Source organism: Enoplosus armatus, chromosome 7 (assembly GCF_043641665.1).
Source record: "Enoplosus armatus isolate fEnoArm2 chromosome 7, fEnoArm2.hap1, whole genome shotgun sequence".
NCBI lineage: Eukaryota > Metazoa > Chordata > Actinopteri > Centrarchiformes > Enoplosidae > Enoplosus > Enoplosus armatus.
Genome location: NC_092186.1, coordinates 8,637,571 through 8,702,578, shown reverse-complemented (window position 1 = coordinate 8,702,578; position 65,008 = coordinate 8,637,571). Strand labels below are relative to the sequence as shown.

At 43.9% G+C, this 65,008-nt stretch overlaps 3 protein-coding genes across 5 annotated transcripts; 2 read left to right on the top strand and 1 right to left on the bottom strand.

The window, feature by feature from the left end:
• Positions 1-6,164: 6,164 nt before the first annotated feature.
• LOC139287947 (PML-RARA-regulated adapter molecule 1) lies at positions 6,165-17,756 on the top strand. Its single transcript, XM_070909165.1, has 20 exons — positions 6,165-6,329; positions 6,899-8,076; positions 8,172-8,341; positions 9,485-9,613; positions 9,727-9,994; positions 10,099-10,226; positions 10,686-10,714; positions 10,850-10,884; positions 11,063-11,231; positions 12,498-12,657; positions 12,915-13,047; positions 13,164-13,198; positions 13,284-13,365; positions 13,532-13,566; positions 15,076-15,145; positions 15,238-15,309; positions 15,401-15,420; positions 15,691-15,724; positions 16,112-16,223; positions 16,310-17,756. Exons 1-19 carry the CDS (start codon positions 6,321-6,323, stop codon positions 16,206-16,208), a joined length of 2,853 nt encoding a protein of 950 aa, XP_070765266.1. The 5' UTR covers positions 6,165-6,320; the 3' UTR covers positions 16,209-16,223; positions 16,310-17,756.
• A 2,672-nt stretch (positions 17,757-20,428) lies between these two features.
• prkaa2 (protein kinase, AMP-activated, alpha 2 catalytic subunit) lies at positions 20,429-29,768 on the bottom strand. Of its 3 annotated transcripts, XM_070908366.1 has the most exons (11): positions 29,669-29,768; positions 28,338-28,479; positions 27,020-27,113; positions 25,889-26,033; positions 24,834-24,921; positions 23,895-24,119; positions 23,252-23,421; positions 23,159-23,166; positions 22,585-22,923; positions 22,365-22,491; positions 20,429-21,710 (listed from the first exon to the last, which is right to left on the bottom strand). In XM_070908366.1, the coding sequence occupies exons 1-11, from the start codon at positions 29,766-29,768 to the stop codon at positions 21,460-21,462; spliced, it is 1,689 nt and encodes a 562-aa protein (XP_070764467.1). In that variant the 3' UTR covers positions 20,429-21,459. The 3 variants fall into 3 exon arrangements, with proteins under 3 accessions (XP_070764467.1, XP_070764465.1, XP_070764466.1); XM_070908364.1 differs by lacking the exon at positions 23,159-23,166 and having other exon boundaries at positions 23,259-23,421; positions 25,889-26,108; XM_070908365.1 differs by lacking the exon at positions 23,159-23,166 and having other exon boundaries at positions 23,259-23,421.
• A 2,105-nt stretch (positions 29,769-31,873) lies between these two features.
• Positions 31,874-58,744, top strand: plpp3 (phospholipid phosphatase 3). The gene is made up of 7 exons (XM_070908663.1): positions 31,874-32,012; positions 46,110-46,267; positions 48,815-48,907; positions 49,738-49,925; positions 50,032-50,089; positions 53,590-53,766; positions 58,616-58,744. Exons 1-7 carry the CDS (start codon positions 31,874-31,876, stop codon positions 58,742-58,744), a joined length of 942 nt encoding a protein of 313 aa, XP_070764764.1.
• The last annotated feature ends 6,264 nt before the right edge of the window (positions 58,745-65,008 follow it).

Sequence of the window (65,008 nt, the reverse complement as noted above, 5' to 3'; positions counted from 1 at the left end):
TAAAACCCAAGAAGCCTTCTAGTCATTCCCCACTCCAGGAGAGGAGGCGGGGGGGGGGCTGAGCAGCCTCTCTCCCATGTTGGCCGCTGTCCTCATATTCAGACTGTCTGAAAGCTGCAGGGCAGCAGGTGCATGCGGGCCTTAAGTGGGAGGACGGATTGTGGAGTACTGAGTGGTGAATCTGGCTGCAGACAGACTGTGTCATGGCCAGAGGCGCAGAGTTTTTCCTCTGTAGTAGGTGGACTGCTTTGGTCCTGGTCCAATGACTCTGCTCCCATATGGTGTTTACTTGCTCAATCACATCGACTTTAGACATCTCCCCAAACACACACACACACACACACACACACACACACACACACACACACACACACACACACACACACACCTGTGCAATAGGCCCAGTTATTCCCCAGACAAGCACACCTGTGATCGATACTGTCACCACCTGTGCTCATATTGGAGCCAAAAATATGTGTGTGTGTTTGTGTGTATTTGCTGCTGGCCATGACCGCCTGTCCTGTCCTCCCACTCCCACTGTGTGGCTCCGACAGACATGTGTTCAGGCTAGTGGGAGTGTAAGTGTTTTTTTTCTGGGGTGATCTCATCATGTCCAGCGAACGCTCCCGAGTCTCAGCCGTGAAATGGCCTACTTCCACGGTTCACTGAGCAATCTCACATTGCTCCCCCTGCCCAGGGCCCACCACTCACACGCACGGACGCACGCACACACATACATGTCAACACGTGTACCAGCCAGGCCAAATATTTTGGCCATCAGGCTGGTGCTACGCCAGCACATCGCTCATACCTCCACCCAGACCCTCCCCTCTCTCTCTCGGCCCCGGGTTTGCGGAGCTGAAGCGGCCCCGGTTGGCAGCGCTGGTTAGATGATGCGGGGTGACACTGCTGGGCTGTGGCTCTGGTGCAGGGGCTGAGCAGTGTGTGCTTGCTGTCACTGCTTGTCTCAGCCTCTTTGTCACCTCTCTCAGGGCTGCTGGCAGCTACTTTCTGCTGACTGTCTGGCCTTGGCCAGCCCTACAGTTACAGCTCTGTATCCCAGAGACCGGAGCCTCAGTTGAAGCATCCCTCCAACCCTTTTCTGTCCAGATGAAAGCCCATGCAGATTATGCAACAGGTCAGGTTTTGATGTGCTTTTGAGCGTGGAGCTGCTTTTTTGAAAGTCTGTCTTCTTTTTTCTGATACCTCTCTGTCCCATGAGAGAGCTGCATTCAGATACAACGTGAATCAAATCTTGCTTTATTTGTGCAAATTTCAACACAAAATTGCTTTCACCATTTTGGCCACAACCGACCAGTGGACAACTATAGACGTGATGAACATCACCTTTAATAGGGCTGCAACTCGCCATTATATTCACTTTTCACTCAGGAAGAGTTATTATAAATTCTCTACAATAAGTAAGTGGAGTCATACAACTCAGGTTCAACATTGTCACGTAGATGCGTCTTAGTTTGTGCCATCATGTTGCCTCTAAATGTCGTATAGTTTAACTGAAGGGCAGCAGAAATATCTCTCTCTCCAGTCAGCTCACATTCTATGAACATTAGGTACCATGTCCTCATGTGGGAGCTACTGGTAGACCCCAAAAGTACACTTCTATGCAGCAAGTGAGAGTAGTCTTCCAGAATATAATAGGCCAGTCAGTAGTCTCCAATCAAGTTGTCTGCATGGCAGATTGAGTGGCTGGCTGTAATTATGTGTACGATAATAACGGGCCCATTGTGAGTGACTGCAGCAGGCTTGGTGCTCTGACTGCAGGGTGTTCCATCATCCACTGTTGTCTTCCAGCTCAGTTGGAGAGGAATACAGACATGATGACTCATAACTGGTCTTTCAAGGCGCTAGTTTATACCTCTGATTCATACTGGTCCTGGGGGGAGCCTGAAGGGGCAGAGAATATGCATGCGCGTGCACCATGACACACTCAGAAACAATAACTCAGACACGCACGCACACACACACACACACACACACACACACACACACACACACACACACATAAAAAGGTTTGGAGAGTGAGAGGTGAATTTTTCACTGAGAGCTCTAAATGGGCTGAGAGGAGAAAATGATTGGACGTCTCCCCCAGAGCAGTGTGCTACTGCCACCTGGTGGTCATGCCAGGTACAGGAACTACCAAACGTGTGCAGATCAGGCTCTTACTTGTCAGGGCTTGCAGGTCGGTGATACCTGCAGTTCAGTCGGTTGAGAGAATGAATCAGAATCAGAAACTCGGTTCCTCCCTTTTGATTATGCAATGCTCAGATGAACTGCTGAGGCCAGACGTTACAAATCCAACCAGGTTTCAACAAAGGAAATTAAAAGCTGTTTGAAGTTGCTGATGTTTTTCTCTCTCATGCACAGAAGGGGAAGGACCCTCTCTACGCCCAGATCAACAAAGGGAAGAAATAAAGAGACACACAGGAAGACAGACCTGACCAGCACTGAGAGAACAGGAGGAGAACCCTCACCTGAGTGTGTGTGTGTGTGTGTGTGTGTGTGTGTGTGTGTGTGTGTGTGTGTGTGTGTGTGTGTGTGTGTGTGTTTGTGTGTGTGTGTGTCTGACACATCTCCCTGCCTGGCCAAGCCCTTCTTCTTCACCTCTTCCGGCTAACAACCTCCCAGGAGGAGCCTTCACGCTCCCTCAGTCCTCCTCCTCCTCCTCCTCCGCCTGTGCTCCTCCTCCTCCTCCTCCTGTCTGCAGTCTGCTCTCCTCCTGAGAGGAGAGAGCCCTCTCTGCCATTCACTCCAGGCAGGAGGGATATCAATCACTGAGACTGGACTCTCCCTCTGCTGCGCTGTCTTCTCCTCTCCTCTTTTCTCCCTGTGGCGACTCACACCCAGCCTTACAGACATAACCTGCTCCTCCCCTCCTTCCTTCCCTCCCTCCTCGTCCTCCTCCTCCTCCTCTGTCTTCGCTCTCACACTCCTCCCTCTGCCTCCTGTGTGTGGCCAGAAACTGTGCTGCCAAGGAGGGACTGAATCAAGCAGTGCCTCCCTGTCTCCGACACACACCCACACACACGCACGCGCATCGGGATTAGAATGATCATCTTTCGTTTTAACTGACAGAATCTGCATCTGTAGACGGGGAGATCCCGCGGGAGGAGCTAGACTCTTAACGGGCCTATCAGGGGTGGCCCGTTGCTGGGATCACTGCTTCTGATTGGTTGGTTGGTTCGGGCGTTTTTCCCCATTCTTCGTGAGTGTCTGCTGGATCACTATGCAGAAACAGACTCTCTGGGAGCTACTCACACTCCAACTACACACACACACACACTGTGCACACAGCAGTCAGCCTTCATATGCTCACCACGCAAACACACACACACACACACACACACACACACAGTCATCTCGCAGCCTCTCCAACATGCATACACACAGTAATTTGCCAAATGTCTCTTCTCGTAGACAGACTCACACAGAGGCCAGAGGACCAGACATACTGAGGAATGGACCCTGAGAGGGAAGCGTTGCGAGTCAAACAGATTCTGTGATCGAACTGTTCATTCTCTATAGCTTTTGTACAATACCGATTTAAAAAAAACAAGAAAAAAAGAAGAAATTGAAAAATGGAATTTTTATTTTATAAGTCAATCAAGCCGCTGGGGTCAGCTCTATAGGAGTTATAGAGTCAACATGGCTTTAAGGCATCTGATCGTTGGTTTGCCAAACTCATTTTGTAAATAATGATAACAACCATTTTGTCCACCGGACTTCTGTGCCATAAAATAGGAAGGCTTCAGTTATGCAAACTCTTGACGTTAACCCAAGCAATACCAACATATGTTTTCTTTTTCCTGTTTTTCCCACTATGTTTTGTTGCCCTAATTCGCCCTCTGATATTGTTTAGTTCTTGTGCATGGATGTTGTAGGTCTTTGTCTTAACCTCGCTTACTAATCCTGGTTCCAGCTGCACACCTTTCCCCTATTTGTCTTTCCAAACAAGTTAGCTTCTGCATTTTATGTTACCCAAAGCCCATGAACGCACCACAGCCCTGTGTTTCTGTACCACAAACCAACTCTATGTTGCAGGCAGCAGACACCGTCTCGCTCACTGTAGCCCAGACTGCTTCCCCCCGAATAGTCTTTAAGATACAGCGATGCTCTGCCCATCTGTCTGTCTGTCTGTCGGTCAGGTGCCAAACTGCTGCTGTCCGAGCGTCTGTGTGTGGACAGCAGCGTCCTCTGCTACAACTACATCAACTGTGATGCCAATGACTCCCTATTTTATGGCCAGAGTCCCCATGTCACTTGAGAACTCTTTTGGACTACGATGTTGATTAACTTAAAAATTTGACACCTAGAAGATGAGCAAAGAAGTTGAATAAAAAGGGAAACGTTGCTGTTTGAGTACATAACATTTCTAGACCTATTTTAACTTTACCTCAGCTAACAGTTTCTTAATGTAAATTGACACATTATTTTTATCTTTATGAATATGACATTCTACAGTGGGTTTTTAGATGATTTTTTTGTTCTCTCTTGATTTACGTATTCCACCATGTATTACTGTTACAAATAAACACATCCCAAATGACTGATATGTCTATTTATGTGTCTTGGTTGTAATCTGGGTGTGTGTGTGTGTGTGTGTGTGTGTGTGTGTGTGTGTGTGAGAAAGAGAGAGTGAGCCTGATGGTGTGTGCCTGGCAGAGGTGACCCCCAGCGAGTCTTTAGTTAGTGTAAAGCAAGCGCCACTGTATTTTGTCGTAATTTAACACGGCTTTAATGGCCTGTCACATTCTGCTACACTGGCAGCCTCTAATGCAAGCTGTCATAAGCTTTATTAGCAACCGACTACTAAACAAGGCCTTCTTCCTCTTGCTTTGCTTCTCCCCTCCTCGCCTTGGAAAACGGAAAGGCATTTTACAACAACTTTAACACACTTTAATAATTCCATATTATGCAGGACAGGCTGATTTTTAAAGGGTCAGTTCACCCAAATCACACAGTTTTATGTGAAAAGGTTTTGAGATACTCGTCTGAGGCTTTTGCCACTACTATTATATTGTGGAGGTGAATGGAATTTGCTTCTGGACGCTCACAGCATTGAAAAATTACATTTGACAGCAATGTGTCTTTCTAAAAAACCACTGTCCCAGTTACTGGATAATCCACAACCCTCGCTGTCAGCAGTTTTCTTTAGGACTATTTCCTCTGTGAAAGCTGTCAACAGTGAAGTCTGTGGATTGTCCAGGATAACCAGTACATTATTTTTGGAAAGAGAAGTTGCAGTTGAGTACCGCAAATTAAACCCACTGTATTGTGTCAGTGCCAGAAATTGTAGATTGATGTCTCCAAATAAAATAGAAACAATGTGTGTGACTGGATGCAACCAAGGGGAAGTGGAAGAACTGACCCTTTAAGTGTGAGTTTCATCTCATGTCCACTGTCAGTGTTTTTTAGTCTACTGATATTTTTACACAGACCTGACCAGTGGGTTTGTGTTTAATAATAAAGCAAAGAAACAGAGCTGCAGTCGTGTCATAGAGGCACAGTGTGATAAATCTGGCCATGTATCCTGGAAGTCACACAGTCACGAGCAGCCGTTTGAGTGTATGAGTCTCTGGCACACCTGTCAGTACCAGCTCAGGTTGGCAATAATACAGAATATCCTTCAAACACGAAGGCTGCGTACCTGTAGCATGTGGTGATATTACAAATGCCTGCTTAAATACTTTTGTATTCTGTGTAACAAACCTGGAATGCAAACCGACCTCTTCTGTTTCCTTTTCCTCTGTTTACCTTCAGCATTAAATGTAATCTTAACACACCATGAGTCCGATGAAGTGTTACCAAAGGACCACACCTTCTCACAACAACAACTATATATACTCTGCTTTATTTTGAATAATAAAGATCCAGGACTTGCTGTATAAAAGTCCCGGTGGAAATTGAACAGTTTAATGAAGAACAACTCCAGATACAAGGTGACATGACAGTGACTCACCTGCGCCAGCCGGGCGACATTCCTGAAGGATAAAAAAAAAATCCAAAAGCTGTTGGGAGTCGGTGTGTTGCGTTAAATGCGCAGCCGGGGACAGACCCGTTTGACGGGACGGACTGTTTTTTAAAGTTGAGGTTGAGTATTGCTACTCGACCTCATTCCTCCACTGAAACCATCTGCCTCCTCTCGATCACAGCGGAGGAGGAACACGCACACAGTCGGGACAGGTCGGACAAAGTGTTTTAGTGAATGTTGTGTGTTTCCATCGGACACATTATGAGAGGCTGAAGAAGTAACTGACTTGACTAAGAAAGGCTTTCGTCGTTTCAGCGGATAATTCAAAACAATGGATCAGGTACGTTGCAATTTAACAAACAATTGAAATCCTTCCGCAAAGTGTGTTTAACGATGTTTTATTGTATTACAACAGTAACATAAACAATTGTAACACCTGATTGTGTTAACAGGTGTGTGTCTGGTCATAATGACTTCATATGAGTCTTCAGTGAGCTGTGACCGAGTCGGTGTCTGTTCAGTGAATAGAGTAATTGTCCATCAATTTAAGAATACATTTAGGCTATAATACTAACTCGAGCCTCCTATGTGGTGTGTGTGTGTGTGTGTGTGTTGAAATCCTCCTGATTTAGTGATCCACATCACTACAAATCAGGCCTTCCTACTTTCTCTGTTTAGCTGTACAGAAAGGCCAATAGATGCAAATAAGGCCAACAGAAACCAAACCGTCATTGTGTTGTGAGGGCTGACACATGCCATGATTTCACTCTTCATCTTTGCTAAGCAGAAGCCTGTATTTAATAATACGTGGCACATATTTTTGTGATCTCAGACACCTTCAGGTGAACATGTAGTTTGTGTGATTGTAGTATTGCACCTCAGGCTTGCGTTGTGTGATCCTTTCACCAGGATGACACAATGGACTTCAAGGCCCTGAGGGCCAAGTTCCAGGATGAAGAACACCTCCTGAAGCAACCCAGGGTCAAACCTGCTCTCCCAGAGAAACCGAGGGTTGTCCCTCCTCCCCAAAGCCCCACTCACTACCTCCCTGCGGGAGCACGCCCCTCCCTGCTCACCTCTATTAACCAGAGCCTGGAAGGGAAGACACAGTTGGCCCCCAGAGTGGTCTTCAAGGATGAGAAGAAGGAGAGCAAAAAGCCTCTTATCCAGGCTAACTCTAAGGGGAGCGACAAGAGGGAAGGGAAGCTGAAGAAAGGTAAAGACAAGACAAAGGGAAGCAAAGAGAAGCTTGATGAGGCTTCATTTGATCAGAAGCAGAAGAAAGAGAACAGTAAAGTCAAGAAGCTCCCATTGGTGCTCCCTGTAGCACCCAAGAGGAGCACTGCGGAGCTGGTGCCGGCCACGCCTCCACCTAAAGCCACTGCACCAAAGAAGAAGGGCTTCCTGGGTTTCAGGAAGTCATCAAAGAGATATTCAGTCACTGCTGATTCCATCCTGGACAACCTAAGCTCAGACCTTCCTGGACCAGCTCCGCTTATCCCAGTGCCTTCTGACATTAGTGATGCGCCACCAGAGCCTGAAATCTCCACACCTAAAGCCCTTCTATCAAACATCCCCACCTTACCTGACTTCAGTGCTGCAGAGGAAATAACTATCCCTGCCTCCCCCGACTTCACCCCCCCTCCTGCCTTTATTCCTGCTATTCCAGCTCCTAAAGTCCCAACCCCAGACAGCGAAACCCCACTTGAGATAGAAACTCCTGCCCTGCCCGTTTCCAGACCTGCCAGCCGAAATGAAATCATCCCAAGTCCACCCAGCCCTGTCCCAACCCCTCCACCCAGTCGTGCCCTCTCAGCTCCTCCTCCAGTGGCCCCCTCCCCCTCCCCGTCACCTCCTGAGCATGACATTGTAACTGAGGCTGATATAGAGGCTGTAATCATGGCGGCAGTGGAGAAGCCCCCTCCTCTAGTCGTAGACCCTCCATCCACTTCGTCTCCCAAAGCCCAGCGTCCGATCTCAGCCCTCTCAGCCCTGGAGAGGGCAGAGGACATGAACCCAGGGAAAAGGACTCCGTGTGACCAGAGGATCTTCAATGCTCTGGAGAAGGCACGTAAGAAGACCAGCAGGTAAACAACACACACGTTTATCAGTGAAGAAACACACTTTCCAGTCGATTTATACTATTTAGTCGACATCTTACAACTTCTTCATCTGTTTTCAGCCCACAGACAAACCCCACCACATCCTACTCCATCACCCCACCTCCAGAAGAGCTCCCCCCTCCTCAGAGTCCCACCTGCTCTCTCCCTGAGCTCCCACCCATTGATTATGAGGATCGGGCAGGGAACGCCCTCCCATCGAAACCAGCACAAGTTAACGGCTTTGACCACCGTAAGTGGGCTAATCCCTGCAGAGTTCTTCTCCTCTACTCTCTGCGTCTTGCTTTCTTGTGGACATTTCATTGTTTTTGGATTTTCTTTTACCGGAACATGAAGCACACCACAGCATATCTCACCATCAGGATATCAGGAACTGTGTACTGTGCAGCTGCAGAACATCATTTGTTAGTGTTGGATTTCAGCTATACAGAAAATCTGGTATGTATAGTATGATGTATGCCACAGGGTTACCTCAGGTATTGGTTAGGAGAAGCAGCTTTAAAGACAGACACACACACACACACAACGAGAACAGTCCTGACATTCCTCCGTCGTGCCAGAAACAACTGAGCGGCAGGCAGGGCAGAGCTGCAGAGGTATGTCAGCAATGACAGCAGCGTGTCCATCATTACGACAGAGAGCCGCAGTGACAAACACTTCACTGTCGCTTAAACTGACACGAGATGAGAAGAGAGTCTGCTGCTGTGTTGACAGTGACTACATTTACACAGAGCTTATTACAAGTGCATCCTGGTGTTCATGCATGTATCAACGTTAAACAACATGCCATTTACCATTTCATTAAGTCTGTTGCGCACGTTATATAGTGAAGTAATATGCTTGTGAATTTGTGCAAACTCTCAGTAGAAAAGCATTGTTGACCCTCTTAGCCAAATAATTCAGGATGATTGTTTTATTGTCCTCTTATTTTGATCTCATTTGAATACACGTTTGGAAGAAGAAGAGTCGTATAATTTAATTATATTGTACCTTTTCTAGAACAGAGTGCCTTAAATAAAGTGTCTTAAAAACCGAAGTTAAACAAGCAATACAAAGAAGACTTGAACATATTTTTTAAGTGAGCTGAACAGATGTACGTTTCTTTGTTAAGCTGTCCTGATTTTACTTTTAATTGCATTATCTCCGCTCTGCAGCGTTATATCACAACAACTTCCAAAGTGCGTTTGACTGGTTTGGTTTCCTCACAAATCAAATTCTGCTGCTCTTGTTTTCTCTCCCTTTAAGTGTTTGGAGACTTCCTTCAGGTGTTTCAGCTGAAGTTTTTTACTGCCTTGTATTCAAATGCAAATCTTGCTGCTAAAATGAAGATGTTTGTGAAAGCATATGTATATTAACACGATATAATCCTTTGCAGGGCAAGCTTCTCCGGTGTTGGAAGGTATCACTGAGGATACACCACCTAGGATGGTCCTCCCTTCTCCAGACAGACCTCCCTCTGTCAACCTGAGTGAATTCATCCCTCCTTCTCCTTTGGAAAATAATGGTGCGGCCTCCATTGTTAGACTTACAACTTTGTGAAGCCAGACTGAAGCTGTCCACTGACAGAGGAGATAATATTATTACTAATATTGTTTTCATATTGTGTCTCATTTACAGAGATTCCTGTTCTTCCTGAATTCTCCGAGACTGATGCCGTGGACGTCCTAGAGTTTGACGACGTGGTTTCAGATGCTAATTCTCCAGAGCTGCCGGTGTCAGACTGGGGGAATGAGGAGTACACAGGTCCAGACTCAGACGGACAGAACCTGCCAGAGTTCTACAGTAACGGGATAACTACCCCAGGAGCTGAGGTCCATGCAGCGCCGGTGTTTGGAGACCAAGATAACCCACTACCAGAATCCTCCTTCCCTGTCTCTCAGGCAGGGTAAGACACACGAATAACTCTACTCTCTTCGCTTTGAAACACTTTGCTCGTCTCTGGGAACTTGGTTTTGATTCCTGTCTGTCCTTTCCCTCTGACTCACCCAGGCTCCAAGCTGTCGGCGACAACGGTGTCTATGAGAGTACAGAAAATGTCTACGAGGACATCACCTCGTCTGCCACCAAAAAGAAAGGAAAGACTGACGGGGGCAAGAAACGCAAAGGACCACCAAAGAGTAAGATCCCTTTTCTGGTTAACACAATGAGACATTGGACTTTTTGAACACCAGATATAATCACAGCTGAACATTTATCGATAAGATATTTAAATCACTTTGCCTGAAATATTGCACATATCCTGTAAGAGATTTGATTCAGTATTAGCATTCAATTATGAATGACAGAAGTGCTGACTATTTTTCTATTAAATTATGATGAATGAGTATTACTCAATGTGCAGCACATATATAATTCTGCTTGATCATCTATATATTGATCAAGATTATATATACAGATATTATACATACTGCATAGATCCCATCATTGGCCCTCATAGCCATAAATAAATAATGTTATCTTGTGTGATTCTATCTTGAGGATCATCTCAAACTATAATGTTTCTACACGTTGTGAACGTCCCTTGTGTTCTAAGTTGACTTCTGCACCTCTTTTACATGACTGTGTGTTCTCCACAGATCCATACGCTGAGGCAGCACAGGAAACAGTAAGTAGCTTTATGAGAATTGAGTCACTTTTCAATTTAACAACGTAGTTTCCTTCAAGTGTTGCTTATCTGTCGGAGATTCTAATGATGTAGTGTAACGTGAATCAAGCGTTATCTCTTTGTTGGTGTTTACAGAATGAAGAGAAAAGCAAGACGGGCAGGTTTGGCAAGTAAGGCCTTATTTTTTTTGACCCACTTCTCTGTTCATCCCGGTTATCCCCCAGACGCTGTCAGTGATGAGAGAGTTTGTTCTGCCTCTGTAACGCTCATAATCTCCTCTGCCATTTAAACATGCAGTGATGGAGTCCCTTTCAAACAAGACCATGTCCCTCATTCTCTCTTCCGCAGGTGCGACAAGAAACCCGCAGCAGAAGGGCCGGATGAGAAGGAGCTGAAGAAGAAAGAGAAGCAGCGCCTGGAAAAGGAGAAGAAGGAGCTAAAGGAGAAACAGGAGAGGGAAAAGAAAGAGCAGAAAGAGAGGGAAAAGAAGGAGAACGAGATGAAGAAGAAATTCAAAGTGAGTGATGTTATTTTGACAGAGGCGGGAGGTATGGAGGGTGAACCAGCAGCGGGGGAGGGTGGGGTATATGTCTTGGCATACAAACCTGTCTGGATTCATTCCTCCCAGTGGAAGACTTGAGCTGAGCAACATGTGCAGGCTGTGTAAACATGGCTTCATTGTTGGTGATTTTTCTGACAGAAGATCTATGGACCATTCTTTACTCCTGCGATATACTATATATATATTATATATTATAACAAAAGAACACGACTTTCTCCAGGATCCGCTGGGTCCTGCTTATGTACAAAAAATCTAGACCAATATCTCTGGCCAAACAGAAAGAATGGGACACATTGTAGTTATCAAAGAACTGGCAACACATGTCTCTAATTAACATGAATGAAGCCAGACGATATCACACTGTCCAGTATATTTAGAGCAGCAATAATCAATATTTTTATATTAATAATCACAGAGTTGCTCTTACTGACGAACCCACAGAGAGTTCACAAAGAGAACTCTGTAGTTCCCTTCAGCTCTATGGAGCATTTTAGCATCTTATAACTTGTTTTGGTTGTCCGGCCCGCAACTTTACTGTTCTGGTTCACTCTCACGGCTCTCATAGAGATGTTTTTGGGCGTAGCAGCCAGCTGTTTACTACCTGCCCAGTACCAAACTGCAGACAGACAAAGTTTGCGACTAGCTGGTGAACCAATGAGCCAGATATTTCTCCTCAGGAAAGAGACCAAAAACAGAGCTGAAAGAAGAGTGAATAGTGAACTTACGTTCAAATGAGTATATGTGGAATGAGTAATAGATAACTTTTGGTTAGTTAGTTTATCTAAGAGGCAAGTGTCCGCTGTTTCAAAGTGGCCAAAAAATCAGTTATTGCAGACTAACAGTATTAGTATATTGTAAACAATGCATTGCACACAAGTTTATGCCCCGCAGGACAGACCTTTTCCACAGCAGACATTTTGACTGGTCAAAGTAGGGAAAGCACAGCTGGAATTAGCCACATTAACAATGGCTCAGTTCCATTAAGTGTCACAGTAAGCTGTTCCGGTGGGGCCTCCCCTAAGTGGAAAGCAGCCATCATTAAAGTTATTATTTACACCTGTGCTTTTCCTGCTTTGACATGTCAAAATGAAAACAGTCTATTAAAAGGTGTGTGTCATATTTATCACACTCTCTATAGCAAGTAGTGTATGTGCGAGCACTATGTCTGTGTGTCGGCACATATGTGAGTGTGTGGTGTTAACCTGCCGCTGTGCTTGTTAGATCACAGGACAGGAGGACGCCATGTACGAGGCAAAGGTAACCGTGACGACCAAAGGACGCAAGAACGATCTGCCAGTCAAGAGCGGTGACATCATCAGCATCATCCGAACAACCAACTGTCCCAAAGGGAAATGGCTGGCCAGGGACAGCAGCAACAACTGTGAGTTAAAAAAACTGAGTCTGATGTTATCATTAGCAATGTGTTCAGTCAGGAGTAAAATGATGCATAAGGAAAGAGTTTGATGAAAATCTTGCACCTAACCTGTTCGAGTGTGATGACAACAACAGAAATCACATAAGGAAGCTGTTACATTTGTGCACTTCCCCTCCCTACACAATGTTAGCACAGGGAAGTAACTAGATGTGCTGTAGTCACTGATTGTGAATCGCACCACTGACTCTGTGTGTGTGTTCCAGATGGACATGTTGCAGTGGATCATGTGGAGCTGGACATTAAGGAGATGTTGGAGCTGGGAAAGAAGGCTGCAATCAGCCGCAAGAGCGCCAACAACAACGTGATCGAGGCGGAGGTCACCAGCACGGGGAGCAGGTATGTGTGCACATCCAGACAAGACAATGCCAACATATGCAACTCCTCACTCATTGTGCATTACACTGTTAAGTTAAATGGGTGACTTATAGCTGTTTTTGCTGTCTTTCTCTCAGGGCCTCAAACCACTATCCACTGTCAGCAGAAAGTTGTAAGTATCTCCTGTCCTTCTTCATAATAACTGTATGTATTTAACTTACTCTGCAGCAGTTTAATGTTGATGCTGATGTGTTCAGTCACAGATGACAGTGAGGAGTGGACCGGTGATGATGAACCTCTCTCCCCTCCCCCTGACGCTGCAGATCCACTGACTCCAATGTAAGACCATGTTAGCCTGAATCTACATGACTCAGTTTGGATTCATTCTACTTTTTGAGACCCATCAGCAGCAGTGACTGTGATCTCTGAATACTGATTGGGGGCAAAGTGTTATATTTTTTCTTAAGACCAATGCTGTGTCTTGTCAATGTCTTTTCCCCTGCAGGGGCCACAACAGGACACTCTCAATGCCAGACATGGGTAAGAAATTCCAAACCAGACTTCTGTATTAACAGTAGTTCAATCTGTGGCTTTTGACAGACTTTTCTTCAGCAAATTGTACTGATAGTGCTTTAATAGTCTAGTTTTGATACTTAACAAGAAGAAAAAAAGGAAATTTTCACCCGACTTATCACATTGTCACATTATTGTTACCTGACAGTAAGTTATGTACCACTCATGTGACACTCATGTATGTATTTGTCGTGTTATCTTAATGGGGGTGTGCAGATGCAATAGAAAAGATATACTACAAACATAATGAGTTTTTTATTGTGAAGGTTTCTCGGGTTGTTTTCTGTAAAATCACACAAGAGTAGAGCTGAGTTTTTCCTCCGAGCTCGCCGCCCCACAGGACTACATCAGAGGTTTTCAAACTGTGAGGTGCGCCTCCCCTGGGGGGCGTGGGAGAGTAGAAGGGGAGACGCAGAGGGAGAGTAATGAGGAAAAGTCACTGCGTGAGGTGAAAGGGACAGGAACATGTCGACGTTCTACAAACAATAGGAAGTTAGTTATTGTAGTTTTTCCGACTTATCAACACAGTCAGCAGTTGGAGCAGCAGCAGCTCCATGAGTTGTGACTGTGAGCTCTTGTAACAAATTAAGGTACTTTAAAACCCTTGGCGCCACAGATTGCCACAATTTGTGTTAAAAATCATACTCCTTCTTAGAGTCATAACTCAGTTTAATGTGAACATGCAGACATGATAGACAAATGTTTAGATTCAGTGTGACTAGCACTTTGTCTTCATCGCAAATAAACGTCCACAAGTCTGCTTGGAAATCATAGAAAAAATACGCTCCTTATAACTCCTGAGAATCACCATGTTTTTAGGTTTTCTTCAGTATCAAAGTAATCCACTGTTAGTTGTCTGTACATCAGTGGGTACATAGCATACAACTAAAGAAAACCTGGACTCAAGTTGTAGCCTACAGCTGACTAACTAACTATCTCCATGGCAACATTATACTACCTGCTTACATCCCCCAAAGCATTACTGGGACTGAACTTGATTATCATCAGAATAATCCCAGGTGTGACACAATCCATGAATATAAACTATGTTCATGTTGCACTATAACATATGTTTGATTACTGAGGAGGGGGTGCGGTTGTATCAGTTTTGTCTGTGTGTCAGACTTTGAAAACCCTAGAAGAAATTAACTGGATGTTTTTTCCAGTAGCACAACAATCAGACCATGTTCAAAGTGACTGAAATCATGATGCTTTCCAGTTCTAAAGTTCATTTAAAGACTTACTGACCCCCCAGGCCTGTTTTCATACTTTAAACGCTGAATCACAGCCATGCGACTCGTTAGACGAGCAGGGTTTGAGTAAACAGGAAGATGTAACTATTAAAGTGTGTAATGGCGAGTCCAAGGTTAGGTGACTTCAGTAACGATTACCTGGTGACATTATGGTGTAGTTCATGCTGTAGGTGTGTTATGAAAGTGCATTATATTTATCTGTCTTGTTTATTTCTTTTCTTAGTGAACAAAGATCTTAACATAAACCACCAGCACAGCCAGAGTGACATCAGCGCAGATGGCTCCCATGTGCAGTGAGTTTACCAGCTTCATTATTAGTTGACCTCACACACACATACACACACACTGTGGATATACAGTACATATTTATTTGTCTCTTTATCAGAGCAAGACATGAAGCACTTCAGAAGCTGGCCACATTTTTCCATTCACCCAAACCTGTGGAGCCAGCTGCCAGGTAGGCATGATGCACAAACACACACGCAGACACACAAAAACACACAAACACACATTTGGTTTAAATTTTTGCTTTTCCGTCTTTTTTACAGCAGCGCTGAACCAGAGACAAGTAAGTGAAGCCTGAAAAATCCCCGAAATCCCCCAAAACTATATAGGAATTCTGTATAGAAATATAGAATGTATTTACAATATATAAATACTATTTGCCATGATATAAATACATTTTGTATAATGATGTGCAACATCATAAATCCATTTTATAAAGTATATAATAAATACTAAATAGAATTAATTAGGATTAATAGTTAGTTAAAGCATTTGATGTGTTTGATAAGTGGATTTTGAAACTTAATGCCAAAACACTGTGTTTCCATCTCAGGTCCTGTGCTTGTGAAGGAAGAAGCAGTTCACCCGTAAGTAAAACACACACACACAAAGAAAAATGCCAAACATGTTGTGCAACCTGTAGACAGACAAGTTTGCTTCCTTTTCGCCTGGAATGGTTTGCTGAGCATGAAAAGAGTGTTTTATTCTTTCTGTGTTTGAGAGAAAGAGAGAGACGGACAGGGGAATCCACTCCTCTCCTACCAGGAAGTTAAGTGGGATGGTGTCCTGGTAGGACAATGAGTTGTTGATGGGTGTCACATTCATGGTCACAATGTGGTCACCTTTGTTTGTCCCTGCTGGTACAGTAGGCAACATGGCCGCACCTACATACTGTACATCAGTTTCTGGGGAACATAGGAGAATGGGAAGTGGGAGAGGAAATGGTCGAGTTATTTATCAAATTTTTTCCACAGGCCTGCAGCTACTTCCACACCGGAAGTGGATTTTGATCCCACTGATACGTTCATTTTACCTCCTCCTGCTCTGTATGCCGACTTGATCGCGGAGTAATTCTCATAAAACAAGGTGAGGATGAATCACCTGGACTCGGTCTTCACTGCTCATCACTGTGCACTTCACATACTGACATGATGTGTTTCTGATTGGAACAGCAGAACAAAAAGCAGCCAGGCAGAGGAAACAGGATTTGTCCCCGGTGTTATTCTTCACACCGTGACCCGTGTCTACACTGCGATAGTAACTTCATCTTCTTGACCATGACCTTATTTACCTGGTGACTGCATGTGTGGATCAGTATGTTGATTTTACAAGTGGAGCAAGATAAGAGGATTTCTTAACAAGCGATACACCATCTCAGCAACCAGAACTCTTTGTGGGCTTTTTTCTGAAGCTCTCAGTGTGAAACCAGCAAGGGACGGTTTGCCTGGCGGCTCTGAGTGACTTTGTACCATGCACCAAGGACTGCTGATCCCAGGAAAGGACTTACAAACTGTTGCACACACACACACACACAGAGGCTCTCTGGGTACTGTGACCCTGGAAGCCAATGGAAAATGTAGATTTTTCTCAGATCAGGGTATTTTTCCAGTTGAGACACCATCCTGAGGAAATACACAGCACCCACGGGCACGTGAAATAAGGGAGAATTGTTTTCTAATCATTTTCATCCATGTTTCCAGTAATCAAAAGTCTTTCTTCTGCCAGGTTTGTTTCTCAGGATCAACCACGAATCCACAGTCCAGAACACAGTTCAAAGGACCCACCAAGTAATCAGTGTCTGAATATTTAACTTCGTCTACATACAGCAGTTTCAAGGGTTGGATGAAATGAGTGTCCTACACACTTGTTACCAGTTTACAGTGTTGGCAGCAAAGGAGTAAAAAGCAATATGGCTAATAAACTTACAAATGAACAAAGACTTAATAGATTTTAAGGTTTGGTCATCAGCAATCATTAAAAAGCCTTTGTGCGGCCAGCTGGGATCTATTTTCTTTAATTTCATGCTCTGTCCTCCTCTACATGTGCACCTGTAGGACTCTGATTAACATTGTTGTCAGACCACCTTCAACATTTACTGGATATTGGTCAGTTTTTTTCCCAAGTGTTTGTATTATTGTGCTTTTTTTGTACATGAGAATCTTATTTACTTTTATTTAGCCTCATTATTTTGTTAAAAATCATTATAGATGATGGAGGTGATTATGCAACTACTCCTGTCGTAGTATTTAAATGCTTCAAAATGAGTTTTAAACATATTCGGTTATATATATAATAACATACCAATAAACAACATGGAGCTTACTATAAAATAAACAAGTGACGGTTTCTGTTAGCACCAGTTACTATGTATTGGTCATAGTTGCACCTCATCATGCATAAACGTTATTTTCTTTCTTTCATTTTTATGGAGCGGATGTCTGGCAGGTGTCACTTTTATGTGCTGCCATTCTTCTAAAACTTTCCCTCAAACTGATGAATAATAAGTATTACAGAAAGAGAAAGTAGTGTGAGGATCACCTGAGGTCATTTTCATGTAAAATATTGTTGACATCTATGGGTGCATTTTTGTCTGGAAAACACAAAACTAATCCTCTGTGATGGTGTGTGTGCATGTGTAATATTTCCAAATTGACAGAGTCTTTAGGACAAAAACATTTTCCTTTTTATATGTCTGTTTATTGTTTTTCAATAAATACTCATTAAAGTGCAAATTATAACAGCAATATCATGCAGTGCATAACAAGAGAAACCCAAACCCCAATCAGACAGAGAGACAATTGAAACACACACATTCACACACACGCTGAGACACACCCTTATACACATTCTTTCATAATAACCAGTGTGCGCACACACACACGACATACACTGTAGTATTTAAGGTTACACTAATCATAAAAACCCCACCACACATAAACAGAGCAGCTTTGCTGTTGAAAATACTCACTTTGGTACAACATGGAAAGTCTGTATTTGATCAGGCCCTCTGGCATGTGTTCCCAGCTCTAAACACAGATTAGAGTTTACATGACTAACATGCCACTGGCAGTTGCATACAGTTGTAATGGTACAGTACTACATCTGACAGTAAATACTGGTTATATCAGGAGCTTTTAAATACCACCCATGACCTCTGCAAGATAATGCATTTCATTGAACAATATTTTATATTGTTGTCAAGAGCAGCAGAATCAGTAATGACTGTATAACGGGCCAGATACGATCCTGGTGTGACCAAAGTAGCTCACTATACAGAAGACAAGTCATTTAAGACACAGCAATAGAGTGTAACATAGAGGGTTGACTGAGGAACATGGATTAGTGTTTACAAAGCTGAGTGTGTGTGTGTGTGTGTGTGTGTGTGTGTGTGTGTGTGTGTGTGTGTGAGAGCAGTTGCATGTGTCTTGCAGCAGGGAGCAGAGTTTCCCCCTGACATCAAAGTATAATCAGTGGTGTATGTGCGTCACAGACAGGAAAGGCAACCCTACACAGGACATTAAAACAGAATACATGTAATAAAGGGTTTCAGCAGAGCAACAAAGAATGTGGCTTTCACCATTATGACCAAAAGCCGTCACAATGCTCTCATAAGGCAAAAAGTACTGAATCCATTTCAAACATGGTGCAACTGTTACAACTGAGTGGAGAAACAAACGAGAACCACACTACATCAAATTATTGTAGGTCCAACAAAGTACTCAGTTAACAACATTGTAACTGGTTAAATAGTCTAGACCAATGTGTGTGTGTGAACCTCCAACATGGCCAAATTGTCCCCATTATTATGAAATGCTATCTCATCACTCTTATTTTACACCAACATTTTATTTCCTTGCCCTTCTGCCAATCATGTCCCAATATATCGGCCATTTTGGAGTTATCAGTTTGTACATACTACCCCTCCAACCTCTGTGTTTTACTGAGAACAGAAGAAAGGCAACAGCCCAGTGCTCTCCATCAAAACAACAACACTGCTTTAAAACCACTGAGAGGACAAACCCTGACAGAGAGACAGACGGGAGGATTCATCTGAGCAGCACCAGCTTCCACTTTACATTCAGTCAGAAAAGATTAAAGTATTGTATGACAACAGCGAAACACAACCGCGCTATGGTACGATCCGACAGGACAACACAGAACATTTATAAAAGTAATAACACCGTGGCATTCATCAAAACGTAGGACCAGAAACAACAGGTACAGTAAAGTTTGTGTGATGCAATAAAACAGTAAATCTGCAAACTGCTGAGTTTTAAAGTGCAGACTGAACAGAAGATCCACACACAGACAGCTGCAAAACACCAAAGCATCATGTTTTGACACTGAACACTTGTTCGCACTTTCTGCCAAACTCACAAACCACTGCAGAGACCCTCCCAACAACCCAGCGTCAAGCCAGTAAGAAAACTTGACGCATCATGTGACCATCTGATCTCCATTACATACAGTGGCTCACGCGCGCACACTTTCCATAAACATTATGCACAGAATGACTGTGTTGCATTCTTTAAGGCAACTGGAGAAAGGTTTATGTGGCTTATACTGTCCTGCAGCAGATACACACCATCTCACATGAATTTGTCATCTTCTTCTTTTACTACTCCTCGGTTTTCATCATCACCTCATCATCCATTCACATACAGGATTGACACAGGGCTAATTAAGTGTATTATTGCTAATATGATTAATAGCAATTTTGAAAATTGATTGACTATTGAAGCAATTTATCAAGTAAAAATGAACATTTGCTGTAGATATCCTTGCTTTTTGCTCTTATATATACATATAAAAAGAGCAAAAACATATATTCCACTTAAATATTTACTATATATAGTAAATATTTAAGTGGAATATATGTTTTTTTTGTTGATCAGAGAAAATTAAATTCAAGACTTCAAATTAGGGCTTAGGATCTAATTTCAGATGGACATTTTTTGAAATGTCAAAGGCTTAAAGCAATAAAAAAGAATAATGAAAATGTAAATGGTGCATAATTGCAGCCCTAAAAATTGCTACATTCTCCATTAAAAACAGCACATGGCTTTGGTCTATTTTACAGATGCCACAGGCGTGCTTGCTTTTTTTAAATTACATTTTGTGCATGCATGGATGAGCAGCATATTAACAGTTGCTCAACTTGTCATTTGTTAAGGACTCAGCTGAAGTGTGAAGGAGGCTGTGTGCATGCATGTTGCATATTTGTGACAGTTACTGAATGCATAATAGACATGTACGGTAAGCACAGTATCTTTGAAAGACAAGTCCATTGCTGTGCAAAAAGAGTCAGATAATATGGTGGTTGTTAAAACCTATGTGAGATGGTGTGTATCTGTGCTTCAACACTAAATGCAGGACACAGTCAGTACCAAGCAGAGTATCATCGTCCAACTATCCTGCTGTCTCTCTAGGGTCATTAATCTTCTACATCTACTCAAAATCAGGATAAAACTGTATGTTGATGCAGTGCTTAAATAATATAACTACAGTGCCTAAAAAACAACCTCTCAAAAATAAATATGGATCTGATATCTAAATAATAATCATCTTTATGGTGTATAAAGTCTGTTATTTGGTATACCTCTGTCTACCTTTTCAGCTACATAATATGATTGTATATAAATATAATATACATGAATAACAAAAGCTGTTTTTTTACAAACCATATACTATAAAACCTGAAAGAAAACGTGTGTCAACGTTCCTCAGACACAGACTTAACGTCAGTTTTAAAAACCAGTGCCTTAATCAAAATATACGACAAGTAGCAAAACTGACCTCTGATCAGTGTCCGGGGAAAACTCAGCAGGATTTCCCGCCATTAAGTGTTATGGTGGGTGACGCCATTTCAGCAGTTGATAATAGATTGAAGGTATTTTTGGGAGGAGTGATAGAAAACTTGACCTTTGCTGACTCCCACATGACTTTGAACTGTGACCTCTCACTTAATTGGCCTCCATTAGTTCACAGGTTCCAGACCCAGGATCAGTTTTCACAAACTGTGGCCTGATGTTTAAACTCCAAGACTCTGACCCAAGGACTGTGTCAAAATAAGAAAAAAGAAGCTATTTATCTGCCTTTCTGAAAAAGGCTTCCTCTCTATGTCTCCTTAATCTGAGGTGACAGGCATTGCTTTTCACATTTCCATTCACCCTTCCAGTCCAATACAACCGGAACAGAGACAGAGAGGAGACAGAGAGAGGAAGTCTCTCTGAACATCTACACTCCCTACATCCCGGATCAGCAAATGGCTTAAATACCCCACTGACATCCAGGTTACGGCGAGGTTAGAGGTCGACGGGTCTCAGCGTGCCAGAGTGGTGATCAGACTGGCACACATTTCAAAGAAGTCCATGGTGTGCGATCCCTGACGCGGGGTGAGTAGAGGGTTGCTACCGCACAGGGACCCCGGAAGAGATGAGCTGAGCTGGGGAAGATCGATCGCTGGGCTTGCGGAGTCGATACTCAGTCTGGGTCTGAGGAGACCGGCTGTGGAGCCCGACCTCTGAGGAGTGGACGAACCCGATTTAAAGCCCACCGCCTCGATGATGTCATCTGGGAGGTCACATGAGCAGAGGATAGTAGCATCAGCATTCAACAGAGGAGTAGTTCATGAAGTTAATGTGTTTTATATAATTATACTATCATTATATAACAATGGTGCCAGCACCAATTTGAATTTTGGGTTATATTTATGAGTTCTTTATTTTGTCTTTTGAATTAGAGTTTTAAGTCTCAAAAACAGAAGATGAAAAACAAGCAGAGGTAGGTCATGGATGCCACCTATGGAACGCCATAAACTATTCTAACTATTTATATATATATATATATATATATATATATATATAATTGAAGGTGAAAGACATACATGTCATAACATAACTAAACATGCATAAAAGGGCGCAATGTGGCAGATGAATAAATGCTCTTTGCGCTTGCATTTCTAAAAGAGGTGGCCTGCGCAGGCTGCACAAATGCAATATTATACTAAAATAAAAGTGCACTGTGCCACCTGATCTGCATAAACACCACTTCAGCTGTGCCAACTTTGAGCCACGAGTACTGGCACTCACAGCTTTGCACTTGCACTAAGGTAAAGCCATACACAGTACATTGTACAATAAAATAAAATGGGGAAAAAAGAGATATGAATTTGATATCCAGTGGTGTATTAATCACAAATAAGAAATATTGAAATCAGTCACTAACCGTCGATGCTCTTGAAATCAAGGAGGTAGGATCTGTTGTCCACCTGGTACAGTTGGAGGCTCATTTTCACCAGGTTTCCTGTCACTGGATTCTTCCTCCGAACTCGCAGATGGTACGGGTTCACCACCTACAACCCAAAATAACACACAATCTAGTTTGTATGTAGACCTATGTATGCACCATGTGTTTATTTGTATATGTGGTAGACATATCTTATTACCTTCCAGTCGAAGCTGAGTTGTCTCATGGCCCTGTACACTTCAGCCATGATATCATAGGGTCTGCTCTGACTCCTGATCCCAAGGTGCCACTTGGCCTTCTTCACTGCCAGGGGTTTGGGGCGGGTTGTGTTGAGAGCATCCAGAGGACAACGAGACTTGGGGCTGTCAGCCAGGAGAGGAGGCATCCTCTCTGGGTGGGGTTTGACCCCGGGGGGCAGCGGCATGCCCTCTTCTATGAAGGAGCCCTGGGGAGGACTGGAGGCCAAGTAGAACTCGCTGGCCTGGGTCATGATCCGCCGGTTGTCTATTATAAGGTGATAGGCTACTGCTAGCTGATCCTGCACGGACAGAGGGAGGGTGGAAAGTCAGTTTAAGACTAAAGAGATAATTCACTAAGGACAGGTCTTCAACTCTAATGTTAGTCTATTGGCTACTGTCGGTAGCATGGTCAAAAATAGCCACAAAAGAAGAGGAGACAAGGGTCGCAGCAACCAACTCTACTAAAAGATCACGACTGCCAAAGGGTCTCTGGGAAGATGTCCCCAGAAATATATAAAAACACACATACTGCACGCACATAAATACATAATGTTGTTAATATTACAAAAGTCACAGTTTAATAAACAGAGAAAGCACTCATTTAAATAAATAAATGTGAATGTGTCCTGTGTACCTGTGGATCTCCGCTGTAAAGGCTGGACACAACCTCGGACTCTGTGCATTCAAACTTGTCACACACTTCCCTGACTGCCTCCTCATCCAGGACTGTAGCGTCATACGAGGGGTCCTCTGGGAACAGGTAGCCTGGCAGGTCCTGCTTGAACCACTCATGTTCCCTGACAGAGGAGAGAATAATCAGTCAACTCAATCTACCATCAGGTTATCACTCTTAACTATAAAACCAAACCTAATGGTGATTTAGGTTGGAGATTAATCTCAAAATGTCAGTGTATGACATTTAAACTAGCATGAAGTCAAACTGTTGTCAAACACAGCATTCTGTTTATGTAATGACACTTCAGATGGGGGCCCTTTAAAGTTACAGGGCTAGCAATAAGACAAGAGGAGACACACTATTGTAAGTATGTTAAAAAATGAGTTGTAGGCAATGGAGTATTGAGGGCAGTGAACCTGTATGAATAATTTGACTGATTCAGACAGCAATCCTCAGCACAGCGCAGTGCCTGAAGCCAATGCAACACTTCACAGTGATTTCACATACGACGTTTCATCGTGTGTGGCAAGGATAAGAAAAAAAAGACAAAGAATTTAAAAATACAGAAGCTAAAGGACAGAGTAGGGTGAGCACCTTATGTCTTTGATGGTGGCTCTCTTCAGAGGGTCCACCTGCAGCATGAGCATGAGCAGCGAGGCCACAGAGCGTGTCAGGTATTCAGGGATGTAGAAGACGCCTCCTCTGATCTTCTTAAACAGTGTGGGGACGTGCTCATCATCAAAGGGCAGAGTGCCGCACAGCAGGGCGTACAGGATCACCCCACAGCTCCAGATGTCCACCTCTGGGCCTGCATAGAGCCTGACAGAGTGATGACAAGATGCGACATGTAACAGATAAACAGACCGATCTATACACAATGTGTCTCTGACTCTTATCGGTCCACTGGAAGAGCAGATAGCACTTCATAACTTTTAACTGCCATTATGTAGCTTTAATATATAAACATCTAATTGTTTATAACACATTATAACAACATAATTGTACATTTTATGTAGTGAAAATATAATTGTAAGTAGATAAAAGGCTGTTTGTATGGTTATTGATTTGGCAGATGATGTGATACACTTTCCTTCCAATGGTTGTACAGTATTCCACTGATCTATAGGTGGCGGTAAAGCACAAAGAAACGCAGCAACGCGCCAGCAAAGGTGAAGAAGAAGACCTCAAGCTTGTAAACGTGGATGTGAACCATGCACTAATGAAAATACTAAAAGACAAAGACTTACTATTTTGTAAAGAAGGACAGGCATTCAGCAGGTCTATTAGACCTTAAGGATACAGTGAGTAACACCGAATTTAAACACGACTTTTGTTCTTTACAAGAAAACTTCACAGGGAACCTTTATAGGTTGTTTCCTGTCAGGTTGGTTTTCACAACTACTTTGTTTCTGAAGCCATATAAATAAAAGGTGATTAAATAACTGTTCTCTAAACATAAATAATTGTGATTATCATTGATCATACATGTGATCATACATGTGATCACACACACACACACACACACACACACACCTTCCTGAGATGACCTCTGGCGCTGCATAGTTGGGTGAGCCACAGCTTGTCCGTAGGAACTCCCCATCTGACATCATGTTTGACAGACCTGTTGTCCAAACACAAGACATATTAACACCCTTCAGTCTTCCCTCTGAGTACACACAGACTAATGAAACAATCCTCTACCATCATGTTATTGCTATTGATCCTTTGATAAACAGGTCAAATTAAACATGGCCCGGCACAGGGAGGGCGAGAACTATACACTGTGGACACCACTGATATCTTTATCCTCCTTTACCCTCCAAGACTCTAAGCTCTGAACACAAAGCTCATCTAATTGGATGAGCCTCTCTCTGCCTGCCAGGGCCTCAGCCAAATGCTAAACACCAGACGCTCTGCGATGTGCTGACCTTCCCTTTATCTTTTATCCCTGTTCCCTTAACACTCCCGTCTCATTGCTCACCAGTGTCTGTTGCTCTCAGCCAAAACACTTCTCCTGCTGTACACCCCTGCCGCACCCCAACGATTCCTTCCCTATCAGATGACACTGGGCCTCAAGGCTACCTGCCAGACATGATATGAGACCTGGTTGTTGCTAGGGGACCTCTCTCCACCCCACACACCCTGTAGCGCACAAGGGCCTTCGTGTGTTTTTGAAAATATTTCTCGCTTTCATGGTCGTATTGCATCAGGCACAGTCTCTTAACCAATCAGCTAGAACAATCACGTCACAGCAGATAAGAAAGTGAGAATTTCATTCTTATTTAATAAAAAGGTTAACAGGTGCATGATGGTGATTTCACACTTTTCTACATGTATAATTAAGTGTATAATTACGCTTTGTCCAATAACTCTGTAACTAATGTTTCACTTGCCTCTAATCAAACTGTCCGGTTACTTGGTAATTCCACTCAGCTCTGTCACAAACTCTGCCTCTTTGTTTTTCTTATTCCCCCCATGAACATATTCTGTTATGCTTTCTCTCTTCTTAAATTCCCTAACAATTCTTCTGCCAAGCCAATCCTTCTGCCTCTCCCTCAAACTGTAACGCTGTTCTTTGGAGATCCTACCAAAGTCAGCTATCTTGGCGTTCTTGCTGGCATCCAGCAGGACATTCTCAGGTTTGAGGTCTCTGTGGACCACCATGTGCCTGTGGCAGTAGTCTACAGCCGAGATAATCTGCTGGAAAAGACGGCGAGCTTCTGTGTCCTCCACCTGAAAGACACAACATGAATGGACATGATTGGACTGTGGTTGTACTGAGTTTACCTCTGATTTACAAGTGTGTAACTGTGTGAATGTGAGACAGTATTACAGAACAAGCTCAGAAACAGGCCTATAGCACATGTGTGTAAAGAATGGTGTTATGTGGTGTCCTGTTTAGAGATAAGAGTAGGCACGCACATCCGAACCAAAGAGGGCAAATGCTGAGCCGAAATAGAGCAAATCACGAAATAAACAGCTCGCACACTGCAGGGCTCCAATGTCCACTTGCAGTGTGCACACCCTGCAGTGTGCGAGCTGTTTATTTGTTTATTTCGTGTCTTGTTTAGAACAAATGTATCAGGGTACTCATGAGGTTGTTATGGCTCAGGGCCCCACATAAAGTTCAAGTAGGATTATTCGATTAAAAATAGTGCCCACAGAAGAGGTTGTCTCTACATAGCTGTCAGTATCTGTCTTGAACATGTGTGTGTGTGTGTGTTGAATACAATGATTCACTAAAAGCTTTAAATCTCAAAAAACTACTACAGAACATTTAAAAGCAATTAAAGCGAATATTAAAATAATCATTGACAGATCTCAGTTAGAATGGTGGAGACAGTTGTCAAATGAATTACTACGACTCAAACTATAAATCATATCACTTGGAAGTGCTTTATCTACAGTACTTATAGCAGGAAAAAAGTAAGAAACATAAAGAATAGTACCATGTATCAGTATGTTTATGACTGCTAAAGAATGGAAACACTCACATCAGTCATCACTTTGCCAGATAGTCATATTAAAAAAACAATCCATTCATTAGTGTTTAATAGGAGGTGGTAATCCACACTAAACATTTCCTCAGCCACTGCTTCACACCAGCATTACGGATTATCCAATTTGAGCTGTGGTTACTAGTGAACTAACACTGATGCAGTGACAACTGGAGCCCAGTGGATGAGGACTCCAGTCAGTTAATAGATGAAATGTCTTACCCGTCCATGTTTGCAGATGTAGTCAAACAGCTCACCTCCAGACACATACTCCATGACCATGAAGAAATCTGTGGGTGTACTTATCACCTGGTACCTAAAACACAAACATGCATCAGTTGTGACATGAACTTACTGTACATTAATTAACTTTGTCTTATTTTAGGTCATATCCTTAAATCTAAATATAACTGTAAACATATCATAACAGGCTTGCGTCTTGTCTCTAAATATCTAAACCAAATGTATTTACTTCAAAACATGCGCAGAATAAATACACAGAAACGTATGCACAGAAATGCGAGGCTAAGCTGTGATGTATGGCTGCTGAGGGTAGGCATTCTTTTTGTAAAGGTCAGGTGTATCAACATGCAGGCCCAATCTCATGAATGGTTGCTCCTGAGATTCTGCACTTCATCACAATCTACTTCATTCCTGCCGAGCAAGGTGTAGCACAAAACAGCCAGCACCATGGGAGAAAAAAAAAAGCACAAACCAAATCACAATGTCTGTCTTTTTCATACACACACCGATTCAAGGAAATCTAAACAATGAGAGCACTTGAGCGAAACTTTAATTAATGTTTTCTACTTCATTTCATTTCGTGCTGGTTTTACAAACAGGGCCAATCACACAGAGTCTGCTTTGCTTAGTGCAGTGTCCGTGCCTGAAGCTCTTGGTAACAAATAAAACTTATGTGTGTTTGTGCCTGTGTTTGTGAATGGACATGTCTGTGACAGAGTGTTTCACAGCGCTCCAGCTCAGGACCTGAGAGCTAACATATCTGCCATAGCTTACAGTGTGACAGTGGACTAACCCCAACCTTGAACTAAAAATAACCGAGATTGTTGAGAGAGACAGAGAGACATGGACTGACAAGGAGATAGAGGCCGGGGAGACAGAAGTAAAGAGAAAGAGGGAACACAAGGTCAAAGAAAAAACCCAAGGGGAGCCAAAAGACCTGGCTGAGGACAAAGACTTAGTCATGCAGGAATTACAGTCACTTCTATAATCTTAAATGGAGATTTGTACTAACCAGAACAGATTTCTTTATGTAGTGTACAATCCTGTGTGAGTGTATGTACATTGGTATGTTTGTGTGTTCTACCTCCTGGGAGCCCTGTGGGATTGCTCAGTACAGCGCAGCTGTATTAAACAAACAGGAACAAGCAAAGCATGCCACAACACAGAGGGAACACAACATAGCAAAAGGCCCGCAATACAACAGCCACTAATTTAACAGAGCTCAGTTATCGCTCTACTTCGTCTGTCAGCACCGACAATCTTAAAATCTGATAGAGGATCGTGTTTCTCCACTTACAGCTTGATAATGTGTGGGTGTCTGAACAGTTTGAGATTCTGGATTTCTCGTTTGATCTTCCCGACGACATCGAGACTGCGGATCTTCTGTCTGTTTAGGATCTTTACAGCCACTTTATGGCCTGTCAACTGATGCTCGCCAACTGAAAACAAAAGAATACAGATATGAAGCAGATACAGCATACAGATGGTAAAACCACATGGGAGCTCATACACAGACAGTTAGGCACAAGATATATGGACACCCAACGGGAGGCAGAGAGAGGCACTAATGGGTTAAGGTTTGATTTGGACATGTGTTGCATTGCAGGTTTCAACATAACAGTAAATCATTTTTTGGCCCACTGTAGCCCTTATTTGCAGGCCTCCCTGTTTAGGTTGTTGGAGGCTTCTGTACCTGCCAAGCCCCAAGTTAATCAGTTTGATGACAAACATCAAATACAAAACATTAATGTTAAAACAAAGAGTGGATAAACTGCTCGAATTAATTTAAGGTATTAAAACTATATGAATTCAGACTGCATGGATTCTACTATTTCCTAGAGTGCATACAATGATTTCCCTCATACAGAATGCATGTCCGCTTAAAAATGTAGCTAGCCATGACTTCAGGTGGGTTTATACCCCTGCTAAGCTAACACATCCCACGAACTGCGCACTCAAGAAACAGGCGGGGTGAGCATGGAGTTAAAGCTCACAAGGTCATGCTGAGTGTCCGAAAACTAGCTAAGAAAACTGAAATAATATCCAGCGATAGGCCTCTGAAACTTAACGCCTGTAAAGGATTCCCCGACTCAGTAGGCACTTACCAGGCTACCACTGGCTGTCAATGGGAAAACATATAGGACTAGCTACACCGTTTATACACATTTCATCAGCTAACATTAAGCTCACACGGTGGGTTTCGGGCAAGCTGTAAAGCTTAACACACGTCCTTTACCTTAAGACGGGGCAAAGAAACCTACCACAACATTAACTCTTCATTGTTTAACGTTTCACGATAATAATGTGAGTATGACTGTGCATCTCCTTGTAGCTGTCGTCCTCCGGGTAACACCTGCCATAGCTGAAGACAGTAGCTACAGACAGGGGCTTCGGTGAAAGACTGTGACTTTCAAGCGAGCGGATTCTCAGAACGCATTTACGCTTTAAATCCCTCCTGTCGCAGCCGTTAAACCGTCCAGCTACGCAAACTGCTCACTGACCGCCGGTAACTTCAACGCTGCCAGTTGAAGGGGGGGGGGGGGGGCACGGCGACTACTTCACATTACTCCAACTGAAACGCACTAACGTACACATTAATGTCGGCATGACACAAAAGCATGACTTAACTCTTTACTTTCCCGAATGTCCCCACTCCGAGCGTGTCGCCGAGGATGTAATGGCCGATCTTTACCCTTCCTTCGTGTTTTTGTTGTTGCCGCTCTGCCATCTTCTCCGTTACCGACGGCTGGGCTCGCTCGGTGTGGTGGTGGTGGTGGGTGTGCTGCCTGCTTGCCTGTGGGGCGCACGGAGGGGCGGGGCACTTCACTTCTCTCACTGCGAGGAAGACGGGAACCGCCGACGACTCGATCACGTTAAACGCGCACTGTCAGGTTTACGTGGAATACTGTAGCAGAAAAAAAAACGTAATTGCTTTTTTGCTGGAGGCCAGCTGACATATGTCGTAAAGCATTACGGGGATTATGCCTCCAAGAACCCGACGGCCTCTGCCTCCTGACCCGCACGGTGTGCATCTCCCACTGACCCGGTGTCGAGTTTTGTACCCCGGTCAGTTACCTACCCTGAATACTGGACCAACCCCAGATTGTGTGGCACATAATTTACACACAGGCCTTCATGATAATTCAGATTAGCTGCTGCATGTGAAGTATATATATTGAATGTAGCTAAAAGCCTTTGCGCCAGAGCACAACATGCAGTGACAAATTTAAAAAAACATAATGGAGTTGCACATTATGAGCAACACATTAAATGCATTTACTGATAGGTTAATAAGAGGCTATGTCTCTGCAATAAGAGCAGCCACATTTGCAAACATGTGGAAATGTTAGCGCAGAGCCAATGCATGATTGAGTTTCTGTTGTTTCTTTGTTTTGGTTTTACAAAGTACATAGCCAAGGCCATCACGCAGCACTGACAAGTGTTCACCCCATATTGTTTACCTCCCCTCTATGTCACACAGTGTCATGTTTGTTCGCCCATATCTCTACCATATCAGTCTCAGATGTTTCTAAAACCAAACAACTTCATTTAAAAGCGTCAAATTGTTGATAATATTCCATTAATTTATGGACGTAACTGATGGATGAGGTGCAGACAAGATTGAGGTGAGTTGTTCGTATTTAACCACTAGATGGCGGTGTGAGTTTGATTTATCAATATCCAGTGTGACTCTTGGAGTTGCTCCTGTCTTGTGCATAAAGCTTGAGCCGTCTCTGAAATTGGAGAGAATTTGTGGAGTTGGCGCGTGAACTTTTTCTTGTTAGAAAAAAAAAGTTAGAAAAGAAGCGTTGAATCCTATGTCATTAAATACACGTTTTCTCTGATAGCGTGTGCTTGGTTTCACTAACCAGAGCAATCAAACTAGAATTTCCACTAGTAAATTTGCATTTTTTAAATACTAAATGTTGATTAAATAGATGAGAAAGTTTGTCCTCGCCATTTTCCTGTTCAGTAAATCCCCTTTACACATTTCCTCAGAAAAACGACTAATGGCCATAAACATTACAAATGATAAAGTTCCAGGCTACGTATTCTTTGTATGGGCATTGGAAACATGTATATATAAAGATTCACTATCGTATTAGCAAAATTCACAAATAATGTAAACGTCTTCTTTAGGATGTAATGAAGAATGAAACATTTCTTTACTTTACTGTTACAACATTTACTGGGAAATAAATAGCTTTGATTATTCTCGGGATGAGAAGAGATCTCTAATAACATGCCCACTCTGAAACTCTCCGAGCCGCTGTCACTCCAGTGCGCCTGCCATACCTGGCGTGACCGCAGGGGGCGCTGCTCTCTGCCAACAACCCTGCTGGTCTCTGAGAAAGTTTTCCATGCAGGGATGGAGGTGATTACCCACCGCTAGCAGAGGGAAGAGGGCTGAGCCTTGAAGCTGCTGGGGGAACTTGAAGAGAGCAGGGGGAGGAGGAGAAGAAGAAGGATTGATATAACAAGAGCGGCTGTTGATGCGCAGCGCAATTCTCACTCACTCCAAGTCTTTGAAGCAGGAGCGATAACGGGGAGCGGGCTTTCCATTCATTTCAAGCGCAGGCAACTTTCTTGAGTCCGTGGCGCGGGTCCGTTCACCACATAATATAGCCTACTCGTATATTTGATACTTTTTTTGTAAAAGTGAAATACGAGACAACGAGACACCAGCACATCTGAAACTTTACGAGACCTCCGAGTTGGGAAGTTTGTTTCCCGTTGAATTGCATGACATCTCTCTGAAGGACTCGAGAGCCTGACAGTTTCTTCACCTAACGCGTGGTGTGGGATTTTCGAGCCGAAAAGGGGAGTTCTCAAATGCAAAAGTACATGTATGAGAAAGCAATGGCCCAAGAGACAAGGAACGGAGGAACCTCTACGTTAAACAACAACAATGGTGTTGACAACAGTAAGAAGAAAGTGCTAATAGCGCTCGACATCTTCTGTCTTCTACTTGGTAAGTTTATGAATACGTTTTCCTTATATATTCGTCTGTTATAATTTGAATTGTTTACTTTTTTGGGGGGGCTCACATCAGCTGATTCGGACAACACTCCCAAGAGCTTTAAACTCTGGATTCACACAAAAGAAAAACTAAAACAATAAATACATTAAACAGGGCCCGCGCCTTCTAACGGTTGGCAGTAAAAGCCTTATCGTTTTAAAAGTATTGCCTGGTATCTGTGACCACAAGACAACTTAATCTGCAGCATCCCCTTATCATCCAGGTCCAACGCACCACCCCATGCCGGGGAAGCTGAACCACTTCACATTGTTAGAAAAATACACAGTTTATAGTCTCACCACGAAACAACCCAGACATGACATGTGTATTAGCACATTCATAAATGTATATCAATACCAGAGAAACACAGGCATTTAGCTGACTGACTGACACATGTGTGGTTACTCTCAGCTGAGACAGCAAGATAAAAACGTTGTCATCACACAATGTATTGATCATTTCAAAGTCCACTCAGCATCACTGGGACCAATCAGTTGATGCTCCTGCTGCCTGCCAGCTTGCCTGGGGCAAAAATGTTTTGAAGTTTTGCAACCTGCTCTTTTACTGCCCTTTAAATAGCCAGTGACACCCCTCCTGTGCCCCATAACCTTGTTCATCTGACCCTAAAACCTCCAGAGGTGCCATTCCAGCTAGAGCCGTCCATACATAGAGATGCAACACGGCTGAAGTAAAAATCGAAGTGTAATTAAGGTATTGATTCATAGCTGATGAGACTGTCACCGAAGCAGAGGAGACGGCGCCGCTCTTTACTGCTCTGATTTGCTCCAGCAGGCAGCTGTAGAGTTTTGTGTGTTAGTCCTAACTTGTTATTCCGCTAGCGTCCAGATTCTGTGTGCAGTGTTTATGTGTGTGTGTGTGTGTCTGTGTCTGTTGCTTTGATAGCTGGTTTGTTTTTGGCTGTTGTCACTGTGGCCCAGTCCTTTTTAGTTTCAAGCCCCAGTGGCCCCCCTTTCTCTTCTCTCTGTTTTCAATCCCTCCGTCTCTCCTTTCTCTCTTTTAGAAAAGGATTATGGGAGTTGCGCTTAACTTCTACACATTCTCTCCCAGAACCCTGCAAATCTCTGGCCAGCTGCCCCTGATCACTCCACTCCGCTTCAAATTACTTTCTCTCTCCCTCTCTCTCTCTCTCTCTCAAGCTTTCTATCTAGCCCCTCAGTCTCCCTCTCTGTCCAGGGGACTGCGTGGAATAATTGCTTAAGCATGTGTTGTGGCAGGGGAATGCCTCTCCAATCTAACAGAGGGAGATGGAGAGGCGGGACGCGTGGCTGACCAGGCATTAGAGGAGCAGGTGGGAGCTGCACCAACAGCTTTGTATGGAGAAACTGAAGCACAGTAGTAACGAAATATGCGACATCGCCACACAGGAACAGGATTTTATTACCCAGGATGTTATAAATGGTGCAGATTAACTCCACATTCTGTTAAGTGCCGTGTCGTAGAAGCGGATCTGCTCGACAGACACAAAGTTTTCCGGTGGGTTTATATTGGTTTGCGTATGAAAGAACCTCAGACATAGATACACTGTTTCATCTGCACCCATATAAATGTAGATGAGCTTTGAGCGCATGTGGAGTGAATTTCCTGCATAAACCAACTTCCTTCACTGGTAAAATCCCTACAGTCATTTAAGGAGAACACACGCACACACACACACATGCAAACACACAGACTCACACAATGCATGTAAACACACATACACAAATGGTCACACAGATTCTCCTTTGTCATGCTAAACACAATCTGGCTGCTCAGTGATGATTGGTTGGCCCACTTTAGTGATTTGGGGTGGAGGGACAGGGGGTTAAAAGAGAGAAGAAGAAAGACCAAGGGAGAGGGGGGTTATCAGGGGGTCCTGAATGTGGAACGAGGAATGTGGGTGTGTAGAGGGCTCAGAAGAATGCCTGATCTTGAATGGGCTTTGCTCTGTCTGGGTATCAGGATAAGGTAGTGTACAATAAACAGCTAGTTAATGCATAAATATCTCGTTACCATTAATTTGTTCCTATCTGCCAGCTGGTGCCACACACACACACACACACACACACACAGTATGTGCAGTGACACCTTTCTATAGGTTGTCAATCTGCCTGACAGTCACACACCCTCGGGCATGGCTAATGATTCTGTTTGCATAATGTACATCTGAGGCCATCTATAATCACCCACACAAATACAAGTGTACAAACTCAAAAAGGGTTCCTTCATTATGTTGCTTCTGCTAATCCAGGCTAATGATGCATAAACACAGCAGGACCAGAATGGGAATGAAAAAACTAATATACACACACTCAACTGCTGAGAGTTACAGCATACAATTTTGGCAGCTGAGCGCAAGAATCATCTGCTGATTTCACTTTGGCTCGGGTTCCACTCTTGCTGAGGAGCGGAGTTGATTTAGCGACGCCATAAGGAGCACACACACAAACACCATACACTCACTATAAATACACAACCTCCACCACAGACTGCAGAATTTTCATTCTTCTCTCTTTCTCTCTGTCTCACATGCGCTCGTGAACATGGCTGCACGTCGTCCGATGTCCCACTGTCATCCAGTTTAACGTGGATGTTTATTCTGAAAACACTCTGTGAAGCCACTTGTGCTTCCAGGAAACCATACATCTAAAAGTAGCCTCACCTAAACCCTGATTAAGTTTTACACAATGCAAAGGAGATTACGCATTGTGTGTTTGCTTGGGCGCGTACATAAGTGTCTGTCAGGGTTTGGACGCCATTCAGAGTTTGAGCCTCAGGGGCCTTTTTGCAGTTTAATGTAAACACTGATTGCCCAGCACTGGCTCCACTGACTTTCAGTCCTGTACGTTGATTTAAAAGCTCCAAAAGGTCTGTCTTGGTGTTGCTATAGTGACCAACCACTCATATATTAGGCACAAGATTGCCAAATACCTCAAAGGACTGATGTTATATCTCAAATATAATACCTCAAATGGTGAGGTATGAAACTGAAAGCCTTTTTTTCCATCAGCTTCTCAGATTTCCTGCTATCTGTTCTGATCAGTGATACAGTCAGGTGTTTGGTGACGTGATTTTCCACGAGCGACAGACGTGGAGATTGTTATTAGAAGCGTAGAGAAGTATAACCTTTTGGCCCCGGGGAATCAGCTTCATAACTGGCCCTGGAGCATTAACCCTATATGGCTCTACCAAACTCCTGCCTCCCCATTAGCTGCTATAGCATTACAGCAGTCAGTCACACAGCCCCTCATTAAAACCGGAGAGGTTTAACCTCTACCTCTCCAGGCCTCAGCCACTTCAATCCTGAGCCGCTCTACAAATATTTTCCAGAATTTCTCAAATTCTTCATTTGGCTGCAGTGCCGTGGCCAAAGACTCTTGATGTGACATCTGGTGCAATTTTGGGAGTGAGTGAACCAGGGGGCATGATGTATGTGTGTGTGTGTATAGTGGTGCTCAGGAAAGGGTGGGAAACGGAAAGGTAGTGTCGGTCGGACGTAGGTGTGGTTGTGAAATAAAATCCTGTCCATTTTTTCTCCTCACAGCCCATTTCCCCCCCTTCCTTCCCTCCCTGCTCCTTCTCCTCTTGAGCTTGTCTCCCCTCTTTTGCACTAATGGAAAGAAAGAGCATTGAAAGAGAACTGAAAGAGCAAAATACTTAAACACAGTAAGATCTGGTTAGTTTAGTGTATGTGTGGTTGGAGGTGATTACACTCCAATATTTAGTCTGATGTACCACAGACAGCATATTAAAGTCCATAAAAGGTTTTTAAAAGTACCTCTCAGAAACTCATCTCTCTTACAACAGATAAGTAGTTTTTGCCAAGTGCCAAGTAGAAAGCTGTAATCAAACAACATGTGGGAGGCCCTCACACACAAACCCAAACACAGGCTCCAGTCCAAAGCTGCTGACCTTAATCTGAGGGCAAATATTCAGGGGTTCTGCATGAGTCTGTCTGTTCAAGGGCAGGAGCTGACTGAGAAGAGTGCTCTGGACTTCCTGGTGAGATATAGATGCCCAAGGAGAGAAAGAGAGGTGGGATTATGTGGGGTAAAAACATACCAATATACTAATTTCTCCATGAAGTCTGCCATGTCAAGCATCACTGATTTGGGTGTTGTAACAAAGCAGATCACTCTCTACTAGTAGCCATTAAGTTGCTTGAATTTGTTTGCATTTTCTGTTTCTCAGTCCCACTGTTGATGCTCCATGTCAGTCTATTCTTCTGTTTGTCACATAAGGTCAAAGGTCAGGCAGAAAATAGACTCATATGGGACAAGTGCCTGCAGTGCTCTCTGTATGACATTTCCTGCACTCACACACAGCCGAGGGCCCCGTGCAGACATTCAGTGAACATGCACAGAGGAGCATGTAACATCAGTCTCGAGATTCACTTCTGATAATAGTCGATATGTGCATGGTATTTACAGTATGTATGCCTTTGCATTATCTGTGGCTTTAGGGGGTGGCCTGTGGTGGGCTGTGGTGTGTCTTTATGTGATGGCTGCAGGACGAGGCGAGGTTTGGGCTACTTAGAAGGTGAGGAGTGTCCTCTGGCAGAAGACCATCAATGCATTATGTAATAAGATAAAGATCAGCAGGCCACAGGGCTACTAGTCCTTGAAGAATGCATGTCATTTTAAGTGTACATTTTTGCGTAAACATATTTCTGTATGGGTTGTGATGGAGAGTAGCGGTGGTATTGTGGCCAGACTTGTGTGTGTAACATTTTCAGCCCGTCATTGTGACATGTGGCTGGTTTCTGCTGGTGCAGGAGTTAAATGACAAGCCCCTGGGGTTTGTGTCTGCGCAGGACTGCGATTAGAGGTGCGTGGGTGTGAGCGTGTACATGTGCATGTGTGTCCCGTGGGGTTTATGGGGGAGACGGAGCGCCCAGAGCTGTCATTAGATGGACTCTGTGGCCTGCAGGGCGAAAGAGTCTGTGTGTGTGTACGCATGTCTGCAATGTGTGTGTGTGGGTAGCATGTGTGAGGCATCTGTCGCTCGATTTGTGTAAATGTGTGTGTGTTTGTGTCCCATGTGGTTCCTGTGGGCAAGCCGAAGGCATCAGGTTAACTGATGTGAGTGTGTCTCTTTATGCTGGTGTACAAACCAGACACATTCATCTCTTTTCTCAATGCCTCCATCCTAGCAAACAATTCAATTGCACAATAAAAGACTAAACTTTGACAATAGATGAACAACAGCTTGTCATTTACACTTTGACAACAATAGTGTAGTAAAGCTTCTGCCTCTCCTGTCTCGCTCCACTCTCTTATCTATAATTATATCCCTCTTAGGCAAACACCCTCAAACTGCTTATTTGAGATAAAACAGGATTACTGGGCTAGACCCTGCCATAAACGTTTGTTAGCAGCCATGTGTTTAAGCTCGTTTTTGAGTTCTCAGCTGGTGTTGTAAATGAATATTTGGTGGAATCCTGTGTGTGGGCTCATCCATAAACGGCTGACTGTCAATGAAAATAAGAGCTCTGATGTTTTCTCTCTCTACTTCTACTCATTAACATGGGATCAGCAGCTTAAAAAACAAACAACAATGCCACTAGAATTTAATGTAAATGAGAGAAGAGGCTGCAGATGATCTTATACAGCAGTGCTTCATCACAGCCAGCAGGCTGAGAGCTGCAGGCGTCATGACATCTCTCTGTTACACCACACTGTCCTCGCCTGGGCCTCCTCCCTGCTGTTACACAGGCCCCTCTGTCTGTCACTTTCTCTTACTACATTGCCCACTACAATCCTCTGTATTTGTGTGTGTGCACATGCTGTGCGCAGCCAGAGATGGGGGGTTGGGGGTCAGGGAGATTTCACTGTTTCGCAGAGAACAATACCCCTTTTGATGCATCTCAGCGCCCTTTGTTTCGTTAACGAGCACCAATAGGCCAGTGGCAGACAGAAGGAGGATGAAGTGGAGGGAGGGAAAAAGTGAATGAGGTAGAGATGAGAGAGTGAGAGACTCGCCTGGCACTCAAGGCCGTTTGATTATCTGTCAGTGGTTTATGGCTGTTGCTGCTTCTAGCTGTATTGTTGACTGGATTGTGGGCTGTAGTGCTTATCTGCTCAGCTGTGGCCAGCGCTGTGCAGTAATCAGCTCAGCATCTTTATTGGCGCAGGCCTTATCTGTGCTGCAGCCACTGAGCCCTATCCTGTTGACATGCAGAGAAGACTCTCCCTGCAATACTAGAAAACATCATGCAGAACATTCACACTGTAGCTCCAATTTAGCACCTATTGTCTTCAGATAAACACGCTCCACGATGCGTGCAGAGGTGAGCAGGTTATTGAAGGAGTGCAAGATAGGAGTGAAGTTTAGGGGAGCATTATCCAGACAGAGGTGTCAGGTTTCAAAGACTCCACAGCCCTCTTCTCTGCAGCCAGGCTTTTGTCCCAGGGGCTAATAATGCCATTATGGCAACAACAGAGATACGCCCAGCCAACCACCCAACCAACCAGCCAAGTAGCCTCATCTGGCCTCTGGGCACTGCTCAAGTTTCCCTTCATTGGAGCAGCTGTGCGTTCGTCCTCCTCTTTCAACTGACAGTGCGGCCAAGCATTAGGAATGTCTTGATGAGTAACGGATCTTTTTTAAACACATTTTTAAATATATCCTCTTGCCTCGTCTACTTGCTAATGTGGACCAGAGTTGATTTCCCACAAAACAGTGCGGAATCCAACATCCCTTCAAATGTGCCTACAAGCCAACAGCAACACGGAGCCAGCAGCAGCATTCAGAGGCTGCCCTCGCAGGTGCCTGGTGGTAAAAAGTCCCCTAGAGAGTGTCCCAACAGATGCCTGTGTGTAAAAGGCATTTATTCCTGTGAATAAAATCTCTCTGAGTAAGCACATGCTTCAGCCAGCGGCCCCCCGGTTGCTGCAGCATTCACACAGAGGGGGAAAAAGGACAGGGATTCACTCTGCACACCACTCTGCTGACCTCAGCCACTCCTGTGTGTGTGTGTGTGTGTGTGTGTGTGTGTGTGTGTGTGTGTGTGTGTGTGTGTGTGTGTGTGTGTGTGTTGGTGAGCTTTGTATATGTGTGAGACACATCAGCAGCTTGTGGAAACAAAGAACTGATATCGAGGGCCAAACATCTGTATCAGTGTACATGTGTGCAAGTTCATGCACATGTTTATGAATGTATGTTTCCTAAACAGTGATTATGCGTATGGATAAAGCCTGGGTGGTTTTTATGGAGCCGAGTTTGTTTATTTGGATTGCGAGAGCATTTTTAAAGCCCTTTGTGGTCGACAACTTGAAAATGTTTGAGAAAGGCTTTGCTGAAGTTGCCAGTGGAACCACAGTAATCCACTTTAACACCCACATAGCCACACACACACACACACACACACACACACACACACACACAGGCACACAATCTCACAGATATAATAGGCAGTGTTACTGTGATATGTGTGCCCTTGCTCTTGTATGCTACAGTATAATCCTAGATGCATGTCACATCCCTCACCTTTGACCCTTGACCCTGAGGCTACTTCCAGGGTCCCTCATGAACCTCAGCTAACCTGTGCACTCTGTTCCAAATGTCTGGAAGGCCACACATGCTCATGGCTTTAGTGACCTTAAGATAAAGTTAAATGTGTGGGCTTACTGCACTGTGTACTGTAGTATTGGACGTGGGACAAATTTGGCAACAATTTAAGAACATCCAAGGCATCTGCTTGGTGGGCCGTATTTAAAACCCCAGAGGTCACAGCAGTGTTTTAGTTGAATGCTGATGAGTGTGGGGGTGCTCCCTCTCTAAATGTTAAGATGAATATCAAGACTGAGATGGAAATTTCAAGTTACTGTTGATATAATTCATTAAGATTTGGCTTATTAACATATACCATCTCCATAGAAACCTTCCCACATGCCACTGAGCCAGCTTCCTGCTCACCTGCCGTCGTCTTTGGCAGGACAATGTCCACCAACAAGTGGACCTGGCTCTGAGCCACTCATTCTTTCTGATCCCTTGTTTTATCAGATAGACACAAACAACACACACAAGGCTGATCTTTCTCACACAAGCATCCTCTTGGGATCGCGCACACACACACACACACACACACACACACACACTGCAATTGCACTGTGACTTGTTGCTGGAAGAGGGCATTTATCCACATGAATGGACTAGAGGGCTCTGCTAATGCAAGTTGAACAAAGACTCTCTGTCTCTCTGTCTCTGTCTCTCTCTCTACTCACACATAGAGTCACACACATATCAAGTAACCACAACATAATAAATATACACGCTTCTTTTTAGCGATTTAGAGTGTCCTTTAGCAACATAGGTTATGTTGCAGGGTGTGTGTGTGGATGCTTTCAGCTTGAACTGATAAAAGTATGTCAAAGGTTTCCTGAAGAGACTGGGATTGGCCTGCAATAGACAAGTGAAGGTAATGGATCTGTACACACAAGCCAGGTTTCTCTGACATAGCAACACACACAGATCGGGTTGTTTCATGGTTTGTGGCGAGAAATGTTCCTTGAGATGAATTATGAATGAGTTATGTAAAGGGATTAAAAGGCCTTCATTTTGTACGAACCCAATTTACAACAATAGAAAACTGAGAAAAGCACATTTTTCACATCTGAAAATCTGGAAACAGAAAATGTTTGTAATAGTTCACAATATATTCTGTTGATCGACTAATCCATTAATCAACTAGCCTAATAGTTTCAGCACTAATCACAAACGTAACACACATTCAAGTTCATTTTTTCTGCAAAATCTTCTTTTTCATTTAAGTTTTCAAATGTTAAAGGTTTTCTAAACACAAGTAGCTACACAAGAACTTTGTCTAAATACTTCAAAATTGGTAAAATGTTAACGTAAATCAGGAACTATGATATCAAAGAAAAAGTTTACGATCTAACCAGATATTTTATGTCGTTTTTTGGGACTTGAGAGAGTTCTGGATTCTAATACTACAGACACATAAAATATATGAAATAAATTAAAATCAGTAGGGACCAAAAAGCAGTGAGGTTTGATAAACTCTGGGCTGAGCTGAGCCGCTGATTTCCTGACAGCGATCAAATTTGTTCCAGAGCAGTGAGAAAAATTGTAGAAGAAGAGAAGACAAAGTGTGATTGATTGACTGGCCAGTCTATGGAGTCAAGACCCCCTCAGCCTCCGCCCTATCTAACCTCTGAGTTCCTGGTCCCACTCCTTGTCAGGACGGGTCACATGGTGTGTTTGAGAGACAGGAGGAGGAAATCCTCCATTAGAGCAGACCACAATACCTCTTCCTCTGCCCCGCTCCGCCTCCCATTCACCCCTCACACACACCGCTGACACTCCGGCTCGCTCTCTGTAATCACGATATCATTCTAATTCTGCTCCCGAAGGCCATGAAAGCCCATTAAAATGTCAATAGAGACCCAGAAGGGTGAGAGAGTCATGAGAGCGGGAGAAACATGCCGCTATAGTCTCAGCAGACACGCAGGTGCTGCTCTGCAGGGAAGTCAGTGCCATGTGTCAAGGGGAATTAACCTTTTGAGCGACACAGAGCTTTAGCTGCCTTAAGAATAGTTATTGTGTCCTGTTCTGGCAAGTACAGTCGGTCTTAAGATGAGAGAAAATAATAGAATCTCGCTGATCCGAACCCTGCAGGACAGAGGGACTTTGGACTTGATATTTATGAGCACTGTTGAAATACATCAAAATGCAAATCCTTACAAGTTCAAACCGTGTAGTAAGCTGATAAAAGAAACACATTATTTCCACACTTTCCTTTATGTCTGTGCGGAAATGTAAAAATCAGACTTTGCCGTGTTTGTCCCGCTAATCTAAGCGCTAACTCGCTATACCAAATTTAACTCCAAAGCCAATCAAACGGACGCTGGCTGGATAATCTCTCTCACACAAACAAATGCACACACACACTCACATATCAGCAAGCTGAAGCTACATATATAAACTAATATATAAACATTATAAACGTATAGACATATGCACACAAACCATATATAAACACACACCAACGTACTTTTGTGCCGTGATTTCTAGCACGCAGTGGAGCATGAACATGTGAGTGGATTTACGAATGGAAAATAAGTACAGCGCAGACACACACACACACACACAAAGGCCCTGCCGTGACCTCTGCATATAAACACTAATTCAACCAGCCAAAGAAATACCTCTCTCTCTCTCTCCCTTCACACACATTCTCTCAGTAAACTAAGTAGTGTTTAGCGGCTTGCAGAATTTCTCCTCATACACTAAAAGAGAGAAATGCATGACAGGATCTGATAAGACAAATAGAACTGTTCCCCAAACTCGCCAAGCCACCCACTTAGGATGTGTGTTTTTTCTCCATAAGTTCTGACCCTCCCTCTCTCTTCCTCTTTCTCTCCGCTGAGGGGTATTTAGGCCCCAATTATTCTCAGGCGCCTGCTTGTGCCGCTTAATGGCAGCTCAGTGGCTTGATAGCTCATAAGGCTCATTGGCTCTAAAAGCTCAGAACACACAACTTCTCTGGCAAGGCCAAAAACATCAAAACAAAAGGTGGAAACTATTTGAAATGAATGCAAAATCGTGCATCAAGTTTCCTCTGTGTCAGTAGAGAAAAGAAAGTAGGACTCGTTTGAAAGCGGTGCAGGTGCTTCCCTTTCTTTAGTGAGGATTTGAGAATGTTACTGACCTCATGACAGAGCTTGTAAAATAGTTGTTTTTTAATTCACTGACGCACCACAGGCCTTTTCCAACAGCCCAGCCCACCTCTTTCTTTTTCTCCCCTTTCTGTTTTTATCTCTCCCTCCTCTGACACTCCCCCCTCTCTCTCTGGGTCAGCGGGTCCTGTGAGGGTCACTCGCTCTTTATCCCATTGCCATTAAGGAGGTCATATTTCTTCGCGCCGCTGTTTGCAGGCGAGGCTCAGATGGGCTGTAGGGTTAGTAGTGCAGGAGGGTGTTTGAGCTTGTGCTGAGAGGTTCATGGACTGACCGTGGTATGAGGAGAATGCCCACATACCAGGCTGTTTTCAGGGAGATGGCATGGGGGGGGGGGGGTGGCAGTACAAAACGGCTTGGCATCTTAAGGCTAGGCAGCGTGTGGAGAAAGAGGCTTTCATAAATTCTCAATACATAGTGTTGAGGTGCTCAATCGCTCACTTTCCGTTTTCTGTCTCTCAGCTGGTCGAGTTTCCCATGCTGCTCTCCGATCGGTTTAGCCTGTAAGCACCAGTTTGCATGTGTGTGTGTGTGTGTGTGTGTGTGTGTGTGTGTGTGTGTGTGTTTCCCATGTCTGTTAAGCCTGTGACCTCCTCTCCTTTCATTTCTCCTCATTAGCATGTGAATCCCCTCTCCACAAGTAGGCCAGGGTGGAGGGACGGAGAAAGAGAGGGAAGGAGGAGGAGAGATTGGCGTGAGAGACAGCATGATCTTATTTCTGAAAAAGTTGTTTTCCCCAGTGTTTACCCAACAGAACTCATGGACTTACCGCATAGGGATTCTCGCTGTGCTTAAAGTATTAAACTGGACCCAAGTTCACTGGGGTATTAAACTAAAAGACGTGGAGAGAAACTCATATCTGCACCAGAATCTGCTCTTTAGTTGTGTTGACTGTCCTGCCCTTACTTGCCCCCGTGATTCTGTGTGAGCTCACCCAAAGCTAACCCTGCCTGTTGTGTGGACAGTGTGGTTGTCAGACTCCACCAAAGCCTGGCCATGCCCTGTGTGGGCCCACCAGCAGCCTGTCGAGCCCTGGCGCTGCACCCTGTTTGTGCAGGTGTCTGTCCTCAGCGACCATCCCATCTGCTGCCCTCTGCCAACCGTCTTGAAATCAGCAGTAGACAAAACATTGTCACCTCAAGGTCCATTTAGCAGTTGTTCTGGAGCTTAAGATCATATCACATGATCTTCGTCAGCAGACGGAGTACGCATGGATATCGTGGAATTTTAGATATTCACATTTCAATTGTTTTCTCTTTTTCTCGTCCAAGTTGGGTTGAAGGTTGAGTTTTAAAGTTCATTCTTGACCTCAAAAGTTTCCATTTTTTGAAATAAGCTGCATTTATTGGAGGCAGCTTTCAAAATGATTATTTTCTGTGGTCAAAAACCACTACCACATATACTCAGACTAAAAGATGCAACAAAAAAAATTAGAAGAAAAATAGTTAATTCTTCCTATTTAGACAAATTAGTGTGGACATGGACTCAGTGATCATGTAGACACCTGAGACAACTCTCTCTTCTTTCAAGTGGGAGCAGACGTCACAGTGTGGATGTTAAGGAGCTCGTGAGAGCCTTCAGTGTGTGTCCACAAGAATGCATAAGAAAGTGTGTTTTGAGGTCTTTAAGAAATTCATACGAGTGGTTACTGTTGAGAGTGCTGTGTTTTTCACGACAGACCAGTAACACGATCTCCTAACGCTGGTGAGACAACGGCCGCGGTTCAGGAACATTCATGAGCAGATTTCTGACTTTGACCCAAAATGTCAAAAATCCCTGTGATGTGAGCTAACCACATGAACCATGTGGGAATAGTTTCTGTGCAGTCTGATGTTGAATGTATATGTTGGTGTGTCTGTGTGTGGGTCTTCAGGACGCCTTCGTGTCTTGAGCTCCCTCTATTTATGAGCTACTGCATTCGTACGTACACACGCCAAACATGTTCTCATGTGAAAAATGTTCCAGAGTTGGGTGGGCTTAGTTTTGTTTTTCTTGCTATTCACACATTTTAAAATCCCTGAGGGAAAATTTTGAAAAGTCCCAGCCAAAGTTTGCACGTCTGTATTTGTAGTCCTTTGATTTGGAGATATGTATTTATTTTGACTTCATCAGAATAGAATGTGGGTGTGCAAGAGAGCGTGCATGTGTGTGTTGTTGAAGAAGCCAACAACAGAATTAATTTGACCAATCGAACTTCTAGTGCTGCGCTCAACTGTTAGTCCATTTGTTGTTGAGGTAGTCAATTTTCTCATCTAACTCTTGCTAAGTAAATAAGTGTATTTCCCTAATTGTCAAACTATTCCTTTAACAAATGGTTTCTGTCAAAAAAGACATACCCGCACTCTGTCTGGAATGGCACTCTCTTTCCCTGCAATCCATAACACTAAAGTCCGCTCAATGTATTGACATAGTACCCGTGTTGGTGGATTTCTTTTGTCTCCAGTAATGGACCCCTAGCCCTGAATGTCAGCGTGTATTTGCTCTCTCAGGAAGGGGGATCTCCTAATGCTAAAGGATAAACCTCACTTCTCAATAGCCTTGTGTCACACCGTCAACAGGAGCAGCAGGATGGGGTTTGCTCAGTCTCATCAGTGACAGCATGAGCTCACACACACCTGTGAAGGTTTTTGTCTGTTAATGTGTGTTTTAATGTGATATTTTTCCTTCAGCTTACAGGTAAGTGGAGTTAGCTATATGCTGCAGTAGGATTCCCTGTATTAGGTGTGTCTGTGAGTCAGCTTTATGTGTGTATGTGTGCGTGGGTTCATACATCCATTCATGTGTGTGTGTGTGTGTGTGTGTGTGTAGCTATGCTGCCCAGCCTGGTTCTGCACCGTACCTCTATTCGTCCATACCAGAGGGGTCTCTACTGCAGTGACTCCAGCCTGAGATACCCCTACAAGAACAGCACCGTCCCCTCCTCAGTGCTCACTTCTGTTGGGTTGACACTGCCCGCGGTGTCCGTAAGTCCCCCCCCTACAACCACAAAGAGCACTCGGTGTTGGGGAACACTGAAGGCAGAAACAGGGAGGGCTGGTGGGTCATGATGGTGGCTGTGAAGGAGTGACAACGCTACGTGAGATCTAAGTCCTAGTTTGTAATTTATGGTGTCATTTGCAACTGACTTTGGAAGTCCGTCACTCCTTTGCTCTAAGCAGGCCATACATGACATCCTTAAGCCCCACCCACTTCTGCCATATCCCATGATCCCCTGGTGCCAGCGTGCTCCTTGTGCTCCCCCTCCTCTGTTTATGTCCGTGTCACTGACCTGGTGCTTTTATGCTTTCTTTCTTCTCTCTCTCCTCCTGTCCTTCTCTCTCTTTGCTCCCCTCCTTCCTTGTGTCTTTTGTAGCTAGCCTGCCTTTCCTGATCATTGAGACTAGCACCATAAAGCCGTACCAGCGCGGGTTTTACTGTTCGGACGAGTCCATCCACTACCCCCGAAAAGAGGGAGACACCATTAGCGATGCCGTGCTTTGTGGTGTTGGCATTCTTATTGCCATCTTCTCTGTAAGTCGACCTTTACACCTCCCTTTGTTTGCTGCTTTTACTCCAATTTAAAATCACTTCTTTTTAACTGTTAGACACCTTTGTCCGATAGATTAGCCTCACTATCATACATACCCCCTCTAACATTCAGCCCCTTCATCAAAAGGTTTGAGTGATTTCTTATCATGCAGTATTTTCTAAAATAATCCAGTCTTTTGCTATAAATGTGCTCTATATGTCCTGCCCTTTCATTCTATAATGTTTTCTTCGTCATACTTTGTTCTTCCGCATTAGCTTTGAGTCATCCAAGTCCATTTGTAATGGCCTGTTTTTATTACTTCGCTAAGCGAGTCAGTGGGAGCGAGAGGCCCCCCAAGTGACATTAGGAAGTGTGTCTGTGCTGACGCATGCATGCCAGAGACCAAAGAGATTTTACAAGTTCTTGGTCCATTCTCATACCTCCCACTCGTATCCCTGCACCCTGACTCCGTGCCCTCTGTACCCTGCACATTACTTCGGGTGAACATGTCAGTGCTCTCTCCCATGCCCGCAGTGCCTCGTTGATAGCCTGAGGTGTCTAACCAGTTAGCAACAGCATGAAGTCTTCATTCCCATGACTTGACTTTTGCTCCAGAGAGGGAATGGCTCTAGTGAAGTGCCAGCAGATTAGATAAGGGGGGGGGGCAGGGTTAGTGGAAACATGTTCTAATGACATGTGGTGGGGTATTTGTATGTCAATTAGTGTCACGTGGTCAGGCTAGATGATCTTTACAGCCCCCAGACTCTTTGTGGCACAGCCCCCTCATAAGTTCCCAGACTGAGACGTTGCTTTACTGCCGTCTTCTCGCCATCAGCTTGGTGGGCACACACACACACACACACACACCCTGTACCAGCTCAGCTCTTCTGCTTATTGGAACCAGGAGACTGTGCTTGTGTTAGTTACTTCCCTCACATGTTCACGTGTGGGCAAAGCTGGCGTGTCTCACACAGCTGTGTTCCATTAGTGGCGTCTACTGCCATGCTGACACCATTCCTTTAACGCACAAGCACGCACGCTCATTCATGCCGGCACACACACACACACACACACATATAAGCAAACCTATACGTGCACTGGTAGCAGATTCCAGTTGGGCCTCTTGTTTGTCTTCACTGCAAGGGAAATCCCAACAGTCCCGCTGGTCAGACATATCTATGTCTGACAGGCAGTGTTTCCACTGTGAGAAACAAAGTTAGCAATAGCGAGACAGAGTTCTATAAGCATTGACGATCCAAATAAACCCATCAGGCACCTATTGAGCCTTCTGCTCTGATCCCTGATGCCTGCCGTAACCATGGCAGGCCCTGTCTGCACTTAGACAACCAGACACATAGGAATAAACCAAGACAGGGAGATAGAGAAGGGGAGGAGAGGTTTGAATGCAAATGCTGACAACCCAAATAAACTTCTCTGGCCTGTATCAGCCTCCTGTGGTTCTAATCTTAAGCTCAGATCAGAACAATTCATTGACAATAGCACACACACACACACACACACACTGATACACCACTATGTTTGTTTCTTCTGGCTGTGAGCCTGCCAGCTGACCACCCAATAGGCAGGAAAGGTGTGTTTATCAAGCCTAACAATACACACACAATACATGTAAATACACAAACATCATGTATCTGTATTAACTTGACAGGATGTCTGGGAAACACAGAGCCTGCAGATGTTCACACATTTAGAGGCTTAGTGTTATTCACATTCACAGTGTCTGCTGGCTCAGAGATGGGCAGGTAAATACTTTCCTGAGAGATTGGGTGAGAAGGTAGGCCGAAGACTGAAGCCTTGTGTGGAAAGAGGAAGGAAAGGGAGATGTGGTTAGCGGTGGAGAGCAGCCGGTCCGTCAGTCAGATACCCCAGGTGGTACAGATATGATTGACATCTCCATGCCTCGAGGGTTGGCTCAGCGTAAGCCCCCTCAGTGTAGATGAGGTCTTTCCATGGGCCCCAACACTACTTAAAACCACCTGGCTGGAATAACGCAGGATTCGGGGTCAGCACACTCGACTTAAGCCTTATAGCAGACTGATATAAGTCCTCCTTATATCAAAGTCTGATCAATCTGACTGAGATTTTTACCAAATGTTTATTAACTTTGCCTAAGTTTTCATGTTTTCCTTTTCCCTCCACTGTCTCATTATCCTTCATATCCCACATACAAGGCCCCATCATATCATTGAGCAGAGCATCACCACTCATTAATTATCTCATATCACACCAAAAACTGCCTGAGGGAAAGGCAGGCCATGCTCATTCTTTATGTTTGTCTGTGTGTAAATGTCACTCATTCTGTCTCTCCTGTCTGTCCTTTACACATCCTTTCTATTCAACCTGTCACTTCAGTCTGGAATTAAATTAGATTTCCTGCATGATACACACTCAAATAATTTTTACTGCATGATTATCTGCATCTAAATTTACTCTACAACTTTAGGGCATAGCATCACATAGCTAGAATGTGTCTTATATTGGTGATCAGTGTCGCCTGTTTATCTCAAAAAAACGATCCTCTCTTTTAGATTGTGATTGGGGAATGCTTCAGGATTCACCAGCTACATGAGGGAACCAAGTCTTTTGTCGGGAATCCCTATGTCGCAGCCCTCTACAAACAGGTCAGCTCTCCATAAGCGTGCTTTCATACGTGTTCAGATTATTGCATTGACCATTTGCTAAAAATGCAAGAGCAGTAAGTGCAAGGAATGGAGTTTGTCTGCTCACATAAGCTGCAATTGTCAGCATGCCCAGTTAACTAACTGAATACCTACAGTAGTAAACCAGCGCTACTTCTAAGGCAAGGAGCATTTCATACTACATTATTTTGTGAGTTACAGGTTAGGTTGAAAAAGCCCTGTTCAAGACCAGTGCATCATTTGAAAATAAATAACAACAATAAACAAAAATATAACAATAAAACACAAATCTCACCTTTGTCTTGCTTGTCCAAGTATGTAAGCTAAAGAGCTAAACAGGTTTATGTTAAAATATCAATCTTAGCTTTAGCCTCTGTTAGCATGATATCATGTATGTAGCCATCTAGTGCATATTCAATACATATTCAATCACAGGCTTCTTGGTTTAAAATGAGTCAGCCAAAGACAGCACTTTCAACCAATTCATGAAGCTAACGTTAGCTTAATTAGCTAGCCAGTTACAGCTGATGAAATCCGTTAGCGACAGCTGCCACTGAAGCGATGATCACAGGCAGGAAATGAGAAGCCTGCTTTTGCTTACCACTGTCTAAAATCACGGAGCCAGTGTTTCAGAAATGACTTTCAAGTAGTAAATCTGCCACCGTTATTGTAAACTGCTTATGTGCCGTGCGAGAATGAAAAGCTTGACAAGTGTAGCAACAGTCAGAAAGGGGGACAGGGCTTAGCTGACGGTCAGTTATAGACAGCTACATTGATATCATATGTAATCATTAATGTGTGTGGTCTTGCAGATGGGTGTGTTTCTCTTTGGATGTGCCGTCAGCCAGTCGTTCACAGACATTGCCAAGGTGTCGGTGGGTCGTATGAGACCCCACTTCTTAGATGTGTGTAAACCAGATTTTTCCACCATCGACTGTTCACTGGGATACATCACCAACTACACCTGCACTGGCGAAGACAGCGATGTACAGGAGGCCAGGTTTGTGTGCACACCAATACATACACAGTATACAGTATGTATGCTGTATTCAAAAAATACTCCTTGAATTGAACACACTGACTGAAGCTAATCTTTCTCTCCACAGGAAATCCTTCTTCTCAGGACATGCCTCTTTTTCAATGTTTACCATGCTCTACCTGGCTGTAAGTAGCTATTAAGATATCTTGCACATACACAACAACGCGTTCACATTCACGCAAGCACACACATGCTGAGAGCCACAGAAACAATGGTTTACAGATTGTAGAGGGAGTCATGGAGAGAAACTTGGGCTGTGATTTGTTACTTTCTGAAGAAAAAACAAAACACTGTTCTTATCCACTTCTCCTCCTCATGCGCCTCTGCTCTGTCATCTCTCTCAGTTTATAAAGAGTTTCATTCTCCTTTTTACTCCTCCGAGAAATGGATGGATGCACTCCACCTGTTTTCTTCAGAGCAGCTGCGTGTGCACTTCCTGTCCTCTCCCATTTCCCTCAGTCTCTCCCTCTCACTCCACCTGTTGTGGGTGTCGGGTGGGGCTTAGCACCCTCGAGGCATTTCATGCTTCAAACAGTGTAATTACACACACACACACGCGCAATTGCGAGCTCATATCAGTCATCTCCTCCCCCTCTTCCTCTGAAGAGGAAAGAAGAGGGTCAATGTTTTGGGTCTGGCTGGCCCAAGCTTGGTTACAAGGTGGTCTTGGTTTTTACAGTGGGCTGACAGTTGAAGTTCTGGTGTATGGTAGTACATTGTCATGCAGTGCGAGCTTGCTGCGGGTATTTCCCAGCCTCTGGGTGAACCTACAGCTGCACTCTGGTCAGACCGAGGAAAAGAGATGAGAGTGAGTAAAAAGCAGGGGAAAAAGCAGAGAGGGAACGGAGATGCGTCCAGACCACAGAGCGACACACTAGTCCGAGACCAGTGTTCCAGTTGCGGCGAGCTCAGGACCACAGCCAGAGGAGGCTGGTGCAAAGAGTGAGACAGAATGAGTGAGGAGAGGAGGAACAGTTTGTAGTCGATGTTTTGGAATACAAAACCAGCCTGAAACAAAGCCCACAGTGGAGGCATTCCTAGTGGAAAAAGGAATATGCTGTGTTTTTTTTGCTTTTCACAGCTGAGAACCAGTCATGTGACATTGTGTTTTCACTCACAGAGCCTCCCACTCTCTTGAAGTCTCCTTAAATAAGTATTTTTGTGTTTCTCATGTGTCCTCCACAAGAGCAGACGTTACCAACAGCCGAAATCTGAAGTCAAATCAATAGAACATGAGGACGGATATAAACTCAAGTTTAATTGCTAGCTGAGGATGCATGACATTCATCATTCATCAAAATTATTACTGATGCATTTTCTGTCAATCAGATAATGGACTAATCATGTTTGTACTAGTGTGTGTACTGGTTCTCGACCACAAACATGGAGACACTTCTCTTTCTTGGGTCCTTCCCCTCGACCTCGCCCCTTGTCTTTGCTCCCTTGTTGCTCACCAGGGTGAAAGTGTAATTTCCACAGTGAGGGTGTCACCTCGCGCTCCCAAGTCATCTGCTAATTGGCCCTCTGTGATTTTTTAGCACTTCATTTCCTGTCTGAGCGCTGCGTCTGTGACCGATGTGGTTTGAGCTGATACTTAACCAGCGTCGCAGCCTTGTGAGATGGCACACAGAGAGCTGGCACAGACCGCATGGCACGCTGTACAGTTTATGCCACAGCCACAGAGAACAAGCGCATGTGTGCATTTGTGCATACTGAGCAATCTTTTGTTTCGTCTGATGTGCACACATCTCTATGCACACACTATGAGTGAGTTATTACCTACTATCACTAAGGCATATAGCATGTTGTTGGTTAAATATAAACCAACAAGTTTGTTTGTGATATAAGTGGTCTTAACCACAGCTATGCCTTTGTCTCACAGCTTGTTTTGAACCAGAGGAGAGGAAGGGAAGGGGGAGAAAAAGGAGCCCTCGTTTTCATTCTTTCTCACTTTGTTGTGTTTGAGTGTCTTCTGTTTTATTTAACAATGACTTTGAGTCAGAGCAAGAAAGACAGAGGGAGAAGATCTTTCTGGAACGAGCCGGATTCCTTCGCAAACCACCAGACTTTGTGTCGCTCTTGTCTCCCTCTGTCATGGGAATCTGCTGGGACTCTTTTTGTTGTTGTGTTTTATTGTTGTTTTCCTTAGATCTAACTATTTGAGACATGCAGCAAATTTCTGGGAGGACGGCTAGGGTCAGGAGGGCAGAGTCTTGCTAAGTCTGAGTTGGATTTCAAGAGGAGAAAATTCATGTTGAGATTTTAGAAGGTCATTAACTCTCAATCGCTTATCATGACTGGCGTGTTTGCAGGCTTCTGCTGAATCAGACTTGGCCGGGTTATTTGGGTTTACTCACTGCCCTTCAGTCAGATTGGGCCAAGTTGATTGGCAGGTCATCATAACTCTGTGTTTTGGCTAAGTGCAAGTGCTAATTCTTTCTCCTGCATTCTCCATCAAAGCTCTCTTAAAAGTGAGAAGTTTAGGATGTTGTGCGAATGGCTGTAGGACGTCAGACTAAAGTACTTATCAGTAGTCCTTGCCCGCTACCTGAGAAGTACTGCGGAGGAAGCCCAAAGTCTAAACATCCCTGCCAGGGAGGAGAGACTGGAGGGGATGGGAGGGATCGCTTCCTGTGCTTCCATAAGTAGAAGAACAATGATAGAGTGTCGTAGAGGAAGTGCGAGGGAGCTTTACGTCCACACCTACAGGGGCTCGTAGTGGACTGGGAGGCACTGCGGCTGTCTGTAGGTATTGTTAGCCTAGCTGATTATAAGACACAAGTCTGGAGGTTTTGGCCTGGGTAGACCTTGACTGAGGCTGGCCCTCCCAGCCCCTGTCTCTGGGTGTGAGAGACAGGAAGTTAAGGGTATGAGTGGTGAGGAAACACAGGATGTCTGAGGAACCTGGGCTGACCTCACCACTGTATGTATGTAGATAAAAAAGAAAGAGGCTGTGTGTGTATTTGTGCTGGCCTTGGACTTAGCTGTTCTTGTTTTGGCTCTCCTCAGTCTTTATCATGACCCAGAAAATGGTTTTTGGCAGAGCAGAGGGTGCATCCGCTTTGTCTTCTATTTACTCTATTAGAGGGTAGAGAGTTCATCCCAACAAAGTGCTGAAACATTCATGGCCGGGTATGTATACATATGTGTGTAGTCCAGTGGCTCTCTGTGGTTGTGCTGTTTTTACAGCTGGGACGTTGAACCATGAATCTGTCGTGTCCGCGTCTCAGACAGTCAGGCTAGTTGTGGAAGAGAGTATGTGTTTCTTTGCAGATCTGGCCAGCCTGCCCACTTTGATTCTGTCTAGACCTCTCAGACAGTAATAATACACACACACACACACACACACACACACACACACACACACACTGCAGGTGCAACGTGTGTTAAACTTAATGACTTTTATGAAAATGTTCAGCCCGGTACGTGTGAGGGTTCAGGTCATCACTGGCAACAGAAAGGAGTGATAATGCCATCAATAACATGATGTGGATTACATGTTTTACATCATATACACTCAGAAAAGGGGGTTTATAAGCCATTTACACAATAACTGTGCATATTAGATAATGTCGTTTGAAGAAAATAAATAACATTATCTGTTTCTTTTTTCTTCTCTTCCCAGTTTTATCTCCAGTCCAGGTTTACATGGCGCGGCGCTCGCCTCCTTCGCCCGCTGCTCCAGTTCACCCTGTTGATGATGGCCTTTTACACCGGCCTATCACGTGTCTCCGACCACAAGCACCACCCGACTGATGTCCTGGCAGGCTTTGTGCAGGGAGCCCTGGTGGCCTACTGCATAGTGAGTGCACGCATGTCACGCGAAAAACACATAAATTCACACACCCATTCATGCAAAATGTATGAAAATATGAGTGATGTAGCATGAATGCACACATCTTTTTGCAACTCAGTACTTTTTTATAATTGACCATTGGGGATCCTACAGACAAACCAACCTTCAAATAAAGTTTGCCCCCACACTTCTCTTCTCTCCTCTCTGCTTTTCCTGAAAAAGAGAAATGGAGCAAGTGGCAAAGTGAGGAGAATCTGATTCCCTTTAATGAATAACACATTGCTTGGAGCCAGGCCATGGTCCAGGAGTGTGTGTGTGTGTGTGTGTGTGTGTGTGTGTGTGTGTGTGTGTGTGTGTGAATCCACACTCTGCAACCTTCTTCACTACTTTTGTGACATACCGTCACAGCAGTTGCCAGATGATTTTCGTAACCCTCATCATTACACTAAGCTAGATGGAGCCAAGGAAAATTTAATTCGGGTCAAGAGGAAAATAGAGGCAGTGTAAAGAGAGAGAGAGAGAGAGAGAGAGAGAGAGAGGATTAGCCTTTGAAACAGAAATGAAGCTGTTAATTATTTTGGGTTTTTTTATTTGGCGGCTCTGGTTCTATCAGCACAGCAGGCCCCTGCTAAACTCTGCTGCCTCTGGGAAAAGTATGGAAAGACACACACACACAAAGCAACCCTTACCCCCCTACATGATCCAAATCATGAACGTGGAAAGGATTAGATTCATAAAATTCTGCAAGACCTTAGTAGTGGCGCCTAGGCAGACCTTGGCACAGCTAAATTGCACATGCACACTCACACAAACACACACACACACACACACACACACACACACACACACACACAGGGCACACACTCGGCACACCGTTGACCAGGATTATTGAAGAAATGAACCCTGAGAAGAAATCAGCTAGTAACAATAGACTGTAATGCTCTGGCAAAATCAGTGCTCCTCGAGCTGGACGAAGCTCCTGGACGACATGAGCTTTGACAAGGAAAAAAAGAAAAGAATGTTTTCAGAAATACACTCAATATATGAGCCTGACCTCTGGATGGGCAGATCTGGCAGGAGGAGTGAAGGGAGGGAAGTGACAGGAGAGAGGAGCCTTGTCTACATCTTGGCTCGGGCATGAGCATGGGTTTAATCCAACTCAGCTACTCCACAACCCTCAGAGAGACAGCTTAACACACACATAGACACACTGTTCACATCCACATGCATACACACCACATATACATACGCGCACACACACACACACACACAGTCATAGTGAAACCCCTGCCGATCAAGGCTGTGAGGTTAGTTTTACAATCCTGGACGCCCCTTCTGATTTGCCCAGTCTTTGTAGAAGCACACATCTGTGAATACTTTAGCTCGGCTGTTCCAGCCTCTCAATAAGCAGCGGAGCAGAAAGGACCTGACAGGAGATGAGTGGAGGTAGGACAGAGGAGGCGTGAAGCCTGTGTGCCTCACAGAAGCCAACAGAAAGTACTAAATCAAGGTGTGAACATCTTTAGATCTTAAGTTAACAAGTGTGCAGGTTCCGTCATTATTCTTTTAGATGTGAAGTTTGAAATGGAAGAATTAAAACACGAGTTCACACTTTGAAATCTGGTTATTTTTCACAGCCAAACCAGTCGCTTAGATCTACTGCATGTCCTTTTGATACACAGTGACTTTGATTTGTCTTTGAAGGTCACTGTAACAACATGTCAACTGTTTTGAGGTTTCTTAGCTCATTCCGGTATTATTGGTTGTTGTAGTAGCAGCTTTGTTTTTGGAGAACTTTGTCTGTAGCCAATCATTCTCATAAGATGTTTTCATGAAGCAGAAACAGTTGATATTTAAGGGCCCCATGGCAGCCTGGGTAATGTTATCCATTAATGTACATGCATGAAAGGAGCAGTCCCCAAACAGTGACAGTGCACTTGTCTTCAATACAAAAGTCTGACTCGAAGAACAAGAGAACACATTGGGCGAATTAGAGGATTTGCACGTCAGTCCCAAGTGTGCGACTGTGAACAATTGTTCTGAATATCACATGGTGAGTTATATGGCCTTGTGGAAAAGCGTCTTCCTTTCCAAATACATTGCAGTAATTGTCTGTAGAGAAGTGCGTTGTTGCATGACTATATTGTCACTGCTATTCCAGGTTTCCCTAGGCTACAGTTACCTCTTTGATCCCAGTGCACCCCCAGTGAGCGCCAGTAAATGAACAATACAAATCCGGGGCAAGTATGGACACATTCATATGCACTGACGTGTTAGACTGCAGCCTGGTTGCCTTTGTTGTAAGTTAATTACTACTTTACACCCCTTCGTCAGCCCTCACATTTGATGATAGATGGTGTCTGAGTCTGGCACATCAAGTCTATTGCAGAATATGTAGATAAATGTCTGTTTTGAGTCAAACACTCCAGACCATGTCTGCAGGGCTGTGATCCAGAGAACCAGGGAACCACAACAGGAAATGGTCCGTCTGTCCTACCTGGCACTTCCTATCAGACGCAGTGACCTACTTTTCAACATGTGTCGTAATAAAGGTCAAGAGGACCGAATCCAGCAGGAAGCAGCTGTCAGAGAGAAAGCTGCGGCCATTTGTCGAAGGTTCATTGTAACAGTGGAGAGGAGTCGGGTCAGGCATTAAAGGAAGAGGGGGCAAGAGGACGCTATCTCTCTCTCTGTTTCTTTAAACGTGGTCATGTAAGCACACCATTTTTTCAGAAATGTGTCTGTATGTTCAGTTACATCCTCTGACCTACATTGGTGTAAATGCATTTACCGATGTATTTCGTGGTAAGGCTGCAAACATATTCATAGCTGGTTTCATGTGCGTGCAAACAAATTCACCAAGTTGGGGTCTAGTGGGGAATGTGGTGATCTTTTTAGACATTCACAGTTCTTTCAAGTTAGTGCACTCCCTTCCTGCGTGACTCAGTTTCTTCATGTGTCGGGCTTGACGACACACTTAGAGGCACAAATTCACACGCACATATATATATATATATATACACATACACACACACACACACTTTGCATAGACCTTTAAAGGTTCAGCTTGGTTTTTATTCTGTTTGAGGAGACTAACTGCTGAGTCTGCATCACTCAACACAAAAGACCTGGAGGCTTTGTGTGTGTATATCACGCACAGGAAGTGGTGAGGTCGTGATAAGCCTTCCGCCACGGCAGGTTCAGGGGCGATAGGTTGGAGGTTGGGTGACACGGCAACCAGGCCTGCTGTGATTGGACGCAAAGCATCCTGATGGGAAACGAGCCTGGGATGTTTCCCATGACGGCTCGGGTGAATGTCAGAGATATTATTTCACATCATACCCCTCTGCACCCCCTAATTATATCATATATAATACACCATCTAGAGACACTGCACAAACCAATGACTGTATAGACAAAGAGCCCTTTTGAAACTATGAGAGTGGTTGTGCGTTATGGAGGTATCTGTCTACGTGTGATGTCATCCGTCAGTCAAAGGTCACCAGTGAAGGTCATTTTATAGTCCGTGAATGTCAAGCTGTAATAGAAGAGGATGTCTTTGTGTTGAGTCCACCACTCAGTATGAGACAGTCTTTGTTATATAAATAGATCGCTGTATGTTGACCATTTTTTTCCATAGAAACATCAAAAGATGAACACTGAACTGGCCACTAGTACATGTTTTTCCCCCAAGGACATTCCCGTATGAGAGCACTATGTATTTTCCCAGTGTATTTGCTCCAATGAGAGTTATCCATATTGTTTCCCCCAAGGAACTGGTGCACTGTGGGCTCTCTTTCTCAGAGTTTAGTGTTGAATGGCAGTTCCTTCCCTCGGCCCTTCCTCCTCGTCTCCCTGGCACAGGCCTCTGCTCGCCCTCGACTGGCAGCACAGAAGGAAAAGCTGCTGCGCCTGCCAATTGTGTGTGTGTGTGTGTGTTTGTGTGTGTTAGTCCACAGCTGAAGCCACCGTTGCTCATGAGTGACCCCAGACCCCTGTAAGTGGAAGCGGTTATCCACTGTTACAGTGGACACTAGTTTCCATGGTCCCACTTCCTGCCCACCCCTGCCCATTTTCCTGTTTGACATATGATGTCATCAGGATCTCAGGAAGAGATTTCTTTTTTCTCTCCTCCTTTGGCCACCAGGGCCTGCATGTATGAATGTAAAATTCATGTAAAATGGGAATTCACCCCTGGCATAATTTAATAGAAGATTAGCCAGGGCTCAATAAATTTGATTAGTCAGTCTAGCGTGAGCTATACTAAGATCACTTCCTGCAGATTACTCAGTGTTGCTCGTTTAGGATTGCACAAAGTGTGGTGGTGGGTGGTGACAGGGAGTCATCATGGCATTATGAAGTAATGCAACATTCACATTCATTCACACTCTTGCCAGCTTACAGCTCCCCTGCGGACTGTGCCTGCATATTCACATTACAGACCTGCCATGTTTCATCCACACTGTTTCCAGATCCAGCTAAGAGGTGTACCGGAAATTTGTTTTAGAGTCAATATTTTTGATCACTAGAGCAATTACATTTAATTTGTTTCTTATGAAGAAAGTGTGACTGCTGCTAAACCAAGAAACAAAAACATGTTTGATCCCAGCCTTACAGCCGAAGAAGAGACATGTGGTGGGTATTTGGTAACTTTGGGAACAGACTTCAAAACATGTCCTCCAGTGTGGTTAATTTAAACTGAACTACAAAACCGGACACACACACATGTCCAAATAACCATTTCCATATTTGGTTTGAACAATCAGATCCCATCTTTATTTGGTTATGGATCATATTGTCCTTCTTCATGTCTTCTGTGTTTCCTCACCTTGCTCTCCCTCTGTGCGTCCTCCAGGTGTTCTACGTGTCAGACCTGTTCAAGCACCGGATGAAGCCGGCCACGCCCCCGCCCTCCCCCATCAAGAAGGAGCTGCTCCCTTCATCCGACATCATTGACAGGAACAACCACCACAACATGGTGTGAGAGAGGCCAACGACTTCTTCCTGTGACCGAGGAGCCAATCGCAGCGCTGCTCACCTCCCATCGGACAGTAGAATGTAGCGACGAGAGACTGTAGCTGCTTCTCAAATGGCACCCTCCTCCCTTTTGCGGTGCCCAGTGGGGCGCTTTTGTGGACTAGGGTGTCAGATTTGAGATTTGCACAGCAGAGTCCACTCTCACTATCCAGACTTCTTATTTACTATTATGTTAACTACTAATCAACATTTGAGCCCATCGTTTTTGAGCACAGAATTGGAAGCTAAAAGACAAAATGAATTCAGAAATTGATGACTTGACAGGCAGAGCTGAGGGTGTGGAGGTTTGATGGAAGTGTAACCACATGAAGGGAAACACTTGTGAAGAAAAACAAATGAAGAAAAGAGACAAAAAGAAATAAAAAAAAGAGACAAACCCCCTGCCTAGGGAGAGAGGGATTTCCAGTGATGCTTCCTCTCTGAACTCTCTGTGGCCTTGGAACGCCGTAGGACAACAACTTCCTTAGCTACGGGAAGGATATTACTGCAATAACTAGCAGCATAAAAATATTAACAGTATAGAAAAAATATAACTTATAGCACTGTTTTTAAGTTTATTGTCCATTATCACCACTTGCTGCCTGAGAATGTCTCACTGGAAGAAAACTTGACATGCTGGCTTCCATGAGACAGAAATAGGAACTCCTAGAAGACTCCATACTCAGACAGGATGAAGTTAATAACAATAACTTTGTATCAGGCCACTGTAGGGATCTATACTGATCTTCTTAGGCCTTTAAACTGGTTTCAGCTTTCAAACCTTTTTGACTGATTGGAAAGACACCAGTAACCCAATAAACTAACTGGTCTTTAGCAGTAGGAAGTGAAGCCCTCCAACCTCAAATATCTCTGTCTCCAGATCAGCATGTGAAGCTTTCTGTCGTGGACTCTCAGAGCGGCCCAAACCCGGGATATTGCATTTCTTGAGGGTTAGATGTAGTAAGGGGGGATATTTTCTGTGGAAGGTGGGAGGCAGATCTCACAGCCTCCCAGCACCAGTGTAAGAGGCGTGGCTGCGCCATGCCACTTCCTGGTGTTGGGGCCATCTGTTTGGCTTCCTAAACAGGAAGGGGATGGGTGGGCAGAGTGAAGGGGTGCAGTCTGTCACCTTGGAAAGAGGGTGATGATTTACAGCTAAGCTGGCACATTATTTTGGGATGATTTGGGCTCTTTCCGCTGGCAGGGAGGGGCTCTCACCCACCCAATCACTCATTGGCAATGGATGTTTGTCTCTCAGTGTGTATGTGTGTGTGTGTGTGTGTGTGTGTCCTGTACACTCTTGTGCTTGCGTGTGTGCGCTTGTACTTGTACATCTTGTGTGTGTGAATGTGTGTGTACATATGTATGAGCGCTGTGCCCTGTGAAAAGGAAGTCCCTCTTGATAAACTATGTGTGTGTGTCAAATGAAACACGCACTGTCAGCTGTGCCAAGTGTGTCCGTATGTGTGTGTGTGTGTGTGTGTGTGTCAGAGAGCGAGAGAGCAGGTGAACGTTATAAAAACTGTGGATCTAATATTTTTATTCTCTTTAACCTTGTATGTTCATAGCCTGTCCTGTATAATCACTAACAGTTGTACAGATACAGAAGTCCTTTTTATTTACAGCCTACTCAGATATCCTCCTCCAACAACACACTCCGCCATGTTGCACATCTTTCTCATCGTATAGTCCGTCCTATCATTTCACAAAGCCGTTTTCACTCTCTTTTTATAAATATATAAATAATGTATAGATCACTAAAATTAACTCTGTAAGATATTGTTTCTTAACCTGTTTAGATATATCCACTATGATTACAGACCTGTGTTCTTTACAAAATGCTGCTTAAAAAGCATCGATTGACAGATTTTTGTATCTAGATAACTAAACTATTGTAGATTGTAATAGTTACGTTTGTAATATGCATTCAAAAAAAATACACCCACAATTGTATTAAAATTCAATATTAGTATTTTTGTATTGTCTCGTTTTTTTGTACAAAAGACATAGTTGCAATGCTGTTTTTTCTGCTAAATGTACTTAGCTCTAATACATGTGCTTTTAAATAAAAAGCTCATTATGAACACAACTGTGGTTTGTACACTTCAATTTTTGTTGTAATTGTTTGCGCCTGGAGATGAACCCTTTGCTTTACACAAGAAAATATAAAAACTGCACACAATGAAGACAATCAGAAGAAGAATGTAACCAAGCTCATTTACTAAAGTACTTAATTACACATTTGAGGTACTTTACTTCACCACTTCAGTTTTGTTCTACGTCACACCTCTACTCCACTACATTTCAGAGTGACCAGCCTCATCAACAGCTGTATAGTAAGAATGAAACAATATATGACAATAACGCTTATTTTGCTGATAATATTATTATTTTTCTTAATCATGATAGTACTGCAGGAAAGAAGCTGCTAAAGAAACACGCTGCTGTAACTGACTGCAGTGGCCTCAGCATGGCCTTAAAATAGTTCCTTTTGTCTGATATGAAATACCACATGAAATGCGAGTGTAATGACACACACACTGAAAAAGGCCCAGAAGTGTGTGTGTGATTTCACACTCTGGCAGACAACAGACTAGATGAGCTGGCGTCATTGCATGTGTGTGTGTGTGTGTGTATTTCAAAGCAAAAGAGCACAACTGCCATCATGGTTTGTGATTCTGACCGAAACAAGAAGTGTTATTTTCTCCACCACATCGTGTTTCAACCACGGAGAGAAAAGCCTGAATGACACTTCCTGTCATCTCAAGTGTTTATTGGCTTCAAAATCACAATGTTTAATCCAAAAGCTACACTGTAATCGTGCACAGTGCACCGTTTGAACTGCACATCCACATAATGATATTCAGTAAAAATCTACAATTCTAAGCAGATCTGTAACATGACCAACAAAGAACTCGTGTCTTTTTTGAGTAGTTTTCATGCAAGCGTGACATGAAGAAGAAAAACAGAAAGAAGAGAAGGAAAGAAAGAATACCAGACGAGAGCCTCCAGCAGTGGACGACTGGTACTTGCTATGTGGGCTAAGTGCGTAAAGAGGCAATCATTTAGGGCAATCATTTGACTGATGTTATCATTAAAGTGGCGTGCATGTTTCCCCTCGGTGTCCTGTAAATTGCCGTCTTTTATTGACAGTGACAGTACAGCTGGTCTGAGGTCAGTTGTAAAAAACAAAAAAGCACCAAACTGAGATTTACAGAGCCTGTGAACAGCTGGTAGGCCTGGGGTCAGCCATGCATGGCTGTAATAGTAGAGGGCCCGCTGCTGAGGCAGAGAGAGGCCCATGTTGTGGTCTTGTTTGGCAGCAGCAGAGCAGAGCAGAGCTGGCACCAGGCCGTCGCAGGGAGGCCAAGGCATTACATAGCGCTGTACCTCTGTCAGTGTGCTGGGTGTGTGTCCTTCGTCATCACATACTGTACAGCACATCCACTTGGTCAGTTTACTCTCATTTATTACTCAGCGTGAAGCTGATGTTTCCTTCATCTTAGTTTCCAAACTTGCACAAAAAAGTCAAACACTAGTTCCTGTTGGCATGTTGAAAACTCATAACTCCTATGTTGGTGATGTTGACATTTTAACACAAGTTGGATGGATTACGTCCTCCTCTGTGGGCTGAGAAATTCCTCCACCCTTGGTCTTATAAAAGCCTTTCAAAGCCCCTTTGGATAAACTCAGAAATGCATATTGGTCACGAGGCTGTTTTTCCTCAGTTTACATGTTGGAGATAAACAGTTTATTCGTCACCACACACCAATGGTTATGCAAATATGACGATTAATAAACTGAATATGCAACATAAATGAGTAATACAGCTTATTCACCTCCATTTTTGACACACTTGAATGTGGAAAGTTAAATGTCTTTTGACAGCTGGTAAGTGTCAGCAGCAAGTTAACCCCGTTCTGCTCAACTGGACTTTGTTAGAGATTCCAGTATAATTGCTGTGAAAAACCTTTCTGAGAAGAAGCCCAACAGATTGATAACATGTGCATCCACATGCCATATACCGCATGACTGAACAAAGACATGGGTGAATATCACATTCAGAAAAAAGCAATAGGTCTGCAAAAGGTATGACACAAGCAAGAATGCAGCAGTTAGAACTGGCAAGTGTGAAAGGGCATTTTAGCTTATATTTAACTCCAGAATCAGTATGTGTGAAAGTGGTTAGAGTGGCTCTCAGCTGGCGATCCAGAACAAGGCTGACTAACAGGCTTCTTTTCTTGCCATGTAGTGGTTGTAGTCAAAAAGCCCTGGGTGAAATGGCCCACTGGCACACATGATATAAAAAGCATTACGGCATAACAAGAGTGCTACTGTAGGCGGCTCTGGTTTGGCTTGAATGTTGCGAGTGAGTGTGTGTTTGTGAGAGAGAGATGGGGCTGGGTTGTGGCGAGGGTGGCACCTCCAGGAGAGCCGTCTGGAGGCCTGGAGCTCTGAGGGCCTTTTCTCTGCAGCACAGTCCAGAGAGCGGAGAGGCAGCTGGGCCCGGGGAAACACACAGGCTGGCCAGAGCAGAGCCAGAGGAGGAGAGTTTCCCTTATGGAAATAGGAGCAGAGACTCCCAGCAGTCAACTGTTTACAGTATGTCAGTGTCTGTTTTACAGGTTTTTAGCACACATGAGGTGTGTAGACATAATATGATCCACCCACAGGACACAGAGAGGACAAAAAAGGAAATCAGTGTGCAAGAGGGAAAGAAAAAGAGAAAGAACTGATTTCATGTGAGTTGTTATAGGTTTTGGTTGCAGGTTTTAGAGCCCCTCATACCATATGCTGATTGTAATGTTTTCTATCCTGACAAATGAAAGAACAGCACCTGCATACCTGCTGTGTCAGATAGAGCTTCACAGAAGGAATCAATCATCAACAGATACATTGGGAAAATGGAGCAGCTTTTAAATAAATGAAAAGAAGACTGATTTTGTTAAGTATTAACCCAGTTTTTGGTAAATCTACTGTATTATATGCATATCAGGGATTAAAATAAGGACACAGTGGGGTGTTGGGATGCCGCTATTAGTCGATGGGCACATGTGTAGGCAGCAAGAGGATTAATATTTAGGATTAATGTCCTGTTTTTGTGATGACGATCCTGCATGAGAACACTACGTCTTTGTCTCAGCTAGGGAGATTTTTTGGAGCTTTTTGATTCAAATTAAACCTCAATCCAGTGAGCGTAAAATGGAGTCAGACATCAATCTCATGTTAACTGTGACAGACAGGAAGGATTAACCTATTTCTTGTGTTCTGATTTGAAGTGTTTGGCAGGTTTTTAGCCATGGCTCTATGGATATGTCTGTCAGGCGATCCACAACCTTGGTTTAGACTGAACCATCTCAACAACTATTGCCGAATTGCCGTGAAATATGGTACAGACATTCACATTCCCTAGACTGACTTTGGTGAGCCCCTGACCTTTCACCTTGTGCCACCAGCAGGTCAAAGTTTTCAGGTATTTAGTAAAATATCTACTGAATTGGTGCAACATTTTGTAAATACATTCATGGTCCCCGATGACGTATCCTAATTATTTTGGTGATCCTCTCACTTTTCCCTTTAGTGGCACCATGAGGTTCATGTTTTTGGTTTTAAGCAACATCTTTATCTTTACAATAACTTTTGCCATAATACTCTGTACAAGATAAATTGTAATAACTTGTAATACTTTTTTTTTCGGCATCGCCACCATCAGGTCAAACTTTCATTTTGTTAGTTAGTTACTTTGGTGTATCACCAAATACCTGCATAAGTAATCACATTCCCATCAGCCTCAGCTGTGCTTTGTGTTTAGTGCCAGTGGACAAATGTTAGCATGCTAACACGCTAAACTAGGATGATAAACGTTATACATATTATATACTTTTAGCATCTAGCTCAGTATAGCCTTACAGAGCTGCTAGCATGTCTGTAGATTCTTAGTTTTGTTAAATCCCAAAGAGACATCACTTTTGTAAGACTTAAATTGACATACGTAAGATCTACCAAGATTCGTACAGATGAATAACTTTAGTGCTGTTTCCTCATTGTATTTACAATCAGAAATGTAATGTTTCTGAAAAGTTCTGATTAAATAACATCCAGTCCAAAGTGGACGTGATTTAAAGTTGAAGTTAGCTAACTTACCGCATCTTTACAGCTATAGCTCAACATATATTGAGTTGAGCAATCTTAAACAGACCTTTAGGATTTGCAGTTCGAGAGGCCTAAAATG

Bases quoted from the DNA above. Each gene is read 5' to 3' on its own strand.
- plpp3 (XM_070908663.1), top strand. From the start codon at position 31,874: ATGCAAAAGTACATGTATGAGAAAGCAATGGCCCAAGAGACAAGGAAC. The intron at 46,268-48,814 runs GTAAGTCGACCT...CCTCTCTTTTAG, and splicing joins TTCTTATTGCCATCTTCTCT to ATTGTGATTGGGGAATGCTT. The intron at 49,926-50,031 runs GTTTGTGTGCAC...TTCTCTCCACAG, and splicing joins AGCGATGTACAGGAGGCCAG to GAAATCCTTCTTCTCAGGAC.
- prkaa2 (XM_070908364.1), bottom strand. From the start codon at position 29,768: ATGGCAGAGCGGCAACAACAAAAACACGAAGGAAGGGTAAAGATCGGC. The intron at 26,109-27,019 runs GTAAGACATTTC...ACATTCACACAG, and splicing joins ACATCTGCAAACATGGACGG to TTACACACTTGTAAATCAGA. The intron at 23,422-23,894 runs GTGCTCACCCTA...CTCCTCTGTCAG, and splicing joins GCCACCATCAAAGACATAAG to GGAACATGAGTGGTTCAAGC.
- LOC139287947 (XM_070909165.1), top strand. The intron at 9,614-9,726 runs GTGCGGCCTCCA...TCTCATTTACAG, and splicing joins TTCTCCTTTGGAAAATAATG to AGATTCCTGTTCTTCCTGAA. The intron at 10,885-11,062 runs GTAAGGCCTTAT...TCTCTTCCGCAG, and splicing joins AAGACGGGCAGGTTTGGCAA to GTGCGACAAGAAACCCGCAG.